Below are 72,089 nucleotides of genomic sequence, written 5' to 3'. Positions count from 1 at the left end.
AAAGAGAAAACCACTCTTGCAGTCTTCTTAGCTTTTGTAAATCTTTGTAACAATTTCAACAAGCCTTACCTTGGAATTGCAGGCAGCCAACAGATGGATACGTGTTGAGCACCTCCTAGTTAGCCCTTCTGCTAGACATGGGAGGCAGGTGCGGGGTGGGAGACGGTGGGGGATAGGGTAGGGGAAGGAGTGCATGTGGCAGGAGGGCCTGGAATCCAGCCCAAGCTCCACTGAAGACGTGCCTTTTCCAAAGTTCATCCTCCCAGAGATGGAGGCTTTTTCTAAATCATGGAAATGTGCTGCCCAGGCTACTAGGGGTCCAGCTGGGAGGGTCTGGGGGAGAGAGGCAGGAGAGTTTACAATGTAACCTGAAAGTCAAGCCACATGATTAAAAGCACCTGGGTTACACTGGAATAAAGACAGGCTAGAAATGTCACCAGGGATGTACACCAAGTACTGAGTGTGGTCATGGGCAATAAAGGAAAACAAAGGTGGGAGAGGGGACTGCGGGCTGGGGAGACCTGGAAAGCTTTGTGGAGAAGAGACAGTGACATGGACACCATGCAATTCTAGCTAAAAGGAGGGAAGCATAGTCCATGCCACTGGCAGGGCCCTAGCGTCTTACCTAGTGCCTCCCCGAGGAGCCTACAGGCCTTTAGAAGTAGGTAGAATATAAAATGTTAGCTACCCAGGACAAAGGAGAGGAGAGAGAAGAAAGCAAGAGGCAGTGGAGAGGATAAGAGCGTGCTTCTGAGCCACACTGCCTGGAGCTGAGTCATGTTCTGCTTCTCAGTAGCTGAGTGAACTTGGGCAAGCTGCTGCTAGTTTCTGGACTTCAATATTAGTAGTACCTACTGCCTAGAGTTGGTATAGATGAAATGATAAGATTACCTACAAAGTGCTTAGAACAGTGCCTGGCACACAGTAAGTGCTCAATAAATGTTAGCTATTATTACGATCACACATGCATATGTTCTTATGTGTATGTGTACGTTTACTGATCTGTACACATAGGCACACACAAAATGCCTGCTGTGAGCCACAAGCAGTATTAGGACCCATAAATTGAGAATTGTGATATTCTGAAAGACACCACGATAGGTCAGGGAAAGAGGACTTGACCTTCATGTGTTGCTGCTGGTTTAGCACTTGAGCTTCATGTTCTTCATGGTTTGGCTCTTTGGAATAACACTTGGAGGAAAATATTACAATGAAAATATTGCTGTTTGAGACTAACCTCGGTGCCCTGGGCTCAGACACTGGAACACAGTGTCCAAGAAGCCAAAGCCTGCCAGGATTCCTCCTCATGCCACAGCATGGAGGCCAAGCTCTGGTGTAGGAGGTAGTGTGCCTCAATTACACAGCTATGGAACCTGAGGCTCAGGGAGGTTAAGTAACTTGCCCAACCAAGGTTACAGGTCTGGTAAATCGTATATTGGAGATTTACCACATGGGCCAAATCCTATGACCTTTACAGAATCAGAATGTTTAGAGGTGAGCCCAGAATGATTAATGTGGGACCCTCAATCCCACCAGGTGAGGTCCCTCCAGGTGAGGGACCTGGGGACTTAAGGAATGGTTACCAAGGTGTGTATCTTCTTCCCACGTATACACCAATTCCCAAGCCCTCAGGTCAAAGAATTGGGCTGAATAACCATTGGCTACCCTCTGATTTTCACAGAAATATGCTTTATAAATATAGGTTATTAAACCTGCTCCTGGTTTCTTTGTAAATGGAATCTCGTACAGCTTTCGTAAGACCTAAAGATCGTGTATCTAAGCTGGCTGCAGATTTTACCCTTATTTTTCCCTTTACAATATTCCCAGCTTGGAGGGTGGAGAGCAGGATCTCGACACCTGCTGCTCTTTATTGATAAGCTGTCCAGAAACGCTTCTTTCAGGAATGCCCATTGCCCAATGCCCATTGCCCATTGCTCTGCTGTGGTGATACAGACACACTGCCTCACCCAGTAAGTGTCTGTGAGTGGAAAACATTCACTCTGAACGTCCGGTTCCATGTGAGCAGAGCTAGGCCTTCCATAAAACTGGGGAAGGATACTCAGAATTCAGTTGAACTACTTGGGCAGCTTTATCATTTCTGAGGCCGTAGCTTTCAGGAAGATGGTTCCCACAGTGTAAGAAAATGGCTGCTTCCTGTAGCACTGATGTGAGTGTGTAAAGAGCTCTTTGGCAAACACATTACTCACCCATCGTTACAGAACCTGCCATCTCCAGAGTGGCTGTCCAGAAGTAATCTCATTACCTACATCATGTCCTAGCCAGTGGAAGGTTTCCTCTGTAACCCCTGGCTGATTTCTTAGGACCCCTGATAACAGCTTCCATGTAGAACTTGAGATCAAGGGCAGGCAAGTCACAACTTTTGTCTCAACCGAACTTGGGCCTCAGGGACGGTTTTCATCTAGGGGGTTAATGGCTTCCATACTTTCAACGGTGGTGTTGATGGCAGTCCTGGGGCATGGGGATACCAGAAAGTCTCCCCCCACCCCCCACCCACTTGCAAGTATAACAAACTGAAAATGAAATCCGTTCTCAAATATTCTGCTGAGTAAAGATTCCTTTGAGTTACTTTAACTGGGTTTTTATGGAGACAGGGATCCCTCTTTGTGTCCCATATCATGAGTGACTTTAATGAGAAAGGATGAAAGGCAACTCAGGCAAGCCCACATGCACATGGGGCTAGCCCCTGCTTCACTCCCCTGACAGGTCAAAAAATCATATGAGAAGTCTCAGCACAAATAATGGCCTGCTCCTAATTATTGGAATAATGCCCACATAAATTGGAAAGAGGGTGTTTTCTCACTTTTGGTAAGAGCATTGTCTCTTAACCTCCAGGATCTTTGTACACTGTTCTCTTTCCCTGGAACAAGGCACCCTCTGCCATTCCTTCTCCTGGCAAACACCTACTATCTTTAAGACTCAGCTTAAGGGGCACCTGACCTCATCTGGGGGATCTGGAAGAGGTTTTCCGCTACATACTCCTGTAGGATCCCACAGGCTCCCTTTGGTAAAACTTGTCTGGTTTTTATGCTTACTAGTTCAAGGCCTGCCTTCACCCTTCACTACTGGGTCATGAGCTCCGGGGACAGGGCCTGTCAGCTATGTTCCTCATGTACCCATCACCTGGCACAGTACCTGGCACAGCAGGCCCTCAGTGAAGGAGTGGAATACCTGGGAGAATATGTCTGGTCCACTGGCTGTGGCAGTTCAGGGCCTTGCAGGGCCCCCTGGAATGCTTACCGGGAGCTAGAGATGCTTTCTCTCTCTCTTTCAAGGAACACTGGACTGTTCATTTCTGCTTTGGTCTTAAACTCCAGGAGAGTTAGAAGGAGCCTCAGGCAAAATCATGCCTGACATTCGTATTATATCACTTTACAGTTTATATAGCTATTTCATCTAAGTTATCTCAAGGCAAGGTTTTATTATCTCCATTTCACTGGCAGGGAAACTGAAGGCACAGAGTGGTGGTGTAACTTGCCCCAAGTCACACAGTACGGGGCAGAGCCGAAAAGTGAATTATTCCCCACTATGATAGAACTACATTAACAATCTAATGTCGTGAAAAGTATAACAATGCCAATTGTCTTATTTCCAAGTTCCAGTTGGTCACAGATCATTCAGAGCCCTTTTCGAACTGCATCTATCACTTATTGCTTCTTTGTGAGTTTACCTCACTTTGTGGAAATTTTGATGATGTTATTGGAATTCGCAGGCCTGGCCAAAATCTCCCATGTCCTCTATTCCACCCACTCCCTGAGAAGCCATTTTTATGGGCTTGCATTTCTGCTTCTCTTTCCTGTAGCTGGGTCACCGACCCCCACGTATAACCTATATTTGCTCTTCTGGGTCTCCAAGTAGATCTCTTTTAATTATTTATCCTCTGGGGCCTCCTATGTCTCCCATATCCAACTCTGCCCCCCCACCCCCAGGTGAGGTCTAGAGCACCTCTGACATCCCCAATGCCTCTTTCCGGTCACAGGCTCTGGCCACAGAGCCATGTGACTGATGAGTAACTACTACATCAGACATCACACCACCAGACGGATGACTGTCTGGTGCAGCCTAACTGCTCCTTTCAGCGATGTCACTGAAACATCACCTGAGCCTCTTCTTTGGAATTGCTTTCCGAAATCTGTGGCAGCTTATTTTTAATATCCTCAGTCAACTTCTGATTCCAGGTGGTGGGTGAAGCACATGCTTCAGCCTTTCTTTGTCACTCCAAATCTCTGGAATTGATGGAAAAGATATTTTTAATATTCACAACTAAACTATAACTCAAGAAGGAGAGCCCTCCTTGGGGCAGAAATTCTAGAAGTATAAAGACTGATGTGATCAACCTGATAAAGAACCAAATCAAAATACACCCAGGAGAGAAGTGCATCCCTACAAAGGCGGTGCAAAATCCAGTAGGGCTCTACACCCAGAGGTGGACCGGGAGAGCAGGAGAAACCCTGGAGCAGCCAGCAGGCTGGGGAAGTGGCCTCAGGAGTCCCTGTGCATCTTCTTTCCCCTCACTGAGCAGCAGCAGCAGTGGGGGCTCTGCCCAAAGAAGCTGCTGGGATAGAGGGTTGGAGCTGGAGATGCAGAGTGCACTCAAGCCCCGAAACCTAACTGCTATGGTATTCTGACTAATGGCACGTTCCAAGCCTTCCTCACTCTTCCTGAAAACGGACTGGAGTACAAGCTGCAACAGAATATTCTGCCTTTTCTCTTCCTCCCCCAAACGGTAAGCAAACTGATGCAGCTAGCTGATTAAATAGGGAATTTCAGCCACAAAAATGAGCACATAATTAAGACTCACCACATATTTGATGAATGCCAACACCATGGAAGGGAGTTACAAACTGTAAACAAACAGAAGAGTTTATACCTGAGGAAACATACTTACTGATCAATCAAAATAGGGCTCTAGAAAATGCTGAATTAATAGCCTCAGAGACACCAGTAGATACTGCATCCATAAAAAATTAACAGATAATGGACATTAATACTTTGATTTTTGAAATAAAAATCAGAATGGATGGACTTGTGGGAGATCAAAATTGACCACCCCGAAATATGTCTCTTTACCTTAATTATTTTCTCTGATGGACATTTGACCTTGCCCAAACTGCCTAAAGAATTTAACATAGAAGACTTGTTTTAGGAAGGAGCCACTATCATATGATGGCTGTAACCTAATGTAAAATAGATGCTACAATAGGAAAGGCACAAACAAGCCCATCTTATCAAAAATTCTGTCTCTCCCAGGCCACATTATCTAGGTGGCCCTGTAAAGGGTTGTCAGACAAACATTTACATTTATAAGGGCAATCTCCATTTGTAAAGGTATCCCCCTCTCTGTACTGGGAAGAGGGGGGATGACCTCATTTCTAGAAACTTATCAATGTGGAAGGTGAGGCCTTAAATCTGCATAATAACCTTACTCTTGTTTACTGTGCTTTTCTGGTAATCTCCCATAACTGACTCCCTCCACCCCCAACATCTTCCTTTGTATTTAGCTGAAGGTAGTATTTAAGATGAGAATCTCCATCATTTTGTTGAGAAACTCAGTTTCCGTGGTTTCTCCCATGTATACATGTTATTAAACTTGGTATTATTTTCTCCTGCTAACCTGTCTTTTAATTATTTGGCCAACCATAAGAACCTTGGGGGAAAGGGTGGAAGGGGATTCTCCCTCCTCTCCAACAGACTGAGAAGCCAAATAGATAACAGTTGGAATGCTGGGAGATTCAACAAAGGAATTATCTCAGAACGAAGCACAAAGAGATAAAAGAGATGGGAAACATGAAAGAGCAGGTAAGAAAAGTGATGGGTGGATCCATAAGAACCAATATTTGTCTAACTGGTGATCTAGGAATCCAAAAGAATGAGAATGGTGGGGAGGCAATATTCAAAGAAATGTTAGCCAAGAATATCCCAGAACTGAAAAGAACTGTCTGAGTTCTCAGCAGTGTAAAAAAGTCGCATACAGATATCTCAGTGTGGGCAGTTCTTCATCCCTTGAAGATAAACTCCATTTGGGAAGCAGTAGAAGGTCATTTGAAACCAAGTGTGGTAGAAAAGATGGGTGATCAAACTCAGTTCTTGTTGACAACGAGATGTAAGTCAAATTAGATGTAAATTTAAAATATTTTTGCAGGGCTCATAAATTAGTTCTGAAGATGTCTGCCTCTACTGTTAACACTCATGCAGGCAGTTTAGCTAGTAGAATTTTCTGTTTTTCCAAAACTTCCTCTGTTTTCCTTGCATAGGAATACGTGTATGTAGTTTCCTAGCATAAGAATACATGAACAAACCAGAAGCCAGGGGCTCAAGTAAGAGAGCACTTCCTCTCCTGTATCCTCCCTCATCATCCCCATCCTTACTTATAGTTGCACCAGTAGATGTTAATGCTTCCTGACATGAATCCAGCTTCTTCAGTCTCATTCTGTCCAATCGCCTTCCTCATGCTTACCTCCTTACTCATTTCTACCTCCAAGCATTCACAGACCCCTCTCCTCTCCTCACCATCAAAATCCCAACCACATTTCAAAGACCAGAACAAGTTCTATCTTTCACACAAAGTCTTCTTTGGCCACACCTCTATGCTAATAACTCTTTGAGCTTGTCAATAGTATCATGCTTATTAGTTTTTCTCTCCTACTAGACTGCAGGCTCCCATAAAGCTGAGAGAATGCCACACATTTCCTTTGTGCCCTCCAAAGATCTGCTCCAAGCACCTGTTAAAATGAAAATGTCCCCAGGAGAGAGAATAAGTTGAAGGACTAGCCCCTGAAAACTAATTATTTTGGCGACATGATTTCCTCTGACTGGGGAGAAGAAAGTGGGTGGATAGAAAATGTGGAGAAATGACACAGAAAAGGAAGTGTGTGTGAAAAGGGGTACAGGAGGCAAACAGCAACTATCCTACAATTCTGTTCGGGCCACCTCGGTGTTCTGATCTCTCACATGATCCCCAAAGACCCCATGACGAAACGGTTGTAGAGTCACTGGTTCCCAGACCACCCAGGTAGCTTAGACACTACCCCATTCCCTGGCCCTGTCAGAGTACCCAAGAGAGGTGCAGTGACTTGCCCAAAAGCACACAGCCCTTCAGTGAGCCCCAGGACACTACTCCAGCCCAGGGACTCTGCTCCTTTCAGCTGACCCTTGTTACCTATGCTCTTGTTGGAGACTGAAGACTAATAACAATAACAACTTCTATTGAACTCTCACTATGTGCTAGATACTCTGTTCAGTCCCCAACAGGCTTTATCTCATTTCCGCCCCTTGGTTACCATATCACTATTATTTCCCCCATTTTTCTGATAAAGAAACTGAGGCAGAGCTGTAGCAGTGAACGCATACAGTAAGAGGAGGTCACTTGAAACCAGGAAAGCAAATGGCATGGGCAGGGATGTAGAAGCAGCTTCGAGTTTCCCCTGTCAATTCTTTTCTCCTTCTCTCAACCTGCAATGCCTTTCCTTCAACTTGATACCTTGTGGAATAATGCTCCTCCTTCAATGCCTTCTCACTAGGCCATACCCCACCTTCCCAGGATAATTATTTCTCCTCTCTTCCAATGGTTGTTTATGCCTCTGGTCAAATGCTTGTAATTTGGCTTACATTAATAGTAAGATGGGTGGTTCTATGTTGTCCAATTAATTCCTTGAGGGCAACGACCTCATTTTGTTCATTGTTTTATTCCTAGAGCCTAAAACAGGGACTAGGACATGGTAGATATTAAATTTTTGGAGTGAGCACAGTAGTCTGCACGTGCATGTCTTCCAGAAGACGGGACATGGGAGAAGCCCAGAGATCCCATGAGCCTTGAAGCCCACTGAGGGCTAAAGTGTAGCCTTGGCCGATGCCAGTCTGAGGTGAGCCACAGAAGGTATTTCAGGGTATTGAAAATGCCCGTCACTCTCCCCTTAAATATTTCTCACTGTTCCATTGGATACATAATCTACCACCTTGTCACCAAGCCTTCACTTGTAGATTTGGGGTCCAGGTGAAATGTAAAATGCCCAAGGGACATTCCTTTCACTTACAACAAGGAGGCATTCACACTCTACCGGTGAGTGAAGGTGGTTTTCATCTGGAATAACCTCTGGAACATTGGGAATGTGAGGTGGAAGGTGGAGGAAGGAACTGGACCCAGAAGTTGTTAATTTGAAGTCTGTGGGTGGGCCTCAGTGGGTCCAGAACCCAGAGATGTATTCACAACATTGCACGTTGATTCCTGAGTGTGTTTCTCCAGAGCACGGTTCCACAGCTTTCATTAGATTCTCAGAATGGGTCTGGGACTCTAAAGAGAAGGAGAAGAGCTAGAGACAATGGCCAAAGCTGACCATTTGCACCCCAAGTTCCCTGACATCCCAGTTTAGCTCTGGGCACCTGGGCCCACAGGCACCCCTGGCTGGCCTAAGGCCATGGTGCAGAAGGTTCTTACCAAGGAAGATGAAGAGGGCACAGGCACTGGGGAGGGCCAGGAGGGGAAGCTAAGATAAAGGGTAAGAATGTTAGGCATCAGGCACAGAAGTAGAAAACGTCATGTTGCCCATTCCCCTTGTTTTATAGATAAGGAAAGGAGATCTAGAAGGGTTAAGTAACCCCAGCCCTTGGGGTCAGCCAGTGGCCTCCTTGCCAAAGATTGGCCCTGCTCTAGGCCATCTCTGTGGCCTCACAGTTTGTTCGTTAAACAACAGATAAGCTCACAAGGAAAGGCCAGTGATGCTGCTGTTATCTGACTGTTTGGGTGGTGGCCGTGGGCCACTGCCTTGCAGGAACTTGGCATTTGGAATCACAGATAGGATAAGGAAAACATTCCTCTAGGGCTGTGTGACTGCATCATTCTTTGATGACCCCAGGCCTGAAAAGCTTAACCTGCTAACTGTTCATTCATTCATTTCACCAACATTTACTAAGCATTTACTAGGTACAAGGCATCATGGTGTCCTCCATGAAGCCACAGAGAGGAGTGAGATGTGAGTCTTTGCCTTGGAGGGACTTAGGCTGTGTAATGATGAAAGACACGCCACTGCAGAGCTGGGTGTTCTCTACTGCCCTTATAAGAGCTTATCTCCTCCGAATAGGCGAGTCAAAGCACAAGGCCACTTGGGACTGCATTGTGGTAAATCTTGGACACCAAGGCTCAGTAAGGCTCTGGATCTTACTGTCAAAAAAGGGTGCAGTGGCCTCTCTGGCTGGTGACATCAGGGCTATCCTAAGCAGCTCCACTTGGGGACCTTCCATTGTTGCTCCCAGAGTCACGGAATCACACAAATCCACATGCCACACAGACTTTAAAGCCTAAGGAATGGCAGCCAACACCACTGGTGCCCTGCTCCAGAGGTTTCACTCTAACCCTTACCTCAGTGTCCTGAGGTAGAAAGAATTTGCTTCCTCAGCCAGGGCTCAGGGAGGCTTGGGGAGTGAATGAGGTCACAGGGCCAGTTAGCCGCTGAGCTGAGACTTGAACTCAGGCCCCTGACCCCAAATCCTGCTCCTGTGATATTATCATGTCTGCCCTTTCTCTCCTCCCTCCTTTTAACCTTTTGGCTAAAAGCCAAAATTGGACCGAAAACTCCTGCTACCTTTTCCCCTCTGAGGCCAGATGACATGTTAGGTTTATAAAATAGAATTGAAAAGTGAAGGGTTGGGAAACCTCTTAGAGAAGTAAGTGCTGCTGCGGGAACAATACTCAGCCTGGCGCTGTGTGCTCCCTCCATGAGACAGGCTCAGCCTGCTAGTGAGAGAAAGCAGGGTTGGGGTGTCAGGCAGCCCCTGGACAATAGGATCTGAGGGTCCCATGATACCTCCTCTCCTTGTCTCATGGCCTGAAAGGCCTTTAATGATCAAGCTCTAGAAGGTTTTTCAGGTGGTCACTCCCCTGGGAGAGGGTATCAGACACAGGAAAATGTCTTCCCATTGGGAAGACAATGGATTAGGTATCTGAGGGACAAGAGGGCATCCTTAGAGGGGCCAAGACGAAAGCTGAGAGGAGAGGGCAGCCAGGCCTGCTGATGGTTGGCCAGGAGGCTGCTGTGAAGAAGGTTTCCATAAACATGCATGGATGTCATGGAACCTCAAAGACTAGTGAGAAAGCCCCAGCCCCGCCTGATGCCCAAGAGCTTTGGGTCTGCATGCTTGTGCGAAATGTGGGTTTGGGTAGTCTGTGCATTTACCAGAGAGGGAATCCTGCCTTTTTTGCACTGTCAATAGTCTCCCTACCTGGTTGTAATGCTAGCGGCTGAGTTTTCCCACTGGTGCCCTAGAGGGGATTCCAGGCCAACCACACAACGTTTATCTCTCTGGATTTTGCTTGTTGGTTCCTATTATTGCTCCTGCTCCAGAACAAAAAATTCCCAGGGACTCACTTGGAAGCTTGCTGGAAGCTTCTAGAATGACTAGAACCTCCAGTGTCATAACCCCCTGGAAATCAGATTGCAGAATGTGCACACAGTAACTTTTTCCCACTTTTTCCCCCCTTTTCCCACTTTTCAGTGACCACTGACAAGTGACCTTACTTCCCTAGATCTCATGTGGATGGTTCATTTTTCAAGGGAGAAAACTGTACTATTAGAAGATCTTGGAGTTTCTTTTCAGCTCTGATACCCTTTGTTTCCTGGATGTAGAACTTCATGGGCAGCTCTGCCTTTCATCCTAGAGACTGTAGTGCTCACACCACATCCTGGCTTACAGCACTTTCCTCAGAGCTTCCCTTACACCTCTCATGTCTGCATGTAGCACCTTGCTCAGACAAGGTCCTTAATAAATGTTGGTTTAATGAAACCCTCCATGACTCTGAGTTATAGAGGGACTTGGCAGTCAAAAACAAGAGTGTCCCAGGACCCCTGTCAAAGGGAAAGGAGGAGGGGTAACTGCACCCTGTAAGTGTAAGAGAAGGCTCGGGGAAGGAGGTGAGGAAGCAGATCTCTCCTGGGAGGCCTGTGGGGCAGAACCAGCCAAGCTGGAGAGACATGGGGAGGACATGGGGGAGACATGAGGGAGAAGAACTCCCAGGTAGGGTGTCTGTGGGTCAGCGAGAAGTCAGAGTGTGGGTGGAGAGAGCCAAGGAATGAGGCTGGATGAGGATGAATTTGGAAGCTGTGCAGTCAACTGGAAGCAAAGAAGGATTTTTAGCAGGGGCTTGATGTGATGAAAACTGAGTAGAAAAACAATCTGGCAGCTGTGTGCTGGACTAACTGAAAGGGAAGGTCTGAGAGGAAAGGCCTCAAGGAGGTTACAGTGGGGATAAATTCTGGACCAAGGTGGAAACAGTGCAAACTCAGGTTTGGCCTGGACTATTCTTGGAGCGAGACACGGCCGTGAAGGAAACACATGCAGATTCCTAGCCTTGGGGAACTCACCTGCTGGGAGGAGAGGAAACAGAAGGAGTCAGATGACTTTTAAGAATTAATACCCCATTTTATTCTTTTCTTTGGTGAGGAAGATTGGCCCCGAGCTAACATCTATGCCAATTTTCCTCTTTTTTTTTTTTGTATGTGGAAGGCCGCCGCAGCATGGCTCAATGAGCGGTGCATAGGTCCGTGCCCAGGATCCGAACCTGTGAACCCCAGGCCACTGAAGCAAAGCCTGCAAACTTAACCACTATGCCACCAGGCCAGCCCCTGCCCCACTTTATTCTAAGGGATTTGAGGAAACTTACAAAAAGACATCCAACTCAGAAGGATAAAAATGAATGATTTTATCTATTGTCCTTGACAATATCTCTTTAGATACAACAGTGAGTTGTACATAACTGATCTTGTAAAGTCACTCTGGGTCAGCTTATGGCCTGACACCAAAGCATGACCAGGCCAAGGCAGTTGCAGAAAGGACACAAATGACTAAGTCCAAGTGTGCAGCTCCTTGAAGGTCGTGACACTTGATTCAGATACTAAGTAAAGGCTGCAAATGGGCTGGAGTCTAGATCGGGCCCACAGAGAGATGTTTCACTTGGCATCATGTTTCATTTGAGAAGACGGCTGTGCTCTACAACATATTACAAGTCCGTCATCTTGTTCCACATTTGTGTCACCTCTGTAAGGCTTGAAGCTATCAGATCCTAGGAAAGTGAACTGAGGGTCCACTAGGAATCCCCAATGGATTTTTCACAACAGAGGCTTTTGAAAACAATTAGATATTAGAGAGTTCAAGGTAATTTTTGGCAAGAGTCTAGAAGGCAGGTATCAATTTGCTTTCAAATGACCACTGAGAATATGCTTTGATCATGAACAGAGCAGAGGGTAGGGTTAAGGTCCATTATATAAATTAAGATATGGGACAGAAGGTAAAGGAAGTTCAGGGAAGAGCCTTGAGTCAGGGACAAGACATTTTTAGGGAAGATCCCTAGAATTTTGTGACGGGACATGTTTACGCTGAAATGGGGAGTGGATATTGGTAGGAAAGGAAGGGGAAGGGATAAGTGAAAAACACCAAGATTTTGAAGTTGAATGACTGGGAAAGTGATGTATAAGAAGGTTGGGGTGGGAGGAGGAGGTTAGGAGGAAGTCCATGGATTTGGTTTTAGACGTAAGTGTGGAGTGATGGCAAGACATCTAAGTGGTGGTGTACACTAGGCATTTGGGGCTTCAGATATGGAATCAAAGAGAGAGGACAGGGCCAAGAAGGCAAATGGGGCGGCACCCATACAGCAGTGAGAGCTGAAGTGAAGAAAAGTAATCAGTTCTCAAACGAAGTATGAAACCTAGAAGGCAGAGCATTTAGGCTGGGGACCTCAGGGGGACTAGGAACAGGTGCAGAGGAATAAGAAAGAACAATGGGAGAAAAGGAAAAGACTGTCACACCAGCACAGATACAAGAAGGAGGAATGGCCACATGGATCCAACGCCACAAAGTGAGATCAAGAAGAACAAAGATGGAGGAAAAGGGGCTGGCCCTGTGCACGGTTAAGCGCGTGCACTTTGCTGCTGGCAGCCCGGGTTCGGATCCTGGGTGCGCACCAACACACCACTTCTCTGGCCATGCTGAGGCAGCGTCCCACATACAGCAACTAGAAGGATGTGCAACTATGACGTACAACTATCTACTGGGGCTTTGGGGGAAAAAAAAAAAAGGAGGAGAATTGGCAATAGATGTTAGCTCAGAGCCGGTCTTCCTCAGCAAAAGGAGGAGGATTAGCATGGATGTTAGCTCAGGGCTGATCTCCCTCACAATAAATAAATAAATAAATAAATAAATAAATAAATAAAAAGGTATGGATTGGGCAGGAGGAAGGTCATATATAACCTCGGGGGGGCTGGTATCATGAATGCAATTGAAGCAAAAGCCAAGAGGAGATGGGTAGAAAGAAAATGAAAACAGCAGGCCTGGGTTATTTGTTTGGAGGAAAAAGAAGCTAACCTGCAAAGAAGAGAGAAAGAGCCCAGAGATGTAGAAGGGAAACAAGGAGAGGCTGGTATCACGCAGCTGGGAAAGGAAATAGTTGTGTAGTGAGATGAAGCAGACAGTGTCGTTTGGGTTAAGCTCCCGCGGAGCGGTGCTCAACTTCCACTTTCCCGCTTGCTTTGACATGCTGAGGCTCAGTTTTCTCATTTGTGAAATGGAGGTATAATATTGAACATATTCCAGAAGGTCATTGTGATGACTGAGTCATAATGCACATGGAGCACTTGGTGACGCATTTCAGGTGAATGTGAACCCGCTGCTGCAGCCATCAGGCTGTCCATCCTCTTCAAGGGACTGTTGACACTACATCCATGTTGTTTGCCCCTCTTGTAAAACAGCAATAACAACTGTTATAACCTTAAAAAAAAAAAAGGAAAAAATTGCTTTTTGGAAAGTCCTGCCTTTTGGACACACTCTGACTTCCACCGTCCTCTCTGTCTCCAATAGTGTAACATCCCAGGCATGCCTCCTTGGTCATCAAAGATGCTGGCACTTAGCCACAATCAGCCTCTTCTGGTCTCCTGCTAGCTCTTGGGCCCCTCCTCTCCTGCCTTCTTTGTAAACTCATCTTTTCTTACAAGGTGTAGCCTCCTCTATTCTCTCATTAAATTTTGGTGTCCCTCAAGACACCCTTCTCAGTGTATACAGGCTCCATAGCCCATATGTCAGCTCAGACCTCTCCCCTGAGTTACAGATTACATATTGCTGCTTGGATGGTTCAAAAATTCCTCAAACTCAAAATTTGTAAAAGCTAAAAGAACTCCCCCCACCACAAATCTTGTCCTAGCTCAGAGAATGGCACCACCGCACCTCCAGGTACACAGTCTGGAAAGTTAGGAGTCATATTTAACACTTTCCCCTTCCCCATATCACTGGATTTAAATCATGACAGTCATGTTAACGCAACTACCAAATATCTCTAGAACCTGTTCACTTGACTCCATTTCCACCTCCTGAGACCACAGCACCTCCCTCTCCTGCCTGAAAAACTATGGAAGCCTCTCAACTGGTCTCACTTCACCCTCTCCAACACCACCCCCTCATCGTATTCTGCCCACTACAGCTGGAGTGATTTTAGTTTTCAAAGCAAATATGATTTTGCTGATCCTTTGCTTAAACCCCTTCAGTGGCTTCTCATTTCTCTTTGGACAAATTCTAACATCTTTAACGTGCCTACATGGCTTTGTGCAGGTGTCCCCTACCACCACCTCCAGCCCCAGTGCACCCCACACTGGCCCCTCCCGCTCTCTGAGTCCCGGGTCACCAGCCTTCTTTCTATTCCTTGCTGATCCTTCTTTCTGCTTAGCATCATGCTCACTGTCCCCGACTCCCATCCATCCCAGCCTCCCAGTCCCACTCAGTAGCCCCTCCCTGGGACAGGACACTCTGTAGCCACAAGCCTTCCTGTCCGCAACTGGAAGTTCTCACTTGCTTGGGGAACTGTTCAATAAGGGGCTGTACCTCCCCCTGGAAGACCCTTTCTGTCAGCTCCTGGGGACTGAGGTGACATCTGTCTTGCTCCTTGCAGCAGCCCCAGGATGCAGCCCCCTGTGGGGACCCAAATCAGAAGGTGCAGCAGGGACAACCAAGGTGGCTGGGTGATGTTTCTCTGGGAGTGGGGGCGTGAAAGAGGGACAGACCAGGTGTGCTGGAGAAAATGAGAGGGAGGGCAGGCTTGGCACGCAGCCCTCACACCCAGGATGGCTGGGTCATCTCCTTGCTGGGCAGTGCGCCCCCATGCTGCAAGGTAGGATTTGGTAGAGGCTGGCCAGGCCGGGGGGTACTTATGCAAGGCTAGGGCCTACCTCGCCACCCTGCAGTGGGTCAGAGCTGTACCAGGGCATCTAGGGGCATCTCCTGGCACTGTGGGGCCCAGGATGTGTCTTGCCCCAAGGTCACCAGGACACCTAGGCTCTGCTGTGTCTGTAGGGGCCTTGCCCTGGCTCAGACAGGGGGACTCTGGGTGTAGGACTGGCTTTTCCTTACCCTGAGGCTGGCGGGGCATTAAGTAAAGGAGGTAGGATACCTGCTGTTCCACCCAGCACAAGAGCACGGGCCTGGTTCATCAAGTGGCTAGAGCCCCCGCTTGGTGCCAGGCCCAGTGTGGGCTACCCCAGTGAGTAGAGAGTGGAGACCACCCTGCAAATAAATGCCTAGAGACCGAGGCATTTGAGATGGTCTTTGAAGGCGTGTGGCACTTGAAGGCTGTGTGTGTATTTGGATGTTTGGGGATGACAGAAGGGTATTCCTGCACAGGGGACATATAAGCAAACTCTATGAAGTTCTAGAACCTTCCTACATTCCTGTACCACGTTCAAAGGGCTCTGTTTAACCTGTCTGTGTGGCCCATCAGAACGTTCTACTGAACAGGACAACCAATGCGCAAGGAGGAGAGAATCTCAAAGAACCTTCCAGCTGTGCCCTTCGGAGGTCTGAAAAGCCTGCTCCGCTAAAGGAAGTCATTCTGAATAGCCTAGGAATGAATAAATGATGAAATGTAGGGACCGAATGAATCCCATAATAGGCAGCAAAATGGCATGATTAAGAGCATGGGCTCTGAAGACTACATGGACTCTAATCCAAGCTCTGCAACAAATAAACTGGGTGCCCTGGGGCAAGCTACTAACCCATACCTCAGTTTCCTCATCAATAAAATGGGGATCATGGGCTGGCCTGGTGACGTAGTGGTTAAGTGCACGCGCTCCGCTTCAGCAGCCCAGGGTTGGCAGGTTTGGATCCCGGGCACGCACCGACACACTGCTTGTCAAGCCATGCCGTGGCAACGTCCCATATGAAGTAGAGGAAGATGGGCACTGATGTTAGCCCAGGGCCAATCTTCCTCAACAAAAAAAAAAGAGGAGGATTGGCATCGGATGTTAGCTCAGGGCTAATCTTCCTCACAAAAAAAAAAATGGGGATCATAATACTTAGCTCATGGGGTTGTTGTGAGGATGAATGGCTTAATATTTGTAAAGTGCTTGGAACAATGTCTGACACATTGTTACAAGGCGAATGCCTTGTAAGCATTAAAAAATGCTCATCCTTTTCAGTCTTTAAATGGTGCTCTTTTGGGCATCTTTAGGACATACTCTCGAGGAAGATGAGGAACCTGGCTTCTTAGCCCCATTAAACATTTAGACATACAAGCAGTCCTCGCTTTGCACAATAGTGCAGGACCGTAGAAATGACCAGGCAAACTGAAACTGTGCAAAGCAATCTTAACAATCAAGAGAAAAAATACGACAGTTCAGTGACCTTTAAACTTTTTGTTGAAACATTACAAACTCTTATTGTAGGCTTCAGGTGTATAGGGAAATGAAAAAAATAGCAAAACTAATATTTTAATACACTGTAATTTAAAACATGAGAAACATTACAATCCTTAAAGTGTTTCTTTGTAAAAAGAACTCATCAAGAGTATTTGAACAGTTCTTGACTTCTTTCCTTTGTCTAACTTAAGATACTAAGGAAGCATCTTTTCTATGGCTTGGTGAATTGTCCTACTCCTTTATAAATTTGCATCAGCTTCCAACATTTTATCCTTCATGCTTTCCATGTTGTGGAATACCTCTGAGAGTTCCTTTAATGTGAAATTTTTTTGTCGGCATCACTTCCTCTGGGGCGTCTTCCTCCTTTTTGTCACAACCACTTTCCTCATTTATGCTTTTAACATTGGTTTCAGATTTCATCAATATAAATAGAAATCTTGAGGGTCTTGGCTGTCATAAGCCACACAGAGTTTACTCAGAATGATGCAAAATTCCACTCCAGAAATCAAAAAACTCAATCTGCTCAAGGCAGCAGCTACTCATTAACAAAGGAACCAGACGATAACAGACACATTGCTGACTTTTCCGTCTCAGCTCACATATATTTGAAACAAACCAACTGCACAACATATGTATAGGCATTTTCAGTGTCTTGCACTGCACCATTAATGATTATTTAAATGGTGGAATAATAGAATGAATCAAGCAACTGAATGAATTCAACTATATTGTAAAATTTCTGCAGTTGCCAGAAATGGGTTTTTGTTTGGATGTTCAAGAACTCGTATAGATCAGGGGAGAAATGTACTTATATACTCTTTAAGAATCTGATGAGAATTATGGCTTCTTTTCCCCAAAAAGTGCAGATGAGCAGATACAACATTTTATGCAGCATTTCAGGGAGTTCACAGAGCCCCTGAAATCTAATTAGAAGCCCTGGCTAAGAATCTAGAACTTAATATTACTAGGTAAAACCCAGCCAAAATCTGTTTCAGAGCCTTCACAAGTCCTGGAAACTTTGGGCAGGTTCCAAGGGAAGTGGTCATCTGGCACCAGAACTGTATTGACTTGTTGCTCTGTCCTCACCATACGAGTCTATTCACTCTTGGTCTCTTCAACAAACCACCATCCCGGAAACTCTCTTCTGAGAGTATAACTATTAGAAAACCTTACTGAAAAGACAAACTCAACACTACCGTGTTGAAAAATACGACAGAACCAGCAAATCAAACTTGAAAATTGTTTTGCACGGGAGGGGAGCTGCTGTGGGGAGCGAGGTTGCTGAGTGGCACCTGAGCCTATGACTGTGGCATTTTATCCTGTCCTCTCTGACTTCCTCCTTCCCCATTCCTTCTTTTTCTCCCCTCTCTTTCTTCTTCCTCTCCCATTCTTCTCTCCCACTACCTCTGATGTTGGCCCCCAGGGACTGCTTGATCCAGCCCACGGTGCAAGGGATTTTAAGCCTCATTAAAGGCAATAGAAAAAGATTGTCCTAAGTCAGTCGCACTGAATTCAATAGACAACCTAACGGGAGGCTCTGAGAACACTTCGACAATGCCCAAGAAAAACTTCCTTGCCAAAGAAGCTTACTCTCTGGGGAAGGTAATTTTGAGCAAGGAAGAAGGTTGGGGATTGCTTTTTTCCCCCCCTTCCACTGATTTGGCTTCAAGGGAAGAAGATTGTCTAAACAAAATCTGCTGATGAAGTCACGGAATGACTCCACCTCTGGAAAGAGCTTCATTTTGTTGTATTTTGGTGAGAAATTCGTCTCTTAATTGGGAATCCAATCACTTTCTACTCACTCAAGGGCAAGATGATAAGGTTCTATCTGACCAAGCGTCTAAACGAACCTGAGGCTACCAAGGTCAGAAGTGCTGCACTTCAAGCCGAAAGATCTCTCTTGGGCTTGCTTGTTTTGACTTGCAACCAGAAATTTATCTTGTCTAAGTGTCCGATCACATTATAAAACACTGCGCCGATCAGTACAGTACAGCATCTTCTGACGCAATGGGAGTCCTAGACATACATTTTGGGGGATTCTCTAATTTTTCTGCCCCCCTGATTTCCACAGGACTTTAAACTGCTCTGCCTGAGATCAAGGAGAACAAGATGGTTTTGGAAATGCTGAACCCAACGCGTTATAACCTCACCAGCATGGTGCCCGAAGTCATGCCTGTTGCCACCTTGCCAATCCTGCTGCTCACTGGCTTTCTTCTCTTGGTTTGGAATCATGAGGAAACATCCTCAATACCAGGTAAGTCATTCATTTAGTTTTGTGTCTAAGGAGATTGTTTACTTGGGCTTTTGGTCCATGAGGATAAAGAAAATTTTGTAAAATGACACAGGGCAACTCTGGGGAGATGGCTGAAGCCCATGGCAATGTTAGCAAATGAGGACTCAGGTGAAAATTTTTATGCCAATTATCTGTACATTTTAAATGAAAGCACTTAAAAAATATCTTGGATAATGCTTTCCAGTCTGCACTTTACTTTGGTAAATTAGACTTGGCACAAGTATCCTTTAAATAAGTTAGAGATGAGGTGGAGCAAGGTAAAATTCCAGGTTTTTGTTTATTTATTTTTTGATTCAAATTCATTCCAATTTTGCTCTGAAGGTGAAAATGTCTCTGGAATGCCTTCTATACTCCTTTCCTTCTCCCTCCCACTTTGCCTCATCCATGCCCTCTGCCCTTTCCCTTTCTTGAACTTACTCCTTCTCTTTATCTCGCTCTTTATTTTCTTTTTTATTCTTCTGGGTGGGGTGATGGTGGTGTCATCGTAAAGGCTGGATGGGACCCGGGCAGTGGAAGAAGAATGGGGACCACTACAGGTCCCTTGGAACATCACAATCTGACAGAATCTTCAACAAGGTCTGTGGGTCAATCAAAAGTAGAGTATAGGGGCCGCCCCATGGTGTAGCAGTTAAGTGTGCGCACTCCGCTGCTGGCGGCCCGGGTTCAGATCCCGGGTGCGCACCAACGCACCGCTGGTCAGCCCATGCTGTGGCGGCGTCCCACATAAAATGGAGGAAGATGGGCACGGATGTTAGCCCAGGGCCAGTCTTCCTCAGCAAAAAGAGGAGGATTGGCATGGATGTTAGCTCAGGGCTGATCTTCCTCACACACACACACAAAAAAGTAGAGTATAATATAATTATCCAGAAAATCCCAGTAGAAGCCCCGGCCACTCCACACTATTAGATAAATTCAAAATTATGGGAATTTTCAGATCATTTCTTTAATTTTCAGTGAAAATTCCTCAGGGCAGGTGTCTGTCCCTAGTCCCGTAAGATACCTGATAAGGCTTTATTTCAAGAACATAGTCATTACACACTTCCAAGTGTGGTGGGCCCCATCACAGCGTGATTTAGAGTGGGAGTGTGGGGGATTGGCCTCGTGACTTAGCGGTTAAGTGTGCGCGCTCTGCTACTGGTGGCTGGGGTTCGGATCCCTGGCGCGCACCACTGCACCGCTTCTCCGGCCATGCTGAGGCCGTGTCCCACATACAGCAACTAGAAGGATGTGCACCTGTGACATACAACTATCTACTGGGGCTTTAGGGAAAAAAAAAAGGAGGAGGATTGGCAATAGATGTTAGCTCAGAGCCAGTCTTCCTCAGCAAAAAGAGGAGGATTAGCATGGATGTTAGCTCAGGGCTGATGTTCCTCACAAAAAAAAAATAAATAGAGTGGGAGTGTGGGGCTGGTGCCAAGTGCCCTGTGTCTGGATTCTTTAAAATTTTCCAGAGAACTGCCTATTTCTCTATCTGACTCGGCCTGGTATTTTACATTACTTTTTTTTTTTTTTTAATAATTTTAATTTTTTTTCCCCCCAAAGCCCCAGTAGATAGTTGTATGTCACAGCTGCACATCCTTCTAGTTGCTGTATGTGGGACGCAGCCTCAGCATGGCCAGAGAAGCGGTGCGTCGGTGCGCGCCCGGGATCCGAACCCGGGCCGCCAGCAGCAGAGCACGCGCACTTAACCGCTAAGCCACGGGGCCGGCCTTACATTACTTTAATGACCAATTTAGTGGACCGTTTAGTTAACTTTGTTCTCTGCTCCCTGATGGGGTCTGAGGGAAGACTCTTCCACGGTCTTTAACTCGAACCCCTTCTCCACTACTGCCCCTCCCTCACTGGATTTCCCCTCCTCCTGTGGGCTCCCAGGTCTGGGTCCATGAACGGTGGAGGTGAGGTGGAGGGTATTTTTAACACGTCCCCCCAGATGTTTATGCTGCAGATGGTGATACGGCTCCCTTGGACCTTGGAGTGAGGAGGTCAACCCACGGGGGCCAGTGTGAGAGCTGGCATCCCTGAAGCTCCGCATCAGGAGCCTAGGTGGCAGGTCCTCTGTCCACCATTTCTGGGCAGGCACATCATGCTGTCACACATGGAGAGTTAGATCGCGTAGTACTGTGATTCTCAGCCCTGTCTGAGGTGGGGCCACCATGTTGCTAATATTGTTGAAAATCTCACCAGGTGGTTTTTCATGAGCAGTCAGGGTTGAGAGCCACGGATATGAGCCCAACCGCTTCATTTGACAGAAGAGGAAACTGAGTCCCAAAGAGGTGATCCACCTTGCCCAGGCATATCGTTATGACAAGTATGAGAAACCATGGAGGTCAAACTCCTCATATTAGAGGTGAGGGGTTAAAGCCCAGAGAAGGGAAATGGCTTGTCAGCGTCTCATCTGGAAGGAAAGTGGGAGTAGGGGGGCGGCGGGCAACCAGAAATTCCCACATTGATGATCGTTTTGCTAGCCGGGGAGCTTCTAGTTCCATGCTTTCCCTTTGAAAATGTGAAGTCTGGTCAGAAAGCTCTGGTGGCACGGACTGAGATCCCGTGGCTCCTGAGTGGGGAAGGGAAGGTGAGGAATCTGGCCTTGCTGGTTTTGGCTGACCAACACTTCTCCACTCCTTTTGCCAGTTTCCTTGAATCACTGGCTCTCTGGGCTTGATTTTATAGGTTTCAGGGAAGCTCAGGGTCAGCGAAAGCTGCAGGGGAGTTGAGAAGGTGTAATGATTAAAAGCCCTTAAGTCAGTCACAATTTACAAAGCAGCTTCGCACCGATTTTCTCCTGTGATCCTCGCAGCACTCTGGTGAGATAGGTGTGTTTATGCCTATTTTGCAGATGAGGAAACTGAGAATTAAAGAGAGTAGATGTCGCACAGCTAGTAAGTGATGAAACTGGAACTCAAATCTAAGCTTCTTCAACCCGTATTTACTGAGAGGCCTTGCTATATCACGTGCCGGGGCGGGGAGGTGGGGTGGGGAGGGGCAAGGAGTGTACAAAGATGACACACATAGGCAGATGACTTAGTGCTAGGAAGGGCTATGAGGGTCTGGGGGAGGAAAGAGTCATTCCTACTGGGGGTTTTGTAAATTTCAGTTCAGGAGACTTGCTCCAAGTTCATGGATCTCTGTGCAGGACTCACAGTAACCTGGCACCTGGCAGCTCTCCTTTCTCCAAGGACACACAGCCATCCTCCACCATGCACGTGGGTTCTCTCCCCCAGAGCCTCTCTCTGCCCTGAGCACCCTGTCCCCAGAGGGGGACACTGGGAAAAGCAAGTGGCAACACATTCCTCTTTTTCCCATTAAAAAACTATTTCACAGAAAAGTGCACAAATAAATGTCATCACAGTCCGGGACAAGAAATAGGATGTTAGCATCGTCCCAGAAACATCTCTTATGCCTTTTCCATCACACCCTCTCTCTCACCCCCAGAGGTAAACACTCTTCTATTTTGTGACAATCACTCCCTTCCTTTTTTGTAGTTTTGCTACTTAATTTCACATTCCCGAACAATAGAGAATAATTTTGCCTGGCTTTAAATGTTTCAGCAATCGAATCCTATAACTTATTCTTCTATCTTGCTTGTTTTGTTCAGTATTATGCTTGTAAGATTCATCCACGTGTGGTGTGCAGCTGTAGTACATATGGTATACAGTTACATGAACATATGGTTTAATTACCGATTCTATTGTTGATGGACATTGGGGGTGTCTCCAGGTTGGGGCTATTGTGAACAGTGCTGCTATGTACATTCACATGTACAGGTTTCTCTAGGGTATATACCTAGCATGGAATGCAACAGCTTCTTGATTAGGACATTGGGGGAGAGGTCCCAGCTCATGGCTTCATGGAGGCTGTCTCTGCACAAAAATGCAGTGAAGTTTTTATCGCTCCTCTTAGGGTGTGAAAGGGGCTCCCGAAATCACTGCACACCTAGGTGAGCATTCCCAAATCTGAGAAGCAGAGTGCAGCTTAATGTGAATGCAACCAGAATATTTCCCTAATATCCTACCACAGATTCTCCCCTCCTACAGCATTCTTCTCTCCAGCTGGAAGCTGTAAGTTATACATGTAAATGGAAGGATCACACTGTGTTGTAATTATTTGATTTTGTACTTTTTCCCCACATACTCTCCTCTTCTGCCGAGGACTCTGATGGGGACATAGTTGTACTTATCATATCATCTCCAGGCCCTAGCTTGGAGCTGGTGTCTATGCCCAGTAGGGTCTCAGTCAGTGTTTGTTGGATGATCAAGCTGACACATAACTGACCACTAAGGACCCCAAACTCTGATTCTCTTCTGGTTAGAATACTCAGGTTTTCAACCTGAACAAAGTTCATCACAATCTCCCTTTTTGAGTAGATACGGCTCTGCACTGTTGTATCTTAAATTTGAATGGTGGTTCCCAAATATTAAGACTTTCTCCATGACGCTAAACTTTTAGATAAAAAATGAGAGAAGTGCAGTCTTTCATTTGTATGTCTTCATTTCTCATGGGCCTGGCCTATTACGTAAGTAAATGTTTGTTGAATAAGTCTATTCCCAAATAGCCAGACGTTTGACCTCATGTGAACTAAATGTGTGTGATGTAACGATATTTTTCCATTTTTATCAAAATGTAAATACAATCTAAAATACTCTAAATGAGGATGACATTTAAAACATCATCCTTTATATTATACACATGTCTAATTAGTTTTAAAAATTCATTTATTGAGGAATGGAAATTCATTTATGTATAAATGGAAACATTTATTGAGCATCTATAATGTTTCAAGCTGCAAATATTCAGCAAAGTATTTTGTTATTATGCCGATTTCAATTGATTAGAGGTCTGTATATCTGATGACATTTTCAGGAAATACATATTCGAGTTGCTTGTTTAAATGTTTTTAAGAACTTAGTGAAATTATTTTCATATAGTCAGTCATCTACTTATAATATAGTGTTATTAGAACAATTGTAAGATTAAGAACCCTTTGAAAATGTTTTGGCTCTCTATATATTAACAAAGACCTTCACTTTAAAGAAAAAAAAAGCTGACAGTCTTGTCCACATTAACCCAGCTATTGCAAAGTTAAAAACTAAATCTTATTTGCCAAATTTGGGTCTAAATATTCAATTTAGATGATTCAAGCAAAAGCTTCAATAATCTAGATTATTACACAACTCTTGCCCTCGGAGGGCGAGTACTGTCTTGTACAATTGTTCATGGTTTGGCTTCATACCTGTTTCACTGACAGAATGGAATTAAAGGAGAAAGATTTAGAAAAGCTACTACTTTACAGGAAAACCCCTAAAACCATTCCAAAAAGTTTTGGTCTCGCTTTTCACCACCACCGGTAAAATCAAGCTGCCGAGTTGGTTCTCTCATATGAGCAACAGCCAATTCCCTACTTGTTCGCTGGATTCATGTTCTTTACAATTCTGCTATGGTCCTCCTAAGCAAGGACGTGAGTGGTCACTACTCTTGAGTAAAACCCCATCACTGGACTCAAACTGTAGCCCAGACATTGATCAGATAGACTCATTGCCTAATTCCTCAATTCTTTGCTTTATTTTTGTCTAATGAGCTTTAGCTTAAGTTTCTTTTTATAAACTGAGTCCTCTTTGAGGGAAAAAAAGAAATGGATGCTCTCTGTCTGGACATTATCTTTGCAGACCACGTTTCTTTCAGTTAAAAAGCCTACACCAAAACCACAACCTAATTCTAACCCACCCATTTTGTCAACTGGCGCATTCAAACCAAAAGTTTTCAGACAGAACTAGGCAGCCAGAGAACTCTGTCAGCTTGTCACTTGTCCTGGTTTCCAGGCTTGTAAGTAGACGAACTGATTGACTTGTGTTTGAAACTCATTGACTCTGCTTAAGATGGGAAGAAAGTAGCAGACACAGACCTTGGTTCATTCACACTGAGAGGATTGAGGCCAAATAGAGCTAATGTGGTGGGGACTCTGAACTGCTTTTTACTCATGGAGGGGTGAAAAGCCTCATATTTAGCGGGTTTTGTTGGTTTTTTTAAAATAATTTTTAGATACAAAAGAACAAGAACTGTAGTAACCTAAAGCAGTTGCTCGTTTGGCATTGCTAAAAGGCCGTTGTGTAATGACTTTCCAGGTCCTGGCTACTGTATGGGGATTGGGCCCCTCATCTCCCACTTCAGGTTCCTGTGGATGGGGATTGGCAGCGCCTGCAATTACTACAACAAGATGTATGGAGAATTCATGAGAGTCTGGATAAGTGGAGAGGAAACACTCATTATTAGCAAGTGAGTCTGTTAATAATTGGAGACCTATTTTTAAAATTGAGGCTGGGTTTTTTCCTACTAAAAACAAACATATTTTGATATCTTGACATCTTTGTGTCTAAGGCTATGTTTTTACTGCTTAAATGAAGATAAGCGATTCCCAGGTAAAAATCTAACGCTGTAGGCAAATGGAATAATTGGGCTTTGCTTGAAGCCAGAGGCACATAGGTAAAGAACTCTGGAAAAGTTGGGAATTTATTCAAAATCTCTCTGAGTAGTGAATGTGGAAATAGAATCCAGATGATCTGGTTTTGACAAAAGGTACTTTGAGGAGAGGTATTATCTTTTCTGCTTTCCTAAGATTTTGGTCTTATCTCTACAAGTAAGCACATAAAAAAACTGCCGAGGACAAAGAAATCTGACTTTACCAATTTGCGAATATGTTTCTAATGTCAGTCTAATGAGCACTTCTAGAAGGGTAGACAGTAGAAGAAGAATTCATTCATATGTAGCTGTCCTATTTATGACCGTGTGCCGGGGTCCTAGTTGAGTGCTCTCAAGTAAACCAGGAACAATACGGCCTATTAAAAGAAATGATGTTGCCCCCACTCCACCTGCATTGTTATATTTTCCAGATGACTTGAGCAGATTGAATTCACTCCAGGGTTAACCAAGTTTGCATCAACCGTGAAGAACTGGCTTTGTGGAATACGAGTTTTCTTATTTATTGATCACAGAAAATGGAGAATTTCAAAGACAGCCTGTTTCACTAGACTTTCAGCTATCTTTACTAGACTTTTAGTGAAGCTCTCTGCCAACGCTGTCTCATTAATGAGTTTTTACATTAATAATCTCTGATAGGGCTTTACCCACAAATAGACTGACCACAGGGTGTTTTACTGATTTATTAGAATTATTTGTTCAGATACATAGACCATCACCCAGAAATAAGTGAAGCATTTCTGGAAACTACACTGATTTTTTTCAGGCCAAGATTACAGACATCATTTCATAAAATTGTGTGGTAAACTCAAAGCCCAATTCTTTGAATCAAGTACCTGTAAGAAGGGAGTAGGGGAGAAAAATGTGTTATTCTTCCAAATATTTCTAACATTCCCCTTATGTTATTTTGGACCAATCTAATACTTCAGTTTTTTCCTGGGTTTTTTCCTCTTTTGTGTAGTTTGGTGTTTTAAGAGTAGCTCGGGCAGATCATGTTTATACAACTAAGCATAAATAGCTTCAGGTGGAAGTGTCGTTTCATTAGGTTCATGTGCAACACGCTAATGCAGCGGTTCTCCAAGTGTGGTCTCTCGACCCGCAGCATCAACATAACCTGGGAACTTGTTAGAAACGCACCTCCTTGGTCCCACCCTAACCCAATAAATCAGAAACACTGGGAGTGGACCCAGCGATCTGTTTTCACAAGCCCTCCAGGTGATTCAGAGGCACACAAGTTTGAGAACCACGCTCTAATGGCTAGACAGAAATTACTCTTGAAGTTTACTTCTCTTGGTCTAGTGAGCTCTGGACAGCCACATTTAAGTGAATTTGACATGTTCTCATTTTAAAAATCAATATTTGGGGGCTGGCCCGGTGGCGTAGTGGTTAAGTTTGCCTGCTGCGTTTCAGCAGCCTGGGTTCAAGAGTTTGGATCCTGGGCACGGACATACACACTGCTCGTCAGGCCATGCTGTGGTGCCGTCCCATATACAAAATAGAGGAAGATTGGCACAGATATTAGCTCAGGGACAATCTTCCTCACTAAAAAAAAAATCAATACTTTATTCACTTTTGCAACTGACTACAATCTCAGAAATGTCCTGAGACTGATGACTTGTGGGCTTGGGGGCTTGCACATTCACTCCTGCTCAGCCCCCAGCACAGCAAGTGGCCTTCTAGCCCTCCTCAGGTCAGTGTCTGCCTTCCCTGACACCCATTTTCCTCAGCAGACAGGCAAAGTGACCGCAGGATGTTTATCCAAAAGGACATCCGCCTACAGCTCAGGATCTAGAATAGTGGTTCTCACCCTGGCTACACATTAAAATCCCTCAGGGGGCTTTTAAAAACCCCAATGCCCAGGCCACATCCCAGCTTTTAGAATCTCTGGGGGTAGGACCCAGGCATCGGTAGTGTTTAGAGCGCCCCAGGTAATTCCAGTGTGCTGCAGAGCTTGAGAACCTCTGATCCAGAGAGAGAAGAGAAGGGAAGAAGCTTCTAGGGCAGGGGGGCGTTTCCCTGAGGTTAGGGGAGACAGCTAAGCAGGGTTGGAGTCGTTTTGTCTTATTGCCTTACCCTTAAGTCTAGCCCTGGTGGTGGTGGTGTAAGACTAGACCTGGAGTGAAGAAAGATGCCTGTGAGAGAGGACCAGAGGACCACAACAGAAATCGCCCTTAGATAGTAGATACTTAGACCACCAGATAAATTCCCTGGAAGCCCAAAGCCGGTTCTGAAGTAGGATCCTCCTCCCAGTGCCGGGTGGCATCTGACCACTCTACTGTCATAATTAGGAAAGTGACCCCAGCAACCCTGACCAAGTCAGGTGCTGATTCATGCTGGAGACGAGGACACAACCCACCCCGCCCTTCCCCAGCTCTCCCAGTCCTTTCCTCGTCCTGTCCCCGCAGGCTTTTCACTGGTTGGAGTCTCCGTGTTCTCCTTAATTGCCTCTGAGCGGCTCAATTTTGTTATTAAGGGCTGAGCTCCCTGCGGGAATAGGACATGTTTGTCCCCATCTCCTTTCCTTGCCTGCTCTTCAGGTCCCTTCCAGAACTACCCGTACCTCTTAAAAAGAGCCCATTGGAGCTCAGAAAGCTTTTTATTTGTATTTGAATAGTTTGCCAGATTTTTTTCCTTTTGAAAAGTTTGAGATCTGTAGTCATTACAACTGTATAGAGATGATGGCCTAACTTTTCCAACCAGCTTAGTCCCGAAGTGGTGAGGGCTGCAGAACTTCAGGGGGAGAAGTCAGGCGTGAGTGCTGCTGGGATGTGGCCTGAACAACTTGGGGCTCTGGGGGAAGGTCCGTCTGATTATCTGTAGATAAAGTATGCAGGATGCCCCAGGCAAGTACGCTTTAAATTAATAAGCATCTACAGAAGATGTGCATGAGACTATATGTTTTGTGTGTATATTAGCTTTTGTCATGAATGCAAAAAAAAAGAATGTAGATAGCATCCATGTACATCGAATTAAGATGCTAATTAGGGTCATATTTGCATATCTGTTAGCAATTAACATACTAATTAGGTTACAGTTGTACATCTGTTTTAATCATGTATAAATTTATAGAGAATTCATTCGCTTATTCTTTCAACATACATTTATTGAGAATTTACTATATACTAAGCACTGGGTGATCCTAACTTATGACAGTCATTATTGGTTCTCCATTTATTCACTAAATATTTATTGAGAATTTACTATGTACACTGAGTATCATGAACAAATCAACCAAAAATTCCTGTCGTAGAGAAATATATGGCTATATTTTTAATATGCCATCAATAAACAAGTAAAATGTATAATCTATCAGCAGGGTGACCAACCATCTCAGTTTGCCTGGGACTATGGGATTTCCCAGGATGTGGGACTCTCAGTGCTAAAACTGGGACAGTCCTGGGCAAACCAGTATGGCTGCTCACACTGTTATCAGGTAGATATGTGCTATATAGAAAACTAAGGTAGGGAAGGAGGATGGAGAGGGCCAGTTGCAGGGATGGGAGTGCAATTGTAAATAGGTGGTTGAGGTGGGCCTCATTAAGAAGATAGCATTTGAAGAAAGACCTAAAGGAAGTGAGGGAGTAAGCCATGAAGAAATCTAGAGGAAAAGCCTTCCAGACAGAAAGAACAGCAAGTGCAAAGGCACTGAGGTGGAAGCCTGTCTGAAATGTTCAAGGAACAACAAGGATATCAGTGTGGCTAGTGGAAGAATAGTGGAGATGAGATCAGAGAGGTAACAGTATAGCCAATCATGTTGGACATTGCTGGCCGTTGTAACAACTCTGGCTTTTACCCTGCATGAGATGAGAAGCCATTGAAGAGTGAGCAGAACATTGACGTATCTGATTTATTCATGTTTCAGCAGAATCCTTCTGGCTTCTCTGTTGAGAATAGGTGGTAAGGAGACAAGGGATGGCGTTGGCCTGGAATAGGGACATAGAAGTTCATCCACAGTAACAGGAGGGGAGATTGAATATATGGGCACAGATCTTCGTGGTTAGAGCTTGCAGAGATTCTAGTTGCTTCTGTTTTCTCACTAAAATAGGAAATAAAGTCTTTAGTTGAGACTGAGTGGGAAGGAAGTGGAGCATTTGAGGGGACAGGATGCGGGAGACAGAAGAGTGAGAGAGTGAATGGGCTAGGGAAATGTAGTAGAATTGCCAGCTGCGCTAAGGGCCCACTTGAATTTAACTGAGACCTGTCAGCGCACACACACACACACACTTGTACACACACGTGTGCACGTGCATGGGTGGATTTTTTTCCCCAGCCCCATTCAGCTGCCAGATGCAAGCAGAGAGTAAGCTAAGAGTTGAATTTAGCCAGGGTTGAGGTTTTACCAGGCAATTCTGACAAAGTAAAGAGACAGCTAAGGGAGTTAAGGATGCATAGAAGGGAGAGATTTTAATGATTGATGATAAAATATTTTTCCAACTTTCTATTAAGAATATGTTCAAATGAACAGGAAAGTTAAAAGAGCAGTCCTCCCACTTTTTCCCTCCATAACATTGACCTTTTTTTTAACAGATTGCAAAATTTATGTTTATTTGTGCAAATACTTATTTATTGTAAATATTATGTTTCCTTCCCCCCTCAAAAAAAACAGGGTAATATTGTCAACCAAAATCCCAATACTTGGTGATGAGTAAGTGGTGGTTGAATAATAGGGTAACTTCTAAAATAATTCTCTGGGTACAAGGTAGAACAGGTTTTGAAATTGCTTCAGTGGGTTGGGGAGAGGGGAAAGACGACTTAACAAGATAGTCAATTAGTTTTGCGGTGGAGGGATGAACAGTCAGATTCAAGAGGTTATGTTTCTTTTGGATTTGGGGCCATATTTTTCCACATCTTTTGACACTCATAAATGCTGTTAAGACTGAAGCTTTGTGTCCCCTCGAAATTCATTTGTTGAGGACCTAACCCCTGATGTGATGATATTTGGATCATCACATGATGATGGGGCCTTTGGGAGGAAATCAGGTTTAGATGAGGTCAATAACATTGACCTTTTGAAGAGCCCACGTCAATTGTCTTATAGGATGTCCCACAATCCAAATTTTTCTCATCGTTTCATTACAGTGTCATTTAACATATTCCTCTATTCCCTGTATTTCTTACGAACTGAAAATTGGGTCTAAAGGCTCAGTTAGACTCAGGTTAAACATTTTTGTAATAATACCTCCTTGGTAGTACTAGGCACTTCACATTGCATCACATCAGGAGACGAGGAAATGTTGTCCCACTATTAGTGACACTAAATTTAATCACTTGGTTGGGGTGGTTACACTCAGATGTCTGTGTTATAAGGATTGTTTCCCTCTTGCAGTGACTCCAGTATTTAAGCTGGGTAAGGGAGGATATTAGAGAGGCAAAGGACCCTGAATGGGTGATGGGATTGATGGAACATAAGTCTCAGGCACAGAACAGGTCTACACAAGGCAGGTGTTTTCAAATGTTTGCTACCGGTGATCCATTAATTGTGTCCTCCATATTTCTAGTACTCGTCACTCTTGAACCCAACCTCAGATGTGTGAGTCCTTTAAACTCAGAACAGGAGGGTGGCTTCCTCCTTACCATCCAAGAACTTACTTCCTGGCTACTTTTCATTTTGAATAGACAGTAGGTTTGCCATCTTCGGAGATGGCTTTTGACTTCAGTCACGTTTAAAGAAGAATAATGACCCCAGGGACCAGACAACTTACACCGCCCACTGTCCCTTCTGAGCTTGGGGACTCACTTGGTCTCCCCTCCGTGGTGAGAAATCCTCACTCTCCCAAAGAGTCAGTATAACGTCTCCCTCAACTAATGTTACAGGCTGGCCCACACTGGCAGAGCGAGGTCTCTCCTGTGCTCCTGAGCGCCAGGAGAGCTCTGGGCTGGGATCCCTAGCTCTTCACCAACCTTCTCATCTTCACTTTCCCGATTTACTCTGGTTAGATAAAGCCAGCCTAGTTTTGATAAATGACCTTTTTGTAAATTGCTCATCAGCGGCCGGTCACACTCTGCTTGCTGTGTGTATCACTCCTGTCTTGCCAGCTTTGTCCCTTTCAGTCTGAGCCTCTGACTCAAAATAACTGAGATGTTGGTGCCCTCTAAAGGACACATTGATTGTAAAAGTTAGCTCTACTAACTAACATTTTGTTGGGTTTAAGTTTGGGGTTTCTTGTTCTCTTTTTTAAGTTGATCAGTAATTCCTCAAAAGAAATGGACAGGCCAAGGTGGTTAATGCAATAAGCACAAGCTCTAGGGGTCAGAGCAGAAAAATAGTGTTCTGCTTGTCCTCTAAGCACTTGAAATTTGTAGATAAACGAGTTTATGAATAAAGAGTATACAAATTACTTACTTTCTGCTTTAATTATAGAATGAGGTAGAGGGAAGTAAGAAAAGCCAGTGTTCTGACAGCTATTTTTTTTTTTAATTTTTCATTTTATTTTAGTTTTATTTTTCCCCCCAAAGCCCCAGTAGATAGTTGTATGTCATAGCTGCACATCTTTCTAGTTGCCGTATGTGGGATGCGGCCTCAGCACAGCCGGAGAAGCGGTGCGTCAGTGAGCGCCCGGGATCCGAACCCCGGGCCGCCATTAGCAGAGCGCACACACTTAACCGCTACGCCACGGGCCGGCCCCTGACAGCTATTAATTCATAAGAATTTCAGTCCTTTCTAGAGCATGATTTTTCTGTGCAGGACAAAATTTTAGCTGTTTGTCAATCTAATTCCCTACAACACAAATAGAAACATCTGGATTTTTGTTTTTGTTTTCGTTGCTAGGAAGAGGAAAACTTGTCCAAAACTCGGGTTCATTTGATGAATATTAGCTGGAATCAAATCAAGAGAATATTTGACTTAATAGAGAGTGTTTTGATTTGAAAATAGGATTTCTTTTTCCTGAAATAGATATCAAGTAAATAATTTATTCACATAATATTTCTGTTTTCATTCCTTGACACTGCCATTATTTCAGGGGCGTGCTTGTAAAGTTTAAAGAGGACTATGGAATCCGTCACACATGGAGAGTCTGGCTCATACTTAGCCCACAGCCTGGTCTACTGAGCCAGCGCAGAGCTCTTCTGGCCCCCTGTCTTCTATGGGAATGTGCATCAGCTGAACAACCTCATTTAGGCAAAGTCATCTTTTTAGGAGCTAAGCGTCAACTTTGAGAGAGAGGAGCAAGTGTTAATAGGGCCACTCTAGCCCAGTGTAAGAACTAGTTGCAAAAACTGTAGAAGCCACTCCTCATCTCTGAGGGTTACGTGTTCAGAAAACCCCCGTAGTAGGAGATTTTGCAGTTCCAAAGCAAAATTTCAGTGGAGAAGTAGAGAGGAAGAACCAAAGGTGCAGTGAACACGTGAAAACTTGCTTAAATATTAAGTTCACCAAAATAAAAAAATAACGTCTAAAATGAAGATAACACCAGTAATATTTTATGCATCTTGCACAATTGGGCACTGTGCAGATACTTTCCATCTTCTATGGGATACATGGGATAATTTCTTGGAGACGTGGGATAATTTCTAATCCTCAGGTGGAACAAGCTCTGGGGGATCTATTTTAATCTACCTAGCAGACCTGAGCCATTTAGTTCTCAAGCCCCAAAGTCGAAGAGTTATGTGGCTTTAGCTCTGCCTATGGCAGATCCCCACCAGAGCACTCCCTGGTGGGCAGCTCCTGCCCTGTTAACACAGCTGAGATACAGACTGATGACAGTTTACCTTGCCTCGGCTGTCTTCACGTCTCCCATAGCTGCACTGCGGAAAACCTCTACTCCTTCTCTGCTAACCACTCTGACCCTCTTTTTAATTCCCAAACTCTGCTCCTGTTCCCTTTTTCTCATTATCTCCAAGAAAAATGACTATCAATTTGAATATACTCATGTGGAAATTGTTTGAAGTTGCAGAAAAATATATGGAGGGGGCCGGTCCCGTGGTTTAGCGGTTAAGTGCGTGCGCTCCGCTGCTGGCGGATCCCGGGCGCGCACTGTCGCACCACTTCTCCGGCCATGCTGAGGCCGCGTCCCACATACAGCAGCAATAAGGATGTGCAACTGTGACGTACAGCTATCTACTGGGGCTTTGGGGGAAAAAAAACAAAGGAGGAGGATTGGCAATAGATGTTATCTCAGAGCTGGTCTTCCTCAGCAAAAAGAGGAGGATTAGCATGGATGTTAGCTCAGGGCTGATCTTCCTCACACACACAAAATATATATATATATATGGAGAGAAGTCAATCTGCCTACACTTACGTTTTCCTAAGAGGAGTTTGCATTTGGCTGTGTTGTCCACATGTAAATACTGTGACGTAGGCCTTGAAATCCGAAGAGCCTGTTCTCATGCCCCTCAGAGGAGTCTGGGTAATGTACTTAGAAGAGGCTTTGTTAGCATAGGGAGGTAGAGGTGATAAATGAGACCTTGTTTGTGCCTGAGCATTAGCTCCGTGGGCCTCTCTGTACTCTGTGTTCCTATTGTCCGCTCAGCAGTACAAGGATGGTTGAGGGCCCCATGCTGCAGAGGTGCCATGCTCCAGCTTCATGTATAAAAGGCTGGGCCTTGGAGGGAGGTGACTAAGATGTGACTTTTCTTCCCTCACTCACTCAGCCGTAACCATGCACCCCTGTGGGTGAGGATTTTGGGGTCTGGCTGCCTGCTCCTCCTTCTGCCCCATTCTGTCTGCCTCGTTTCCTCACTGCACTGACTTCCTTCCGTATCCTTTAGATAATCTCATTTGATTTCTCCAAGTGGTGTTCGTGTCACAATATTGGCATTTATGAAAACAATGGACATAAAAACACAACACGTCCTGCTTATTATCCTCTCTGGCCTCTGATAAACCCCACCCCATCTGTCTTCTCGCACCCTACCTCTTAATCGCCGTGTGAGAGTTAGCCCTATAGCTTATCAACTCAGGATACCTTTGACTTCCGGTTTCCTGACTCATGCTCTTCAAGGCCATAGCCATAACTTAGCTCTCATCCAGGTAGCCTGCTTACTAGTCTATTTTCCAACCTCAGCCCCTTTCCACAGGAAATGCAGTCAACTGCAGCATTTCTTAATTTTTCTCTCGATAGATAAAAAAAGAACTTATTCCATCCACCTCACAATTCTCAACTTCATAAATTCCCAACAGGCTTCTTTTCTCCCAAAGCCCCTCTTTTGCTGAGCAATGAACCAGGAGTCCTCTCCTCCCCAGATGCTCACACACATAGCATTCATCCCAGCTCTCTCTCCTCCTCCCTCCTCTGTGCCGCTTGCACACGGTCCAACAAACCCACCCCACCATTTATCCTGAAGAGAATTATTATCCTTCTATTCTTTATCCTTTCAATTATTAAATTATTTAAATTGTCCATTTATTCTTCCAATGCCATAGGCTAACTTCTAAGCAGACTTAAGAGAACATATTCTCAGGGGCTGGCCTGGTGGCAGAGTGGTTAAGTTGCGCACTCCGCTTCGCGGGCCCGGGGTTCGCAGGCCCGGATCCTGGCCGCTTGTCCAGCCATGCTGTGGCGGCGTCCCATATAAAGTAGAGGAAGATGGGCACGGATGTTAGCCCAGGGCCAATCTTCCTCAGCAAAAAGAGGAGGACTGGCAACAGGTGTTAGCTCAGGGCTAATCTTCCCCACAAAAAAAAAGAGATAGAGAGAACATCTTCTCAACAAAGTGAATCTCTCTCTACAGAAGAATTCTCTACCACTGTCCTAAGAAGGTAATATTCTCCTCACATGTGCAGGCCCTTATGACTTCTTCAGCTAGAATTTTATACCATTTCATAACTCTCAGAGCTTCATCATGCCCAAATTAGATTGGGATGTGGGGGCAAGAAGCAGCTCCTAAAGGAGGAAATGAGTAGGGAGGGAAGAGACAGAGGAGCTGCCTCCTTCCCAGTTCCTCTGAGAGCTCTCCTCAGGCATGGTGTGGGGGATGGAGGGCAGAACAGTGGAGGAGGAGCCAGGAAGTTCAAGGAAGGCTGGGTTATTGGCAAGGTCCCAGCGTTGCCACATCCAGGACTATCTAATGGCTCTATACCCTGGGAGAACTCTGTGACCCTGGAGACCTTGATCAGTCATGACGGAATGCAGAGCCCCAAGATAGCTGCTGGCCCCACCACAGAGAGCCTTCTAGACCCAGCCCAGCTAGCCAAGCCCAGGGCCAGAAGTGCCCAAAGATATCCTTCAAGCCCACAATGATACCCAGTGGAGGCGCCAGGCCTGATTAGAGATCTGGGGTAATGGGTGGTACCAGGCAGATCTGCTGCTTCCAAACTAAAGAAGTAAGACTTCAGCAATTCCAGCAACTTCCGACCCTGAGGCTCACTCCTGCAGGGGCAGCACTGTCTGGAGTGGGTCTGGGTGGTACCTGGGAGGCTGGAGGCTCTCAGGACTCCGCAACTGTGGAGGGTCCAGCTTCTTAACAGCCTTGCAGCTCTGACCCCAGTAGGGGGTAGTATTTTGGTGACTTGGAGTTAGAGAAGAAAGGGAAATGAGGAATGACTGTGTGTGTGTTTTCTATCTTTGATGGTGTTTACACAGGTACTCAGTAGGTAGAACTATTTCAACTAGAGAAGGATGTTCTTATAACAGAAGTGCTTCTTCAACCTGAATGCTAGAAATCGTGCATTGCATTTAGATCAACATGCATTTGCTAAGAGAGCCCCTGTTAGTCAAAATCATCACCATGAGCCCTCCCAACCCTTAAAAATGGACTCTAAGGTTTCTTTTCTCTTCAGGTCATCAAGTACGTTCCACGTCATGAAACACGATCACTACGTTGCCCGATTCGGCAGCAAACTCGGGTTGCAGTGCGTGGGCATGCATGAGAATGGCATCATATTTAACAGTAACACAGCCCTCTGGAAAGCTGTTCGACCTTTCTTTTTAAAAGGTAATTATTCTGCTCTTTTGTCTACAAATGTGCCTTATTTTGCAATCATTTTCCAATTCTGCTGCTTTATGGTTTTGAAATAATAATAAGAGCTAACGTTTACTATATAGTAGGCACTGTTCTAAGCACTTGATCGTTTAATCCTGCAGCAACATTTTACAGATGGGAAAACTGAAGCACAAAGAGGTTAAGTAGCATGCCCAAGCTTCCAACATTAGCAAATGGTGGTCCAGGAGACAATGCCCGAGCCTACATTTTCAACCACCACAAATTCTGTTCTTCCCGTTGATACACAAAGCAATTTCATGGATGTGAAGCAGAGATGAAGCTCTCTGCTTAGGGTCACATCAATTAAGAATTTAGCGTGTCGGCCATTTGTTGGATTAAGCATAGGCAAACAATGTGTTTGCAGAATCATTGATGGACATCACAGACATTTTAACAGAAAGCAATTTGTGAATAAAATGAGAGAATTTTAGAACTGGGAAGGACTGTATATATCATCTTGTCCAGCCGCTGAGTTATGTAGTTGAGGAAGTACAGTCCTAGACAAGCTGTGAATTTTGCCCAGGCAACATAGCGAGTAATGGATGAGCAGAGACCCGATCCCAGGCCTCTTTGTCTAGTGATTTCTCCCTTTGCTGTATTATGCTGGAAATGAAGCTGTCAGGGAATATGCATTAACATCAAGGAAGATAATCATGCCCTGGAAACGTTGTCAGTGAGGGAATCTGGGGCTAGATGGATTTTAGGTCCTACCACACGCCATCAATATCCTTCCCTCCAGCCAGCTTCTGTGGTGAACCTAGATGCCTCCTGTGTGGCTGCTGAGACAGGGAAAAGCTATGCCTGTCCCAGCTGAGTGGTGATCCCCCTCCACAGAGTTACCATCACCAAAACTCAGCACAACTCCATTGTAGACTCCATCGTATTAGTTTCCTATTGCTGCTTAACAAATTGCCATGAACTTAGGGGCTTAAAACAAACACATTAATTATTTTACAGTTCTGTAGGTTAGAAGTCTGACATGGGTCTCAATGGGCTAAAATCAAGGTGTTGGCAGGACTGTGTTTCTTTCTGGAGGCTCCAGGGGAGAATCCGCTACCTTGCCTTTTCCAGCCTCGGAGACCACCCACATTCCTTGGCCTGTGGCGTTTTCCACTGCCTTCAGAGCCAGCAACAGTGGGTTGAGTCCTTTTCACATCACACGTCTCTGACCATCCTTCTGTCATCACATCTCTTTCTGACTCTGATCTCAGCTGCGAGAAGTTCTTGGCTTTTAAGAACTCATGTGATTAGGTTGGGTCCCCCCAGATAATCCACAACAATCTCCCCATCTCAAGGTCCTTAACTTTAATCATATGTGCCAAGTCCCTTTTTCTGTGTAAAGTAATATATTCATAGGTTCCCTGATCCCATATTCAGGGATTAGGACCCAGACACCTTTAGGGGCCTATTATTCTGCCTACCACTCATGTTGAGGCAGATCAATCCTCTATGCCTTACAAAATTGCAGAATGGATTAATGGAAAGAGGACAGGACTCAGGATTATAGGTTGTGAGTTTGAGCCCCACTCTGTCACTTCACTACTATATGACCTTGGACAAGTCACTCAGCCTCGCTGAGCATCAGTTTCCTGATCCACAAAAGGTGATAAACACAATAGAACTTGAATTCTAGGGATATTGTAAAGAATAAATGAAAGAATGCTGTCAGATCCTATACACATTTAAGTTTAATTGTACTTTGTCATTTGGCCCAGATGTATTAGGAGTGTGTGAACTAGTATTTTGGAGCAGTTAACCTTCATATACCAATATCCTCTACCTTGACATGCAAGAATTAATAGAATCTCTAAACTCGTCCATTTGTTTAATAAACTACTGTGTTCTCATCATTAAACTAGGTGCCTGGAATACAATGATAAACAAGACACGATCCCTGCCCTTGAGGAATTTATAATGTGGGGGGGTGAGCAGAGTGGCAGATCAACACATCACCAAATACCATCCTGAGTGATGTGTTATGCTAGAGGTGTGTGCAGAGTGCTACAGAGCACAGACAAATGGGCCACCTAAAACAGACTGAGGGGTCAGGGCAGGCTTTTCAGAGGAGTGCATGCTTATGATGAGTTTTGAAAGAAAGTAAAAGCTATCCAAATTAAGAAAGTGTGACAAGGACACATTCCACAGGAGAAAAGAACAGGATACTCTAAGGCAGAGAGGGATAGATAGCACTACATGTCCAGGAAACTGGAAGTAGGCCCTTGTGTCTGACACAGACAAGTGCAGGCATGAGGCCAAGGGGAAGGCAGGGCCAGCCACCAAAGACTCCTGCACTAAGCCAAGGAGCTGAGCTAATCTCAAAAGCTATGGGAAATCATTCAAGGTTTGAAGCAGAATGTCATAAACGTATTTGTGTTTTAGAAAAACTGCTCTGGTAGCAGAGTGAACAATTAACTGGAAGGAAGCATGGCTGTGAGTAGTGAGAACTCACTGCTCCTGCAGTGATACAGGGAAGGCACCAACAGAAGAGATGTTAAAAGAGTAGAATCTACAGTACTTGGAAATTAATCAAAAAATCTTTGTGACTTTTTTTAGATTAGCTCTATATGTGGAAGATCAGATTTTCTAATAAAGGCATTACAAAACCGAACCCAAATTAAATGCCAAAAATAGAGGGCCAATGGCTTATGGAAAGTTGACTGTTGTGTCTGACATTTTTAATAATCCATGAGAGTCCTAAGCATTTTTTGACAGACCTTTTAGAGTTATGCTCCTTATTAGATTTACTGATATAGTAGAAAGTTTGGGCAGGTTTTGGTATCTAACGTAGTAATGTTAATGAAGGTATTGACTCCTTGGGTGTGTCTGTGGAGAAATAGTTAAGTGCAGCTTGGGTAATGGCCCCATCCTGGGAGGATGAAGAAGTGGGGGTGGGGGAGGGGGTGAGAAAAAGCTTGTGTTTCCTGAAACTGCAAAGAGAGTTGTCTATAGTAATGGAATTTGCTGACTCCTTGCTCTATTTTTTTTCAACCTGGATAAAATTCAGTACTTTTTAGCACATTTTAGAAAATAAAATCGTATCTATATCATACCACATAAGCATATCACACCACAATACCATATAAGCAATGATATTACATTTTGCTTATATGTTTGAAATGTGGTTTCAGAGTTTTGGATAAAAGGCAAATCATACATCAGCCTGAGAGAAAACCACCAGCGATATTCAAAGCCAACCCTCTATGCAAAGTGTTGAGTCATTAAGGAATCATTTGTCCCACTTGTGGATGTGATAGTCACCCAGGGAACAATATACTGGCCTTTCCCATCTGCCAAGTCCTTCCTATAGTCAGAAAGTATGCTACCAACCCAACCTTCCTTTTTATGTATTAGGAGAAATCTTAGAGTCTAGAACCACTCAGCAGGCCTCCTTTCTTATTTGCAAAGTCTGCCTTCAGGGGGTTCTGCAATGCAACTGAATTTTTTTTTAAAGAGAGAATTATGCCTATAAAGTTCCCCAGGATTTTTCTTTGCATTTCAAGGACTCTGGCTTTAACAGCAAGTCTGAATATAAAAGACATTATAAAGAGAGATTACTCCTAAAGAAAGTTTAAAGAAACTTAAAACAAAGAGAGAAAGGGAGACTTGGAGTTAAACTTTCAAGATAGATCACCCACTATCAGGACCCACTAGTTGCTCAGAGGGTCAAGAGCAGGGCAAAGGGTGAGATCAGAGCCAGTTCACCCTACCTACTTTCATTCATTCGTTCATCCATCCGTCCATCCACTCATTCATTCCTCTATTTGACAAATATGTTTTGAGGGCCACTATGTACTGTGGACTCAAAGTACAATCTAATAGAAGGTCGTCACTGCCCCTAAAGAATTCTCAGTCCAGTGGGAAAGACTGCTAAGCAAACAAAGAATTGATTAGCTGTTATGGCATTGGTTGAGTAGGATAAATCTGGAAGTAGTTTGAAGAGAAACCAAAATTAAGAGAAGGGCACTTTTGGTATTATAAGACTAACATTTTAAACATATAAATTACAATGAAACAGGAAGCACCTTAGATCAAATAGTTAAGGTCCAATTTGACTAGTTCTTAAGCAATATCCTGCTCCCTCTTGAAACAGAAAATAAATATCACCCTAGCTAAATCCAAATCTTTTAAAGAGGAAAATATATACAATAAATATGAAAAACCACTGATTTGTGGTTTATGACCCCAGGTACTAAATGTTTCATTTGCAGTCTCACAAATGATTTGCATGAAGAAAAGTTTAATTTTGAATAGTTTGTTTAAAATAAGATTTATTTATTTATCCATCCATCCATTCATTCATTTTTAACCTAAAGGTGATACATGCTTGTAGAAAATTAGGAGAATAAAGAAAGTTTTAAAAAGAATATAAAGGGGCCGGCCCGGTGGTGTAGTGGTTAAGTTCGTGCACTCCGCTTCTGCAGCCCGGGGTTCAAAGGTTTGGATCCCGGGCACGGATGTGTGCACTGCTTATCAAGCCATGCTGTGGCAGGCATCCCACATATAAAGTGGAGGAAGATGAGCATGGATGTTAGCCCAGGGCTAATCTTCCTAATGAAAAAGAAAAGAATATAAAAATTTCCACCCAGTTATTGAATAAAAAACTGTGGGCAATTAAGCTCCAAACATAAGAAGCCAAAATTGCCTGATGGTTTGTGCATGCCCTGGAGTTCGTGGTGGCTCACTCTCTGATGTGTCCCTTCAGCTTTGAGCGGCCCTGGCCTTGCATGCATGGTGACAGTTTGTGTTGAGGCCATGACGAGACATCTGGACAGGTTGGAGGAGGTCACCAATGAGTTGGGCTATGTCGATGTGTTGACCCTCATGCGACGTATCATGCTGGACGCCTCCAACTCACTCTTCCTGAGGATCCCCTTGGACGGTACTGAAATTTTCATTCTCGTGACTTGACATTCTGCCCTTTATTGAACAAGGGGATGAGAAGGAGAACAGACTCAAGTAAAGATACACTGTTTGGTACATTGCTCTTGTTTAAATATTTCTAAACATTCCTAAGATTTTTTTTTCCTGGTGTGTCTGCCTTGTTCACTTTTAAGATATAAATTTCTGTAAAGTAGGGGCCATCTTCTGTTTCTTTTGTATCTCTCCTCATCGCTCTATGAAATAGGATTCTACCCACAGTCAAAACTTAACAACTGTGATTGGTTCATGCCACCAATCAAACCAATATATTTAACCATTTCCAACCATTCTTTTGGGCATGATGTATAGATATACAGCTTAGAACCCCAGACTGGTGGGAGAATCTACAGGGGACCTTTTCTGCTCAGAGTACCCTTCTTGAGCTCACATTTTCCTCAACTGCTCTGCTCTTTTTTTGTTTTTACAGAAAAAAACCTCGTGGTTAAAATCCAGGGTTATTTTGATGCGTGGCAGGCTCTCCTTCTCAAACCAGACATCTTCTTTAAGATTTCTTGGCTGTACAGAAAGTATGAAAAGTCTGTGTAAGTAATACAAGTTCAGGAAATTTATCAGTGAGACTGGATTGGTTTTTGGTTGTGTCTTTGCTATTGTTGGCCTCTTCTGCGAGCTTTCTGCTCTCCAGAGCCCACAAGGGAGCTGTTGATTAAGTTGTGATGAAACACTTCTTACAGCACTTTGGCTGCATGTGGCCAGACCAAAGAGTAAAGGAAGACTTTGGCCCAGGCAGCTTCTCAGCAAGGGGGCCAAGTGGGTGGTCTGAGAGCTCCATCTCTGGAACTAGGGCACTGCAATATATTTTGAGTTGAAGAGAAGGGTTGGCTTAACCTATCATTATTATCTGTGAAATTCTCTTTGCATGTCTGGGGAAATGGAAACACAGAATCATTTTATAGTTCTGTTGCTTCAGAATGAATTTAACATAATTCAACTTGTAGGCATTGACAGCAGGCTCAAAAGAATGTTTTCATAATGAACTTCAATAAAATGTGTGATTTTTTTCTTTAGTTATATATCTTGTGTCTCTGGGGGATCCTGAAACCATCATTAAATGGCTTTGCGTTGGTCTCAGATTAGTCTAGCAGAAAACTGGACAAATGCCCAATGACCTATAAGCTAATCAATGGGTTTTTAGAGTGTAAGTAGCCGACCACTAAACACTACCACCTCCCATGGGATCTAGGGGCAGACAGACCTGGTTTGTATCCTGTCTCTACCAGTTAGTAACTAAATGGTCTTGGGAAGTTATTTAAAGTAAAATATAACCTACCTTCCGGAGTGGGGATAAAGTTAATGAGATCCTATATGTAGGGCAATTAGCACAGAGCAGGGTGCTAAATGTGTTAGCTTTCGTGTCCCTCTGTTCATATCTTCCCCAGATGTCTCTCACCATCTTAAATTCTCCATCTCTAAAAGTTCCCAAACTTGTTTGAAGACCCACCTTTATCCTATTTGTGTATTTTGAAATTCAATAATATTAGTCTTCAGGGAGGAAGCCAACTTACTGTTGTTTTATATATTCTCATGTGGTTGATGAGTATTAGGTGGATGACTTGGACACTTGGTTCCTTATATATTTCATTTAGTTTCCACCAGAGCTTATTGTGACTTGAATCAGTGAGATAAAGGATTTACTTCTTCACTGTGGTCAGATTTGGTGGTGGTCTGAAGAGTCTCATTGTATAGTTCTTGGCCATTAGTTTAGCTTTGGTCTCCACCAACTGGCCCATAGAAACTTATTGCATGAGACTATATAATGATTTCTCTTACATTTCTGCAGAAATTAGCTCAGCAACATTCCCTCTCTATATTTGCCAACGGTTAGAACACTAGTTTGTATCTCCTATATCGTAGAGCAGTAAAGACCTAGAGAAATCTTTTAATCTCCTTCCTTCCTGTGCCCTTGCAATAATGCCAATACTTTTTTTTATTGAGGTATAATTGACATATAACATTATATTAGTTTCAAGTGTACAACATAATGATTCAATATTTGTATATACTGCAAAATGAATGCCACAATAAGTGTAGTTAACATCCATCACCATACATAATTACAAATTATTTTTTCTTGTGATGAGAACTCTTAAGATCTACTCTCTTGGCAATTTTCAAATATGCAATACAGTATTATTAACTATAGTCACCATGCTGTACATTACATCCCCAGGACTTATTTATTTTATAACTGGAAGTTTGTACCTTTTGACTCCTTTCACCCGTTTCCCCCACCTCCCACCTCTCCCCTCTGGCAATCCCCAATCTGTTCTCTGTATCTATGAGCTCAGGGGTATTTTTGTTTGTTTAAAGATTTCAAATATAAATGAGATCCTATGGTATTTGTCTTTCTCTATCATGCCAATACTCTCTAAAAATATATTTATAGGGGTCAGCCCCATGGCCTAGTGGTTAAGTTTGGCATGCTCTGCTTCAGCAGCCTGGGTTCAATTCCCAGGCACGGCCCTACACCACTCATCTGTCAGTGGTCATGCTGTGATGGTGGCTCACATACAAAAAAAGGAAGATTGGTAATAGATGTTAGGGCAAATCTTCCTCAGGGAAAAAAAAAAAAAATATATATATATATATATATATTTCTTCTCCATATATGTATATATGGAGAAGATTCTGGGACATCTACTCCTATCCCTATTTATTCAATTTTATGTTTTTGCCTCTTTTAATTCCCAATATTACAGCAGTGTTGTTTTCCGCTTTTTCTTATGACAAGTGTAACTCTTTTCAGCCACAGAATATCTTAAATAGGTGTTTGTGGTGTAGACTGGTAACCTAGCCACCATTGTTTTGGTGCAAAATATATTCAAAGTTCCAAACAACAATTTCACAGATGCATTATGGTAATGCATGTTTGTAAGTTAGAAACTTCCTATTCCCTGAAAACCATCATTGAACTCAATTCTCCCAGTTTTTAAGGGAATATAAATTCAGATGTATACATTTATGTAGGACCAACTTTAACCCGAATAGGAGGAATCCCAATGGGCACTCACAGACCCCTGATTCTGGCCCAGGGAGGAAGTAGGTACTCAGAAGTGGCTATAGTTCCATCAGGGAATTCTCTATGAATTCAGAGTGTAGGCGCAATTCAATACCTCCCTGACCATTTAGGGGCTGTTGCTCAGGTAGGAATGCTATGAGCATTCTCAGCCCACCAACTGAGTGAATATCTGTTCCTTCTGTGTAGGAGATACTCAACAAATATTTGCTGAACAAATGGATGGGTAGATGAATGAATGCATGTGAATATATCCCTGGTGTATATCTGGAGGTGTGTGTGTGTCTATAGGCACACTTACAGAGTTACACAATAGATGGCATCCTCATTTGGAATGACACAATTACTATACTATGCTGAAGAATATCTCTCAACATGTTTAAACATTTTCCTTGAGATGCCCAAAAGAAACTTTTAAAAAATGGCAGAAATATTAAAGAATCTTGCCTTACTTTTCCTGCTGAGCTGGAGTAAACATAGAGCTATTTATGTCAACAGCATCAACAGGGTATTTAAGTGTGTAGGTGACCATGTCAACAAGAATTTGAAAGACAGATTTCTTGTACATTTAATGTAATACAGAGTATTGTTCCCTGAGATTGGGGAACAATGCACTTACACATGAATGCATACACTTAAAGACAAAGGCAAGAATAACAGAATTTAGATCTCAAGGTGGCCTTCTTGTTCATCTAGTCTGATCCTTTCAGTTTAAAAGAGACGTAAGACGCAGAGACTTAAAGTAGGTTACGTTAGAAAGAGAACAACCCAAACTAGAGCCTGACCTTCTGTCCAGGGTGCCGTCCCTCCACCACGCTGTCAAAATGCATATACATATTTATGCAGCCAGGCACTCACTCAACAAATATTCACGTAGTGTTTACTGTGTGGCAGAAACTGCAAGGTTCAGGAAAAAATATCAAGAATAATACTCAGTCACTTGAGTTGACTTTGTAGAACAGGAATCTCAAACTCAGTAGTCTTCAGGGCTGGGAAAATCAAAGTGAGCTGGGTAGATCTAAGACAACAGGAAATGGAGGTGTCTGTGGCAGACTGAGGAGCGCACACCCCCACTAAAGGCATTCACTGGTTTTGGTTTTATAATTTAAACACTGTGCTGGCCAAATCAAAAATCAGAAAATGTGATTGGATTTAGCCTTATGGTACCAGTGTTTAACCCTTAAGTGGAGGTTGCAGCCTTGATTTTGCTACCAGTACCTAGAAATCTTAGCTAACCGGTTCCTTAACATAAAGTATAATATGTATGCAATTTAAGGATATTAGTGAAGAATTAAGTATAAATTCAGTTATTCATAAGCACTAATGGCTTCAATGAAAGCAGATCGTTTTATTTAAACAAATGGCAAATGAATCCATTTTTCTAGATGTCTTAACTCAGTACAAATAGATTCTATTTACCTTCTTTTTTTTTCCAGCAAGGATTTGAAAGATTCTCTGGAAGTTCTGATAGAAGAAAAAAGATACAGGATTTCTACAGCAGAGAAACTGGAAGACCATATGGATTTTGCCACTGAGCTGATTTTGGCCGAGGTACTGACCTAAACTAACCATAATTCCCCACATAACATATGTGCATGGGTGTGTAAAGATTCCCTCTTGTAATTCGTGCATATTTCTGCTTTTAAGTATTTTCTCCAGTACTTCTATAATGCCCAAACCAAGTAGCCCACTCATTAGACATTCTGGTAAAACTGACCTTTAAGATTAAAACTACTCTATGACTGCACAATACAAAATATGAAAATGGACGAGTCCAAAGACATTAAATACACAGATAATTGGTTAAACTGTTCAGCTCTCAGCTGAAGATTGTTATGAAAAATGTCCATAGTCAATTACAGAGACACATAATTTCTATGATTTCATTTTGTTGAGGTTGTTGATCCTTGAGTGTCACCTCTCCTCCTTTTTTGAAACTATGATTCACTTTTCCAATTTTTCTCCCCTCTTTTGATTGTCCAGAAACGTGGCGACCTGACAAGAGAGAATGTGAACCAGTGCATATTGGAAATGCTGATCGCAGCGCCAGACACCATGTCTGTCTCTGTCTTCTTCATGCTATTTCTCGTTGCCCAGCACCCTAAGGTTGAAGAGGCACTCATGAAGGAAATCCAGACTGTTGTTGGTAGGAATTTATCAAACAAATAATAGAGCTTAGAAAACCATTTCTTCTGAAGGTCACCTCTTTATGTCCTAAGTATCTGATGTCAAACAAAATTTTTATTATAATCCACCCAGAGAACAATAAAGCAAGTCATTTTGTTACACTTTGGTTATGCCAAATAGGTTAAAAAGATAGTTCTTTCTGTGTGTTTTTAGTTATAAAAATAATATGTGCTCAATGAAAAAATCCAAATAATGGAAAGATGTATAAAGCAGAAAATGACATCCGTCATTCCCTTTCACTCTCCTCCCCAACCTCATTCCCATCCTCCAGGGGGAACCACTGTTAATAGTTTGCTGTGTATTCTTCAAGATCTTTTTTTTGTGTGCACGTAAACACACATATATGGTTGTATTTGTCTGTTTTTAAAAAACATGGCATCAAGTACAATGTCCTGCCTACCTTATCAGTGACAAAAGGCTTTTGTGGCTCCACCCAGGAAAATGGCTGTCATTTATAGCAGTGTTTCTGGGTTTCAAGCAGTCCCTCCACAAAGGAAATTCCAGTTGGTGGCAGAAGGAGGAGGAGAGGGGAGAACAAAGGCAGGGGAATTATAAGTTTCCTTCTCTCCCGAATCCAGTGACACTGGCCCCTTCTTCCCTCCACCTTCTCCTCCTCCTCTGCAGGGGAACCCCCAGGTCCCCACTCAGCAATTCCCCAACACTACCTCTTTCCTGCTCTGCCTCTGCTTCAGCATCATTCTGCCCACTGCGCCTGATATCAACACCCTTCCATAGAAACACTGCCACATGCGGAAGAAATCAGAATTGCTTTCTGGGAGAAAACAGAATTCCTTATTTGGAATGTCTTTCACATGGATAATCTTTTTAGGAACACATTGCTGACAAATGTGAAGAGATATCAGTAATGACGTAGACTTTTCTCTCTTGACCTTACACGATCTGTGTGAAACAAGTTATTTGGTTGTGGAAAGGCACCATCTTTTAGAAACCATTTGAGTGCTGCTTGAAATAGTTGACAATGAGGAGAAATTTCACAAAAGGGTTAATTAAATATGTGAGAGAAGGGGTCTGGAGATGCATCGCTGTAGGTGGGAGATTGCCTGGCAAGGTAGATAGCAAGGAGCCAGAATAACATCCGGACTCTAAATTCCAAAATGTTTTCTCGAGTGCCCCTTGTCAGTTGCTGGTTCTGTGCCAGGTGCAGGGGCACAGCAGCAAACAAGCCAGTGCCATCGCTGCACTCATGGGGCTCACAGGCTGGTGGGAGAAAGAGCCCTCAACAAACAGTCTCAGTGGAGTGAAGAGAGGGCCGTAGAATGATGGAGTTCAGGGAACAAGGGGGGAAATTGCTCTTGAGGCCATAAGCCTTTGATACAATTTCCTCAAGAGGTGAAAAGTGTTAGTTCCCCATGGTGTCCCCCGACACTTCCTCTGCAAAGATGGAAAAGCAGCAGAACCATTCACACATGTGTCCGTGCCCCCTCTGGATACACACATGTGGTAATTACTTCCTAGGGAACACCTTTGGTTACCATCTCCATCATCTTCCCTTCTACCTCTCCACCCCAAATAAATATACCCCAATAGACCCTTCAGTGTACAAAGAGCAGTATGTGAGGGACAGTCTGTTAGAGTTCTCTGACCAAATGAGACCTTTCCTGAATGGCATAGTTGTACAGGGACAGGACCCTGGGCTGTTTTTGATTCCGCAAACATGGTAGCCCATTTGAGGATGCTCTGAAGCTTTGCCAACTCTGGGAGTAATCCCAGCCTCTCTGACCAGTGTCAGGCCAATCTGAGACAGTGGGGGCATCTGTCAATCCCCAGCTCACCCAGCTGATCTGAGGCACCCATTTTGCTGTGGTGGGGAGATGGGGGTTCTTGCCACTCTACCTCAACATGTTGTTCTTGATGAGATGGGGAGGAGGGGCTATCAGTGACGTGTTCTAGGCAGACGACTACACAGGTAACCAGAGGAGAAATTTTCATTGAAACCAATTAAATTCACCATCTCACATTGACCAAAGAAGAAATGAATGTCCCCTGGAATTTGGAGTAGGGAACAAAACTCAAAGACCTCAGAGGCCAGGCAGATAAATGTTTGAAGCAAATTGGGTAGATCCAAATGGGACTGCAGAGTGGATGCCCTTCTAAAGGGCTCATCGGCCACTCAACTTCAGCCCATCATTGCCACGTGGGGAAGTAGGTCTAATGTTACCAGGTTTTCTGATTTTTCTAGAAATCCAGTCTTTTCTACGAAATCTCCCAGATTTTAAGATAATTGGCCTCAACTCTGAATTTTTATAAACCACTCTATGGACCAAACATAACATATTTGGCCCAAGTTGCTGGTTTGCATTAGAATTATAGATATACATTTTTTTCAACAAAGAGCAAACTGTTCTGTGGAAACTATGGGAGTTTTAAAGCCCATCACATATTGAAAGTAATGTTACCTCCTTTGTCCATTTTAATCTGCTCCCACAGGTGAAAGAGACATAAGGATTGATGATATGCAAAAATTAAAAGTGGTGGAAAACTGTATTTATGAGAGCATGCGGTACCAGCCTGTCGTGGACATTGTCATGCGCAAAGCCTTGGAGGATGATGTCATTGACGGCTACCCAGTGAAAAAGGGGACTAACATTATCCTGAATATTGGAAGAATGCATAAACTCGAGTTTTTCCCCAAGCCCAATGAATTTACTCTTGAAAACTTTGAGAAGAATGTAAGAGCCCTTCCTTAAAACTGAGTATGCCACTCTTGGAAATGTCTAGTGTTAGATCCGCTCTGGTTCTGTGTTTGTACCATGTATATTTCATTCTATTTACTTGTTGCCCTCACCACCCCACCAGGAGAACACGTTTTCCCTAGTTTAGAACACGGCTACCACATTCGTCCTCAAGTGAAGGATGCTGGGTCTCCAGCTCTGGGAGGTGTCTACATGGCGGCCACACAATAGGTAGAAATGGGAAAAATCCAGGCCCTTAATTTGGCTAAAATGAGGCAAATTTTGTTTACCCCAACCAACCTACTTTTCCATTTAAACTTGTCGTTTTGTCATCATGTAGATTCAGCTGTAGCACCATCTAAGCAAAGGAAAGTCCACTTCTGCTTTAGATGAAATTCAAATGAGACCAAAAGATTTGGTTTTGGCAGTCTGCCTTTGGTTCACCAAATGGCCCTCTGAGCACTAGGTCCCATTCTAAATAGGACTTGATAATCAGAAGAGCCTCAGCTTTTGCTTTATCTATCATTGAAGTATACTGGAGATTCTGCTTTCATTAGGTCAAATTTTAGGCAATGATGTTTTTTAAAGTGAATTATCCAGCCAGTTCCCTCAGTGTCCTCTTTTTCCAGTTGCATATGATGTAGAAACACAATCTTAATTAATCCAGTTCTCTAATTCATTCTATTTCTAGATGAGCAACCTATGCCATGTTGACAATTGGTCAACAAAGTCTTATTGAGCATCTACTACGTGCCAGGCACTATGTAAGTCCAGATGTGGACAAGACAGACAGCTGTGGTCCCCATTAATTTTTTTGCATAACTAAAAATATTTAGATGCTCAGCACTAATAGGCCTGGAATCCACATCTTTGCCTAAATTTGTCCCTTGTTATCAGGTTATATGGCATTGCACAAAAACAGTCTTTACTTTGGTGACTGCAGAACAGTCATGAAGCTGTGGCCATCCCACAGAACTGGTTGAGTATGCTAACAGTGGCTATAATAAGATGTTCTGCATTGCTTTATCCCAGTACATTTATGTGAAAAGCAAAACTGGAGACTGTCTGAGGTTGGGTGTGTGTCACAAAGGGGTGAATCAAACTGGATGGAGAAAAAGGCTGATTTGAGTTACAGTCATTCATCTCAGTGAAGGAGTGGTGCGGCTGAGACTCCAGAACAGAGCGTTTTGACGGACCAGTGTTTTCAGGGTGAATCAAACAGAGATTGCATGACTCTAGCTTTTAATATTCTGGCTAATTGTCTGATCATTTTCATAGGTTCCTTACAGGTATTTTCAGCCATTTGGTTTTGGGCCCCGTGCCTGTGCAGGAAAGTACATCGCCATGGTGATGATGAAGGTGATCCTGGTTACACTTCTGAGACGATTCCGTGTGCAGACGTTACAAGGAGGGAGTATTGAAAATATGCAGAAGAAAAACCACTTGTCCTTGCACCCAGATGAGACTAGCAGCTTGCTGGAAATGATTTTCATCCCAAGAAATTCAGACAAGAGCCTCAAACACTAAATAAGTTTGGTCAGTACCTACTCTGGAGCATTTCTCATCAGTAGTTCACATGCAAACTATCCATCTTTGCCAGGTAGTGTCATTCTCACAGTGAACATTCAGTGGCCTGTGGCATTTTATAGGCATACCTCCTTATGGGCTGTCAGCAAGCCAGGAGACATCAGTCATCTGATCTTGTCCAAACCAGAGAACCAGACTGCAAAAGAAAATGCAGAGGCCAAGAGTTTGTGGGGGAAATGGTCAGTGAAGAAAATGCAGCCGTAAAGGCCCAATTCCACAAAATATGCTTTGGAAAAGATAGGCCATCGGCAAAACTTATGTCCTGCTTGCCACATGATCTTCACTGCACTGCCCCAAGAGTATTTTAATGTCTGGGGCAGAAGCACTCAAGTTTATTAGAAAGGCCAGGCTGATGTCTGGGTACCTAGAGCCAAACACACCTGCTAGTGCAAATAAAGGTGCTTTCATTTGGTTTTCAGTGGGCTTGGCCACTGCAACTTTCGTAGTCTTTGGAGAAATGCTTACAAATTCAGCATTTGACTTTTCCTATGAATTATAATCATTTATCTCTTGTTTATCATGTGATTTGTCTGTGGCATAAGTTAAATTGGAGATTATCCTTTCCCCGTCTCTCAGTTGATGCCTCAGCCACTTACCACTGATTTAGGTATGATTCAGGTAATCAAAGTAACTTAGTAATAGCATGAGTAAATATAATTAATATCATGTCTGCTGTAGGAAAAAAAAATTCACATATGCATTTAAAATTCAAATGAAAATTCTTATGGGTTGGGGGGAGGGCAAAAGGGGTAAAGGGGCAAATATGCATGGTGACAGATGGAAACTAGACTTTTAGTGGTGAACACGATGTAGTCTATGTAAAGCCAAACTATAATGATGTACAACTGAAATTTACACAGTGTTATATATCAATATTACCTCAATAAAATAATTTTTTAAAAAACTTTTCTTTGTTTGCATTGTTGCTTAGCTCCATTAGTGTGGATAACCGAGAGATAATTTTAAATAACAGCATCTATTAACTCTTACAACAGCTCCAATGAGCTGTTGGGGGAGAGGAAGTACTCTAAATCTATATCTAATTCTACAACTCAGTGGGTTCAAACTTCTAAGGAATGCTCCTCCTATTCCATTATCCTTCTCCCTCGACATTTTCCCCCTCTTTCTTTCCATGTCCCCAAAAGCCAAGGGCAACAGATCAATAGAGAACATGATCAAGAAGGAACCCCTGCAATTATTTTTTTTAAATTTTTTGTTTATTGCAGTAACATTGGTTTATAATATTGTATAAATTTCAGGTGTACATCATTATACTTCTATTTCTGCACAGATTACATCCTGTTCACCACCCAAATACTAATTACAACCCATCACCACACACATGTGCCGAACCATCCCCCTCGCCCTCCTCCCTCCCCCGTTCCCCTCTGGTAACCACCAATCCAATCTCTGTCTCGATGTGTTTGTTTATTGTTGTTATTATCTACTACTTAATGAAGGAAATCATACGGTATTTGACCTTCTCCCTCTGACTTATTTCGCTTTGCATAATACCCTCAATGTCCATCCATGTTGTCACAAATGGCTGGATTTCATATTTCTTATGGCTGAGTAGTATTCCATTGTGTATATATACCACATCATCTTTATCCATTCGTCCCTTGATGGGCACTTAGGTTGCTTCGAAGTCTTGGCTATTGTGAATAACGCTGCAATGAACACAGGGGTACATGTATCTTTATGCATTGGTGTTTTCAAGTTCTTTGAATAAATACCCAGCAGTGGAATAGCTGGATCATATGGTAGTTCTATCCTTGATTTTTTGAGGAATCTCCATACTGTTTTCCATAGTGGCTGCACCAGTTTGCACTCCCACCAGCAGTGTATGAGAGTTCCCTTCTCTCCACATCCTCTCCAACACATGTTGTTTCCTGTCTTGTTAATTATAGCCGTTCTGATGGGCGTGAGGTGATATCTCATGGTAGTTTTGATTTGCATTTCCCTGATAGTTAATGATTTTGAACATGTTTTCATGTGTCTGTTGGCCATCTGTATATCTTCTTTGGAGAAATGTCTGTTCAGGTCTTTTGCCCATTTTTTAACTGGGTTGTTAGTTTTTTTGTTGTTGAGATGCATGAGTTCTTTATATATTTTGGAGATTAAGCCCTTATCAGATGTATGGTTTGCAAATATCTTCTCCCAATTTTAGGTTGTCTTTTCATTTTGTTGATGATTTCCTTTGCTGTGCAGAAGCTTTTCAGTTTGATGTAGTCCCATTTGTTTATTTTTTCTATTGTTTCTCTTGCCCGGTCAGACATGGTGCTTGAAAATATGTTGCTAAGACCGATGTCAAAGAGCGTACTGCCTATGTTTTCTTCTAGAAGTTTCATAGTTTCAGGTCTTACATTCAAGTCTTTAATCCATTTGGAGTTAATTTTTGTGTATGGTGTAAGGTAAGGGTCTACTTTCATTGTTTTGCATGTGGCTATCCAGTTTTCCCAACACCATTTGTTGAAGAGACTTTCTTTTCTCCATTGTATGCTCTTGGCTCCTTTGTCAAAGATTAGCTGTCCATAGATGTGTGGGTTTATTTCTGGGCTTTCGATTCTATTCCATTGATCTGTGTGTCTGTTTTTGTGCCAGTACCATGCTGTTTTGCTTACTATAGCTTTGTAGTATATTTTGAAAACAGGGAGTGTGATACCTCCAGCTTTGTTCTTTTTTCTCAGGATTCCTTTAGCTATTCGGGGTCTTTTGTTGTTCCATATAAATTTTAGGATTCTTTGTTCTATTTCTGTGAAAAATGTTGTTGGAACTTTGATAGGGATTGCATTGAATCTATAGATGGCTTTAGGAAGTATGGACATCTTAACTATGTTAATTCTTCCAATCCAAGAGCACGGAATATCTTTCCATTTCTTTGTGTCTTCTTCAATTTCTTTCAGCAATGTTTTATAGTTTTCAGTGTACAGATCTTTCACCTCTTTGGTTAAGTTTACTCCTAGGTATTTTATTCTTTTTGTTGCAATTGTAAATGGGATTGTATTCTTAATTTCTCTTTCTGCTACTTCGTTGTTAGTGTATAGAAATGCAACTGATTTTTGTATGTTGATTTTGTATCCTGCAACTTTACCATATTCGTTTATTACTTCTAAAAGTTTTCTGGTGGATTCTTTAGGGTTTTCTATATATAAAATCATGTCATCTGCAAATAGTGAGAGTTTCACATCTTCCTTTCCAATTTGGATCCCTTTTATTTCTTTCTCTTGCCTGATTGCTCTGGCTAGGACTTCCAGTACTATGTTGAATAGGAGTGGTGACAGTGGGCATCCTTGTCTGGTTCCTGTTCTTAGAGGGATAGCTTTCAGTTTTTCACCATTGAGGATGATATTAGCTGTGGGTTTCTCATATATGGCCTTTATTATGTTGGGTACTTTCCTTCTATACCCATTTTATTCTGAGTTTTTATCATAAATGGATGCTGTACCTTGTCAAATGCTTTCTCTGCATCTATTGAGATGATCATGTGATTTTTATTCTTCATTTTATTAATGTGGTGTATTACGTTGATTGATTTGCAAATGTTGAACCATCCCTGCATACCTGGAATAAATCCCACTTGATCATGGTGTATAATCTTTTTAACGTATTGTTGTATGCGATTTGCTAGTATTTTGTTGAGGATTTTTGCATCGATGTTCATCAGTGATATTGGCCTGTAATTTTCTTTTTTTGTGTTGTCCTTGTCTGTTTTTGGTATCAGGGTAATGTCGGCTTCGTAGAATGAGTTAGGGAGCTTCCCCCGCTCCTCACTTTTTTGGAAGAGTTTGAGAAGGATAGGCATTAAGTCTTCTTTGAATGTTTGGTAGAATTCACCAGGGAAGCCGTGTGGTCCTGGACTTTTATTTTTGGGGAGGTTTTTGATTACTGTTTCGATCTCCTTACTGGTGATTGGTCTATTCAAATTCTCTACTTCTTCCTGATCCAGTTTTGGAATGTTGTGTGACTCTAAGAATTTATCCATTTCTTCCAGATTGTTGAATTTGTTGGCACATAGCTTTTCACAGTATTCTCTTATAATCTTTTGTATTTCTGAGGTGTCTGTTGTAATTTCTCCTCTTTCATTTCTGATTTTACTTATTTGTGCCTTCTCTCTTTTTTTCTTGGTAAGTCTAGTTGAAGATTTGTCAATTTTGTTTGTCTTTTCAAAGAACCAGCTCTTGGTTTTATTAATTTTTTCTGTTGTTTTTTTAGTCTCTATTTCATTTATTTCTGCTCTGATTTTTATTATTTCCCTTCTTCTACTGATTTTGGGCTTTGTTTGTTCTTCTTTTTCCAGTTCCTTTAGGTGCATTGTTAGATTGTTTATTTGAGATTTTTCTTGTTTGTTGAGATAGGCCTGTATTGCTATAAACTTCCCTCTTAGAACTGCTTTTGCTGTATCCCATAAATTCTGGCATGTCGTATTTTCATTTTCATTTGTCTCCAGGTACTTTTTGATTTCTTCTTTGATTTCTTCATTGACCCAGTCGTTGTTCAGTAGCATTTTGTTTAATCTCCACATATTTGTGACTTTTCTGATTTTCTCCCTATAGTTGATTTCTAGTTTCATACCGTTGTGGTCAGAAAAGATGCTTGGTATTATGTCAATCTTCTTAAATTTATGGAGCCTCGTTTTGTGGCCTAATATGTGATCAATCCTGGAGAATGTTCCATGTGCATTTGAAAAGAACGTGTATTCTTTGGTTTTTGGATGGAATGCTCTGTATATATCTACTAGGTCCATCTGTTCTAGTGTGTCCTTTAAGGCCAATGTTTCCTTATTGATCTTCTGTTTGGATGATCTATCCGTTGGTGTAAGTGGAGTGTTAAAGTCCCCTACTATTATTGTGTTACTGTCTATTTCTCTTTTTATGTCTGCTAATAATTGCTTTATATATTTAGGTGCACCTACATTGGGTGTGTAGATATTTAAAAGTGTTATATCCTCTTGTTGGATTGTTCCCTTGATCATTATGTAGTGCCCTTCTTTGTCTCTTTTTACAGTTTTGTTTTAAAGTCTATTTTGTCTGATATAAGTACTGCTACCCCAGCTTTCTTTTCATTGCCATTTGCGTGGAGTATCTTTTTCCATCCCTTCACTTTCAGTTTGTGAGTGTCTTTAGGTCTGAAGTGTGTCTCTTGTATGCAGTATATATATGGGTCTTGTTTTTTTATCCAATCAGCCACCCTTTGCCTTTTAATTGGAGCATTTAGTCCATTGACGTTTAAAGTAGCTATTGATAAATGTGTACTTACTGCCATTTTTTAACTTTTTTTTTTCTCAGTGTTTTAGTAGTCCGTCTCTGTTCCTTTCTCCTTCTATACAGAATTGATGGTCTCTTTAGTTTGACCTCTGTCTGAAAGCTGTACTCTTTAACTCCCCTCCTCCCTCCTTTTATGTTTTTGATATCATATCTAACCTCTTTTTTGTGCATTTGTGTCCATTACCCTCTTATCATGGAAATAGATAATTTTTCCTATTTGTGGTCTTCTCTTTTCCCCTTAAATCAGTCCCTTTAACATTTCTTGTAGCATTGGTTTCTTGGTGACAAATTCTTCTAATTTTTGCTTGTCTGGGAAATTTTTGATCTCTCCTTCCATTTTGAATGATAACCTTGCTGGGTAGAGTATTCTTGGCTATAAGTTTTTTCCTTTTAGCACTTTAAATATATTGTGCCACTCTCTTCTAGCCTGTAAAGTTTCTGCTGAGAAGTCAGCTGATAGCCTTATGGGGTTTCCTTTGTATGTAACTTGTCTTTCTCTTGCGGCTTTTAGGATTCTCTCTTTATCTTTAAGTCTGGACATTTTGATTATGATGTGTCTGGGTGTGGGCCTCTTTGGGTTTATCTTGTTTGGTGCTCTCTGTGCTTCCTGTACCTGGATGTCTGTTTCCTTCCTTAGGTTAGGGAAGTTTTCATCTACTATTTCTTGAAATACATTCTCTGCCCCTTTGTCTCGCTCTTCTCCTTCTGGGACACCTATAACATGGATGTTAGTGTGCTTGATGTTGTCCCAGAGGTCCCTTAGACTGTCCTCACTATTTTTAATTCTTTTCTCTTTTACTTGTTCAGCTTGGCTAATTTCTTCTAGTCTTTCGTCCAGCTCACAGATCCATTCTTCTGTATCCTCTACTCTGCTTTTGAGTCCCTCTAGTGAATTTTTCATTTCCAGTATTGTATTCTTCATTTCTGATTGATTCTTTTTATATCTTCCATTTCTTTGTTGACATTCTCACTGAGTTCATCTATTCTTCTCCCCAGATCAGTGAGCATCCTTAACACTCTTTGTTTGAACTCTCTGTCAGGTAGGTTGCTCATTTCTGTTTCACTTAGTTCCTTTTCTGGGGTTTTGTCCTGTTCCCTTACTTGGAATGTATTCCTTTGCCTCCTCATTTTTCCTCTTTCCCTGTGCTTGTGTCTACGTATTAGGTAGGTCGGCTATGTCTCCTGCTCTTGGATAGGTGACCTTATATAAATGATGTATTAGGAAGCCTGCAGTGTGCTTCCCTCAGTTCTCAATGTTCCAGGGGTGACCCCTATGTGGGCTGCATGTGTCCTTCTGTTGTGGCCTATTTGCTCTCCCTGTAGGCGCCCAGGGAGGCTGAGTTATGCTCCTGGCCAGCTGTTGTAATGCTCAGCTGCTTGTAGTTGTTGTGGGCCCTTCAGTCTCTTTATCAGGTGTGGGGAGCCCCAGGACAGTTGGCTGTAAGTTCTAATACCACATATGTGTTGCAGAATTTCTTTTAAGAGAGTAGACCCCCAGCGTGGTAGGTTGTTAGGCTCAGGGGCTTACAATTGCTATAAGCCTCCAGCCTTTAGGTCTCTTGTCAGCTCTCTGAGGACAGCAGCTGGGTGGCGCTGGCTTCAGGCACCGGAGCACCCAATTGTTTCAGGCTTTGGAAGGTGGGGCAAACCCCCTATGTGGGTCTTTGAGAAGCACAAGTCCTCTGCAGCTGACAAGCCCCACCGCCCACAGGTCCACACACACAGTCAACACAGTCCTGCCCAGTGTGCATGCCCCGACCTCCTGAAGTGGACCCAGTCTCTCCACGGCAGGAGCCTCACACAATCCACCACCACCCCACACTCTCCACCCGCTCCTTGTGCCCGCCCTGCCCCACTGAAGTCGGCTCAGTTGCCAGGCTGCAGAGAATCCAGTCACCAATCTATGCAGGCCCACAAGTAGTCTGAGGGCTTGTTGTTGGGTGGGGCCAGTCTCTAGGGTGGGCTGCCTGCCCTGGCTGAGCTGGATTAAATCGGTACTCTAGTGGGTGGGGCAGACCTGGGCTAGCAGGCCCCAGGGAGAACTCCAATGGCGTCTGTATCAGCATGCCCACGCCAGGCCACAAAAATGGCTGCAGCCAATGTCCCAGTCCCTGGAGAGGTCTCACCTCTCACCAAGATGCACTCAGGGCCTATCAGGTGAGTCTCTTTTCACCAAAGCACTGTGCACCTTTCTTTCCAGTGATTTTAGGTTGCTTTCTGAAACGGGTGAGTTTGCGTGTGGGCCCTTTAAGAGCCGGTTTTAATTTCTTTGTGAACCAGCTTTTCTGGGGGTACTCCCCACTGTTTTAGTAGCAGGCAAAGTCAGATATTATGCCACTTGTCTCGATCGTGCTGGGTCCACAAAATGCCCACAGCGGGGGCGTTCCCCAGCTCAGGGCCCCGCGCCTCCAGGGAGGGCTGCGGACCTATGGGCTGCTCCCCGGCGGCCGGGATGCGCTGCGGCTTGTGAAGGCAGCGTTTTTTCTCTCCAGAGGGGAATTTCTGCCTCTTCCATCTCAATTAGGATTGCCCTTTGTTGCAGGGGTTCCTCTTATCCAGTTTTCAGTTCTGTCTCAAGGGTAATTTTTCCATGAGTAGTTGTAAATTGGCTGTGTCCCCGGGACGAGGTGAGTTCAGAGTCTGCTTACGCCGCCATCTTGACCTCTGCCCCCTGCAATCATTTTTTATCCTACCTCAGATTTAACAGTTACCTTAGAGATTTAATAGTTCTCCAGTTTATTGAATCACTCTGTATAGCCATGGATAAAATGCACACCTTGGAATTAGCTCTCTAGAGGGAATCAAATAGATGAGTTAATTTTCCAAATACCACTTTACTTGTGTTATATGACTGTATGTACCAAGTGCCATTTAAAAACTGAAAAATTAAACTCATTTACAAATATGTAAATGTTTGCCATTGAGTTACCCACCATCTAGATATTTGAATATTCTTTTCATCCTGCTGTTTGGCAATTGGGCAACAACTGAGTACAAAATGAGAGCGTGAGCTCCTTGAGGGCGGGAGCTCTCTTCTTTCTTTTGTAATCCATCTCCATCCCCCATCCTGACTCCTCATATTGACTCTCAAGATCAGTACTAAATAGACACTCTTACTCATAGATACTTTAACTGACTCCAGAAACCAAGTAAAGAGGCAGGTATCCTAAAAATTCAAGGATGGGTTTTAGTAAAGAAGGAAATATTTGAACTTGGAATTACTTGGATCATCTATATGGCTTAAACATGCACGGAACTATGTCTGTGTACCTGGATATGTCTGTAGTGAAGTTTAGACAATCATCCAAATAATTCAACTCCTGAAAGAAAGGCCAGGATTTTAAATTTAATTTTTCTGAGTTAATTCACCCAATGATTATTAACACACAGTTTACTTTGCCTCTGGCTGGAGCTGCATAGCAGAGGAAAGTAGACTTTGGAGCAGTGTACATGACCCATCCAATTCCCTTGGAAGATCTACAGTATTTTATGTGTATATATGGAGCCAAGGCCTATGTCCATAAAGTCAAAGTGAAATGGAAGGTTGATATGGTTGTATATAGATAATGCAGATACAAAAATATGCCGGGGGAAAACGAGGGGTGGAGGGTGGGGAGCAGGGGGAGGACAGGAAGAGGGGAAGTGCTGGTTTGAATGATCCAAGCAAACTCTCTCAGAATCAAATTACCTGGGTAATTGTTCAACTTTTCACTCTGCTTGGCCTGGATTGACAAACCCCATATGTTTGTATAGGCTTGGCCTGGAGAATTTGGAATACCATTGACTTTTCAGTGGGCTGATGAATATATATTTGAAAATCCTGTTTTCTCTTCAGAATTTTGCCTCATTATTAAGTACTTAATTGTCACTCTTAAATGTGCTGTGGATTCTGTTTTCACCAGCTCCCAAAGAACTGGGATGTGTAAATTGTCCGTGAAATGCATGCATATAAGGGCTCTGTCACAGTCCAATTGTGAGGACAACTGTACCCACCTATCCTTAGGTGTACCGGACATCCCCCTGTGGCTTCATTGACATCCCACTTTTCCCTTTCCCAAGTGGAAAATAATCACATTCAGAATGCCCGCATGTACTGAGAAATACCAGTTGGAATTTGTCACTTTTTATTTCTAAGCAGCACCTTTCACCGTTCATGGTGCTAATATTCCACATAAATGTGTGGCATTGGCCCACTGGAAAGAATGCTAGCTGGACCCTTCTAAATCTCCTGTATCAATTGAGCTCTGGGCCTGAATCTCTCACCCATGCTTGCAGAAAGACTTACTAAATTAAACTATGTCAAATTAATGAATTGAATGGAATTTGTGGTCCTTTCAGTTGGACTTAGCTCAAAGGAAAGTCAAGGGCTGAACCCTCCAGGCTCAACCCAAACAAGGCTTACCTGAATCTGCTCCTTCATTCTCTTTCTGCAGCTTTTAGCAGGTGTTGGCCTCTGTCTAGGGTGTCAACGGCCATATCCTGTTTTTACCAGGTCAGCAAGACAAACAAAATGCCTTTAGACAAGGCAACCTGGTCATCAAGCCCAGCCCATTAGGTATACCTGCCCTTTTCTCTCCCATCAAGAAAACATTTCAAAGTGCAGAACAATGAGAATCATTACAAGAATAGCCTTGAATCTAATTATAACCAAAAGCAAATATTTAAAAAATTTCAATATTTTAATTTATTAGCAAAACATTTCTCGCAACAAAATTCTTAAATTACGAGACATGGAAATTGAACCTGTGGCTCAAGTGATTTTTTAAGTTCCTTTCAGCTCTATGACTCCATAAATAAGGAGGCAGTGAAGCCTTGAATCAGGGCTCAGCCTTTTCTTAAACATGCTTTGGGCAACCTGTTTAATCTCTCCATATCTCAGTTTTTTTTTCATCAATCCAATGGGGATAATAATTACCTCATAAGGTTGCTGTGAGGATTACAAGAGATCATTTATGTGAAGCTCTTAGTACAGTGTCTGGTACAGGCAACCTCTCAGTAAACACTGGGCATGATGATGATGGTGCTCGGTAATTAGACTGACTAATAACACCCTCAAACTTCTTTTTATGCAGTAGAAGGGGTAGAAGATGTGCCAGATGCTTCCACATCCATGATCTCATTTCAAGCTTCATGACAACTCTCACATTAGTACGATTGCCCCGGGAAGCCCCACTTTATATTGATGAGAAGACAGAGGCCCAGGGAGTTTGGGAGACTTGCCCTCAAGCACTCAGCTGGCAAATGAGCAAGCTGAATTCTAGTCCACCTCTCATTCCAAAGCCCTTGGTCCCACCATCATGCCACCTCTTTGCAATAGGACTCACTACTAGAAGGCCGAAGAGGCTAGTCCTGGGTTCCCTGCTCTCCTGCCTTATGATGCTGGGTGAACCCCTTTGAAGGCTTGCTCATTCTCCACCTCTTACTCAAGGATTGAGGTGGGGAATATCTCAGTTTCTTCATCCATAAAAATCTGGATGATTCTACCTGCCTTGCCCACTTTCCATGTATGTTTGGAAGCTCTTTCTCAAAAGAGATAGTGCATGGGAAAGTGCTGTAATAATTCACTTAGTATAAGGTGGTAGTATTAACATGTGGATTTCAAAAGCTGCCTCAACAGAAAATTATCAGATGCTTTTAGGCTATTACCTAACCACTAGGAACATTTTTTGTTTTGTACAATTTCAATTCATTTCAGATGCAGTACTGCATTATAAAAAAAAAATGGAGAAAAAGTAGTAATTTTTTTTTCTTTTGCTGAGGAAGTTTCGCCCTGAGCCAACATCTGCTGCCAACCTTCCTTTTTTTTCACGTGAGCCACTGCCACAGCATGGCCACTGACAGACGAGTGGTATAGGTCCCTATCTAGGAACCAAACCTGGGCCGCCAATGCAGAGTGTGCCAAACCTAACCACTAGGCCACCAGGGCCAGCCCCTATAAGTAATTTTTATAAGCACACAGTGGGCAAAACAGATCTCATGATGGCTGTAAAATTGCCTCCATTTTCACCAAGTTGGCAAATGCTAAGAAGCCCATCATGATGGACAACTGTCAAGCAATTTCTTTATTTGGCAAGGATTGCAGATATAAATGAAATATGCAGTCCTTCATCACATTATTTCCAAATAGCCAAGTGTTTGTCATGGAGGAGATACAGCCAGACACGTGGCATATAGACTTCCTCTTCCAGCCTTGTTAAGCTTGGATGGATGTATAGCTGAGAATACGTCACCCATCTGCCTCTTTCCCATTCCAGTTCATTGTCACAGTGTGTTCATTCTTTCAGGCTCAGAAAACAATAATAACTGTAGTTACTTTCTTATTCTATTAAGCCCTTCACATAGTCATTTCATCTAATTCCCCCAACAATACTATGAGGCAGGTATTATCCTCATATTTCACCCGGCCCAACTTCTCTTCATAGCTGTGCATATTCTGGAGATTATTTAGGTGTCTTCTCACCAATCCGAACCTCAGTAAACCCATCTGTAAATATGAATTACACCAGAGGAATTCTACAGTCATTTCAATGCTTTGGTTCTAAGTTATTATTTTGCTTCATAAACGTAACACCATTTTTTCCCTTTTATCTAAGCTTTAATAGCACATTGAGTTTATAAGGCATTCTCACTTTCAGGTCAAACATGCAATTTGGTCACAGAATGGATGACTTGGGCAGCCATCATGCACCAGCTGGTAGGCTGCAAGTCTCAAAACACTACTATGTCTGCACGTAAGCCTAACTTACGGCTACAGGGGCTTGAGGACGTTCGTGGAACACATTCCACTCACAGATAACCCCTTTATGCCCTATTTGAACTTGCAGGCAAACCAGCAGATTCGCTGAAGCAAATAAGCTGTTTTTTCTGAGTGGCCTTTGTTTCATACTCAAACAAACCGGATCGCTAAGAGCCCAACTGTGCCTCCCTTCCCTGCTGAAATGAACACTTTCCCTGGCCAACAACATTTTCCCTCTGGCATGCTCACCACCTTCCCCAAACACAGTTTGGGCTTGCTGCTTTTACTACTCATACAGCTCTAGAAACAACCAAAAACGGGCTAAGAGAGATGAACTCGCACTTTGGAGAAATCCCTGCCTGTGAAGATGCAGGAGTGGCTGACACATCATCGTGTGTGGCCCTTGAGGCAAATGTGAAGAGGAAAGAATTGTTATAAATCATTAAGATGCCACAACTAACAGCTCTCCATCACCTAGTGCTTACCAGGGCCAGGTTATCTCATTTAACCTTCACAACAATCATGCAAGGTAGAGATTATTTCCCAATTTGTACACGATAAAACTAATTTGCAAAGAACAACTTGCCCACACTCTCTTAGCTAGAGATTTGAACCCTCTGACTGATCCCCAAATCTATGATTTTTCCTGTATGCTACACTCAAAGTGGGATTTGGTGCTTTGTAAAATCAAATATAGTAAATACAAATGCCTGTAAGTTTTCATTGGTATAGGTATTAAAATCGAGGGATAGGGTGGCAGAAAATTAGATATAAAGAATACTGATGAATTTTTATTCCTATCTGAGCTCCGATCAGCCACTCCACCATGGGAATAAGTCCAAAAACTAGGACTTTGGCCTGTGTCTCTAACCACCAGCCAAGGGCAGGTCAAACCAGTTATATTGATGTGGCTATAGTAAGGAGTCAAAGTAAATTGACTGATCTGTTTTCTCTAGCCATCCATGTTTTATTCATCTTAGTGTCTGACACACAGCCTGAACTCAACACATTTTTGGTGGATGAACGAGGGAAGAATCTTTGAGCCATAAGAGAAGCAAGTTCTATTAGATTCACAAGAAAAATTGGTGTCACATGTACAGATTCTAAAATGTGGCCTTTGCAGTCTACTAAATGCCACTGAACCAGCCTGAGACGGTTAATGAACTGGCTACACATTTAAAACAAGAAAACACACAGGGGGAGCTGATACTTCTCGGTCCTGCTCATTTGGGAGTTGGACTAGATGAACCTCAGGACTCCTTCTGTAACTTGAGATTCCACAAGTCTGGGTTGGCACCCCCTCTACAACCAAATGGTGAGAATTTGAACATTTTCTAACGGAAGCCAAAAAGCTGGTTCTGTGGAACGCACAGCCTCAAAGAGGCCATCTTTCAGAAGAACCTCTCTAGCTTAATAATCAGTCCGTATTCATAAGGATCACGAGTATATGGTATTTTGTGCGTAATGATCACATTTGATGCCCACTGGTGACCAGGAAAGGTAACACTATGCACATTTGCAAGTCTAATTACATTTCCAAATAAATCAAAAAAGCACATTTTGTCATATTTCTGTGCAATTATCCCAGGTTCTCCTTCTTAGGGCTCATCCTAGTCCCTTTCAGTAGCCTGTATTCCTACTTCTCAGCTTTCGTGAGTCCTTCCACGTGGAAGGACCCCGCCCTGTCTCCTGGCCCAGGCCTGCTGTCCTCTCCCAGCAGATCTGGTGTGTTTGCTTTTTGTCCTTCTGTCTCTCCCGCCTCTGCGGATCCACCTTCCACACTCCCCTCATGCTTCCTTACCCTTTCTTGTCCCCTTCCTCTTTCTCTTAGGATCCCCAGTGGCCCTCCAGAATTGCTCTGGGCAGAGGTCGCTGGTTCATGGGCTTCCTGGCGCTTTTATCCTGCGCTGGTGGAGCTGAGGTGCCCACCTCTCTTTTATGTGACAGGCTCTTGCCTAGATGAGATGTAGTCCTTCCTCCCTGCAGCAGTTTCCTGGGGCTGCTGTAACAAAGTACCAGAAACGGGGTGGCTTAAAACATCAGAAATGTATCCTCTCATGGTTCTGGAGGCTGGAAGTCTGAAATCAAGGGTGAGCCTGGCTGCTCTCCTGGGAGGCTCTAGGGGAGAATCCTCCCTTGCCTCTCCAGCCCCTCCTTGGCTTCTGTGGCTTGCGGCCACATCACTCTAATCTTGGCCTCAGTGGTCACAGGGCCTCCTGCTCTTCAGTCTGTCTCAAATCTCCTTCTGCCTTTCTCGAATAAGGATGCTTATCATTTGACTGGGGCCCATCCAGGTAATCCAGGATGATCTCGTCTCAAGATCCTTAATCATGTCTGCAAAGAACCTTTTTTCAAATAAGGTCACAATCACAGGTTCCAGGAGTTTGGATGTGGACATATCTTTTGGGGGGCTGTCATTCAACCCACTACACTCCCCAAGACTTATCTTGCAGCTCTCATTTTCCAGAGCAATGTTTCCAAAACTTAAATGTACCTCTGAGTCACCTGGGGATTTTGCTATGCTATGGATCCTGACTCAGTAGGTCTGGGTGGGGCCTGAGATTCCTAATTTTTTTTTTTTTTTCTTTTGGGAGGGAGATCAGCCCTGAGCTAACATCCGTGCTAATCCTCCTCTTTTTGCTGAAGAAGACCTGCTCTGAGCTAACATATATTGCCAATCCTCCTCCTTTTTTTTTCTTCCCCAAAGCCCCAGTAGATAGTTGTATGTCATAGTTGCACATCCTTCTAGTTGCTGTATGTGGGACACCACCTCAGCATGGCCGGAGAAGCAGTGCGTCGGTGCGAGCCTGAGATCCAAACCCGGGCCGCCAGCAGCGGAGCGCGCGCACTCAACCACTAAGCCACCAGGCCAGCCCAAGATTCTGCATTTCTAACAAGCTCCCAGGTCAGGCTGATGCTGAGGTAGCTGGTCCAAGGTGAGCCAAGAACGTAGTAGCCTGGTCCACGGAGCAGCAGCAGCAGCACCTGGGAGCTTGTTAGGATGGAGACTCTCAAGCCCCAACCAGACCTGCTGAATCTACATCTGCATTGCAACAAGGTCCCCAAGAGCTATGGCTGCATGTTAAAATTTGAGAAGCACTGATCAGACAAGAAGGTTTTTATCCTCCTGCTTTACAGCCAAGATTCCTCTTGCCACTCTGCACCTGCACTTGTGGAGTCTTCAGCCATGTTTGAGCAGAGCTTCAGCAATTCCCTGCATGGCTAGAACTCCCCTGGGTCCCTGAGGGGAAGCTCCTGGAAGGAAATGCACTCCGTCCTCCCTTGCACTCGGTTCCATTGCAAAGACACCCCCACCCGAGGCCCTAAGGCAAGCAGCCTCTTGTCCCAAGACTATGAATACTGCACTGTATGATTCCAACAAGCCACAGCAGTTGTGACACACACAGAATCTACCAAACGGGATTTTATCCTGCTCAGAGAAATCACTACAAAACTCTCCTGAGAATCCTGATCTTTCTTTCTGATATAAGGCTCAGTTAAATGTGCTTTCTCCACTCTTCCAATGCTCACATCAAACTCTTTCCTTCCAAGGAGTCAAACTATGCAAATGTGTCCCTTGATGCATCCCTACGAATTAAGAAAGGAGATTCCCACAAAAAAAATCTTCTATTAGGCATTTGTCATCATCACCTACATGGTTTCTTTGCTCAGGGAGTTTTCCCTGAAAGAAACCCTCCTGCCAGCCTGCTCCCTCCACAGGAGGTGCAAGTCAGGCAAAGGTTGAACTTAGTGAACCCAGAATTAAATCCTGCTCTGCTATTTACCAGCTGTGTGTCTTGGGCCAAGTTGCTTAACTTCCCAGAGCCTAGTTTTACCCATTTGTAAAGAGGGATATAATAGATGTCCCACAAGATCCTTTGATTAGATGGGTCCTGAGTATTAGATAGAATCATGCACCTGAGGGTCGTTGGCAAAGGGGCTCAGAGGGCGTCTGTGTCCTCTCTTCGCTCTTCCTTTTGTCGTCTTCTCTTCCCACAGCCCTTAGAAAACGAACGGGCCAACTGTATCTTTCCTTTTCCTTCCTTCTCCTCCCTCTCCCTGGCTCAGCGGTCTTCCAAATAGTCATTTTGAAGAAAAGACTGGTCCTGATCTTGTCTTAAGAGATCTATCTACATTTATATCCACATCAAAATAAAACAATATTAACTTTAAAAAAAATCTCTGAAACCAATTTTATAAATCTCCACAATTGAATTGTTTTCCCCTAATGCTTAAATAACCTCCATCTTGCAACAAAAATAATGTATTCTTGCCCTATTATTCATTTGTTTCTTCGACAAACATTTATTGAGCACATGCTATGTGCCAGGCACTGTTCTAAGTTCCTGTTCCCTTGCAGCTTATATGTTGAAACAGAAAATAAATAAGTTAACAGATAAGGAGCAAGATCATTTCATAGTATGGTAAGGGCTGTGAAGGACGTAAACTGGGTGATGAGACATGATGGGGGCGGGGCTCTATTTTAGTGTTAGCTGGTCAGGTGAGGCCTCCCTGAGATATTAAAGTAAAGACCCGATTGACAGAGAGCACCGAGTCAAGGTCTGCAGAATAAAGTTCTAGATAGAGGGAACAGCCAGTGAGAAGGCCTTTGGGTGGGATCAAGGTTGGAATATTTGAGGGCTCACAGGCAGTGTACCTGCTGTGTCATGATCAGAGGGGAGCATGGAACAAGGTGAAGTTTGTAAGGTAGGCAGATGCTGTGGACTAGATTGTGTGCCCCCAAAATTCATACATTGAAGCCCCAACCCCTTCATTACTTCTGTAATGAGGTTAAATGAGGGTACAAGAGTGGGGCCCTGATCCAATAGGATTAGTGTCCTTATAAGAAGAGATACCAGAGAGTTCTCTCTACCACATGGGGACACAGTGAGAAGGTGGCCAACTGCAAGCTAGGAAGAGAGTCCTCACCAAGAACTGAATTGGTTGGAGCTTGATCTGGGACTTCTAGCTTCCAGAACCATGAGAAAATAAATTTCTGTTATTTAAGCCCACCCAGTCTGTGATATTTTATTATTTCAGCCCAAGCAGACTAGGATAGCAGACCACGCCAGTCCACGAGGATCACAGTAAGAAGCTGGGTTTTATGCAGGGGTATGCTGGATCTGGCTCATTTCTGCTCACAAAAGTTAATTGTTGAGCTCTCAGGAATTTTGTAAGCTAATAAACATCAAGTTGGTAGCTTGAGATTAGCCATAGCGGGAGTATTTACACCATGGAAATTGGCAAATGCAACAAATCAAGGATCTCCTCCCTCCTCCCAGAACCCCCTTCCAAGGAAGCCAGTTGTTAAACATTTACCAGCACACTAATGAGGTATGTGCAATTTAAGTGCAATCAGAAGTCACCAGAGAATTTAAGCAGGGGACGATGTCACCTAATTTGAAATAATCACTCTGGCTGCTGTGTGGAGAATGGCTCCTGGGGGATGAGAGTGGAAGCTGGGGGACCCAATAAGAGAGACGTGAACCCAGGTCTTCTGACCCCAAGTCCAGTGCTCATTTTACTGTCACAACTGAGGCCTGTACTTAGTGTTCTCTTCCTGAGTCTGTAGAAGATCTGCCCCTTTTACTTTTTTGCTCCAGGGCCCAATTTCCTAAACCTTCAATCAGCAGCCAGCTCTCCTCTTCTTTCAAAATTACCCTCAAATGAACCAGAGCCTCAAAGACCCTTGGAGCTGATGGGCCTATGAGAACATACGGCTCAGCCCCTGCCCCACTCCCAGTCTGCTCAGAGTGGAAACTGAGGCTTGGGGAAACTTAATGGCTTGCCCAAGGATATGCAGATAGATGGTTAAGGGAAGCGCATAGAGGGACACTGGCTCCTTGTCCAGTGCTGCTCCTACTACTCAGAAAGGCTGAGCAACAGTGAACACAGAAGAGCTGTCTAGCCATTCCCACTTCACTTGAGGTCAGTAACAAATGATAATGGCAAGAAATTTTTACAAATTGCAAATTACTGAAAAATTGCAACTTAGGACTATCATTACTTACGTCTACCTTGGAGCCCACCAAGGTTGAACTTTGGCTGCCCCAATTGTACAAATCAGCCCATGCCCTGCTCCTCCTGGCATGGTTGGCCTCCTTGGCTGCATCCTCTGTGACTTGGTCTGCATGACCAAGATGGGACATTTCCAAAAGGGTTGGTGGATGCAGATGCCTATGAGCAGGATCATCTGAATCTTTTTGAAGTCCAGTGCCAGCTCAGCTCATAAGTTCCCTTCTTCACGACCTGTCAGGGTATTTTCAGTTTTCCAGGTTGCTATTCATGTTTTCAGATGGCACACATCGTGCTTGGCACTCTCTGCAGCCTTTATGAGCACGTTCCCTATAAGATCACTTTGGTTAGGGCCATTTAACAACGGTGGATGGAGAAACAGCTCTTACCGAACAACTTGCTTTTTACTCAGCCACAGGAAGACGTACACTCAATGCTGATACTTTCCCAAGGTTTCTAGTTATTTCTGATACAAATGCAGATAATTTAAAAGTGGCCATGAAGGCTATCAAAGAAGCTTCACTCTTTTAATCACAAGAAAACAAGAGAAAGAAAAGAAGTTAATCAACTCACCCCTTTCAAAAGATCTTGCAATTATAGATCACAGAAATAAAAGTGACTAAGTACATTAGGATGAAACAATTGCCTCTTTTCTCTTTAGGAATAATCATATCTCAGGGTTTCAGGAGAAATTCTTCATACAATTTTTACTGTTTTCATAGATATATGGAATGTAATTGCTGGAGCAGACACAATCCACCGTCTATAAACTCTGAAGGCTTCAAGGTTAAGAACTCAGCCTAAGACCACACAGCTCAGGGGCAGCAAGACATGACAGAAGCCCCGTCTCCCAATTCTCAGTCCAGTGTGTGCTGACTAAACTCTCACTTTCCCCTCAAGAAAGCTCGGGCTGCACTCTGCCCAGCGTGTAGGGCTGTTCACTGCCTCTGCGGTGGCACTACCACCCCAGGGAGGGGGTCTAAATTCCAGTTCAGCCCTGGATGCCACCGCCCAATGCAGGGGCCTGCCTGTCCTCCGCTCCTGGCCTGAACCTGGCTCTCCCTTCCTGAAGCATAAAGCAAGACGGCCTCTCAGCCTGGCTGTGCAAAGTGAGGCAGAAATGGCAAAAGACGTTCTGCCCATTGATGAATGCAGCTGACTGCTTCAACACTTTATTCCTCCAAGGTCTGGATGTGGGCCAGCCTTGGTCTACTTGGCCCATATTCAAGTTGCTTCTCTTTTCCCCATGAACTATGGTTCTATTCATTGCAGGGGAAATCGAGAGAAATGAATTGGCACATGAAGTTTTCAAGTCATCCTTGCATTTATAAGGGACTGGCATCAAGCTTGTGGTAAGATGGGGAAATGTGAGTTGAAAATTCACTTTTTTGTCTCTTTTTCCCTTTTTAAAAAATTTTTATTGGGTAAAATACAAGTAATATAAAATTTACCATCTTAACCATTTTTAAGTGTACAGTTCAGTGGCATTAAGTACATTCACATTGTTGTGCAACCATCACCACCACCCATCTCCAGAACTCTTTCCATCCTGCAAAACTGAACCTCTGTACCCATTGAACAATCACTCTCCATATATATATATATATATACACACATCACATTTTGTTTACCCATTTATCTGTTGATGGCCACTTGGGTTGCTTCTACATTTTAGGCTATTGTGAATATGAGCTGATATGAGCATAGGTGTACAAATATCTACTTTCAATTCCTACTTTCAATTCTTTCGGGTACATATCCTGAAGAGGAATTGCTGGATGATATAGTAATTCTATTTTTAACTTTTTAAGGAACAGCCATACTATTTGCCACAGCAGATGCACCATTTTACATTTCCACCAACAGTGCACAAGTGTTCCAATTTCTCCACATCCTTACCAACACTTATTATTTTCTGTTTTTTTGTAGTAGCCATTCTACTGTGTGTGAAGTGGTTGAAAACCCACTTTTAATCCATATTCTTCTGTTGGATTCACCCCTCCGACTCTGCTTAGAGACTTGGCCTTCTATGGAAGGGATTCAGGTGGGAGATTCTTTCAGTGCTGGTATCTGGTCTAAGGAGTTCAAGTAAAACAAATACAAACATTAGCTTTTTCTTCATTAGCAATGTTCAGACCTGTCTGACTTGAATATTAGCCTCAGGGCAGCAGACGTTGAATGACCATGGTGGGGAAAGTAGCTAGACAAAGCTGGAGGGTGTGAGACAAAGAAGCTAGAGGACATGCTGTGTAAGGGGAGGCGGATGAGAGGATAAGAAAGTGTCATGAGATGGGGCAGAGGAGGGACAAGCTGCTGGCTAAAGTAGATTAACCCCGGACCCTCGGAAGCAATGTGAACCTGAGACGTGGCATGCTGGCCTGGACTTCTTTTTTTTTTTATAATTTTATTTATTTTTCCCCAAAGCCCCAGTAGATAGTTGTACGTCATAGTTGCACATCCTTCTAGTTGCCGTATGTGGGACGCGGCCTCAGCATGGCCGGAGAAGCAGTGTGTCGGTGCGCACCCGGGATCCGAACCCAGGCCACCAGCAGCAGAGCGCACACACTTAACCGCTAACCCACGGGGCCGGCCCTGGCCTGGACTTCTAGATCACCAGGTCTTTTGCACGACATGGACAGCACCTGGAAGCTACACCCTAAACCATAGGACTGCCCAAGCATAAAACAGTTAAATGGCAGTATTTGGGAGCCAGTCGTCCTCAGAGGTCTTGGGTAGATTTTGAAAAATTATATATATTTCCAATTATTTACGCCACATAATTTTCCACTGGTTCTCTTCTCTGAATTAACATAGCCGGAGGGTGACCCTAAAATTATATTGTCAGTTTATATACTTCTAGAAGATTCCATTTGAATTATTTCCCTAAATCTCAAGTTATTAGAAACTGTAATAAAAAAGCTTATTAATGTATGTCAATGCTAAGTGTTCTCACCAGCTACCAGGTCTTACATCCTTCAGGGGACTGATGACTTCCTTCTCGCGGTGTTGGATGTGGTACCTAGATTGTATCTCTATTGCGGTTACTCTTTTAATATTTGTCTGGTATCTACGAATTTAGTGCTTTGCCATAGAGATATGTGTGTCCCTAACGGCTGCGCTGAGGAAGGTTCCCATCTGAGGCTTGTCTACAGATGGCTGGGACCAGTACTGATCGGTTCCTGGGCTGCAGCTTCAGGGACGTCAAATCCCTCACCGTGGAGCCATCACATTTGTGTGAAATATCTTTTGTTACATGTGATTTCAGTGATTTTGCCAGACAA

At 43.5% G+C, this 72,089-nt stretch overlaps 1 protein-coding gene across 1 annotated transcript; it reads left to right on the top strand.

Annotated features, from left to right (window-relative positions):
* Positions 1-18,596: 18,596 nt before the first annotated feature.
* On the top strand, positions 18,597-51,352 carry CYP19A1 (cytochrome P450 family 19 subfamily A member 1). The gene is made up of 9 exons (XM_004421577.3): positions 18,597-18,936; positions 25,095-25,245; positions 36,167-36,321; positions 41,072-41,248; positions 41,717-41,831; positions 45,760-45,874; positions 46,307-46,469; positions 48,959-49,200; positions 50,482-51,352. Exons 1-9 carry the CDS (start codon positions 18,792-18,794, stop codon positions 50,728-50,730), a joined length of 1,512 nt encoding a protein of 503 aa, XP_004421634.1. The 5' UTR covers positions 18,597-18,791; the 3' UTR covers positions 50,731-51,352.
* Positions 51,353-72,089: the final 20,737 nt, after the last annotated feature.

The sequence above is a fragment of the Ceratotherium simum genome, chromosome 3 (assembly GCF_057802395.1).
Source record: "Ceratotherium simum simum isolate JZ-2026a chromosome 3, ASM5780239v1, whole genome shotgun sequence".
NCBI classification, from domain to species: Eukaryota; Metazoa; Chordata; class Mammalia; order Perissodactyla; family Rhinocerotidae; genus Ceratotherium; species Ceratotherium simum.
Note: the sequence above shows the minus strand (reverse complement) of the source record. Positions and strands in the feature narration are given on the sequence as shown.

Excerpts from the sequence above, each read along its gene's own strand:
- CYP19A1 (XM_004421577.3), top strand. The coding sequence starts at position 18,792 with ATGGTTTTGGAAATGCTGAACCCAACGCGTTATAACCTCACCAGCATG. Across the intron at positions 41,249-41,716 it reads CCTGAGGATCCCCTTGGACG|AAAAAAACCTCGTGGTTAAA; the intron begins GTACTGAAATTT and ends TTGTTTTTACAG. Across the intron at positions 45,875-46,306 it reads CTGAGCTGATTTTGGCCGAG|AAACGTGGCGACCTGACAAG; the intron begins GTACTGACCTAA and ends TTGATTGTCCAG.